The sequence below is a fragment of the Epinephelus fuscoguttatus genome, linkage group LG8 (assembly GCF_011397635.1).
Source record: "Epinephelus fuscoguttatus linkage group LG8, E.fuscoguttatus.final_Chr_v1".
In the NCBI taxonomy this organism is placed as follows: Eukaryota; Metazoa; Chordata; class Actinopteri; order Perciformes; family Serranidae; genus Epinephelus; species Epinephelus fuscoguttatus.
In genome coordinates this window covers 42649146-42721234 of record NC_064759.1, presented here as the reverse complement: position 1 = coordinate 42721234, position 72089 = coordinate 42649146, and the positions used below count along the sequence as shown (strand labels likewise).

General features: G+C 41.6%; 2 protein-coding genes and 1 long non-coding RNA gene across 10 annotated transcripts; all 3 read left to right on the top strand.

The window, feature by feature from the left end:
- The first annotated feature begins 12538 nt into the window (after nt 1-12538).
- On the top strand, nt 12539-21553 carry LOC125892861 (uncharacterized). The gene is made up of 3 exons (XM_049583182.1): nt 12539-12633; nt 13908-14205; nt 17172-21553. The coding sequence occupies exons 2-3, from the start codon at nt 14187-14189 to the stop codon at nt 18665-18667; spliced, it is 1515 nt and encodes a 504-aa protein (XP_049439139.1). The 5' UTR covers nt 12539-12633; nt 13908-14186; the 3' UTR covers nt 18668-21553.
- Nucleotides 21554-23525: 1972 nt separating this feature from the next.
- Nucleotides 23526-44301, top strand: LOC125892867 (alpha-N-acetylgalactosaminidase-like). Of its 2 annotated transcripts, none has more exons than XM_049583196.1 (9): nt 23526-23654; nt 28520-28676; nt 30026-30166; nt 34179-34390; nt 34515-34609; nt 35286-35447; nt 36576-36773; nt 36972-37112; nt 43865-44301. In XM_049583196.1, exons 2-9 carry the CDS (start codon nt 28522-28524, stop codon nt 44006-44008), a joined length of 1248 nt encoding a protein of 415 aa, XP_049439153.1. In that variant the 5' UTR covers nt 23526-23654; nt 28520-28521; the 3' UTR covers nt 44009-44301. The 2 variants fall into 2 exon arrangements, with proteins under 2 accessions (XP_049439153.1, XP_049439151.1); XM_049583194.1 differs by having other exon boundaries at nt 23553-23646.
- Nucleotides 44302-62431: 18130 nt separating this feature from the next.
- Nucleotides 62432-69645, top strand: LOC125892890 (uncharacterized). 7 transcript variants are annotated; one of them, XR_007449804.1, is made up of 8 exons: nt 62432-65160; nt 65360-65431; nt 65517-65749; nt 65835-65941; nt 66105-66267; nt 66354-67549; nt 67782-68061; nt 68137-69645. It is a non-coding gene; the product is annotated as an uncharacterized LOC125892890 (long non-coding RNA). The 7 variants fall into 7 exon arrangements; XR_007449799.1 differs by having other exon boundaries at nt 62432-64861; nt 64955-65160; nt 65517-66267; XR_007449803.1 differs by having other exon boundaries at nt 65835-66267.
- The last annotated feature ends 2444 nt before the right edge of the window (nt 69646-72089 follow it).

Here is a 72089-nt window from a genome sequence, read left to right as displayed (position 1 = left end):
CGTCATATGCATAAGTAATATACACATGATATAGATAAAAACACAGATACTTACAAAATAAGTCCAAATGAAGGGTGTCAGTTCAGCCGGGCATGCTCATCTCATGTTCAGCAGGTGTTCAGCCTCTCCTTAAATCTCGTCGTAGCAAATCTCGCGATGCCAGTTTAAATCATGCTCTCTGATGCTGAAGCCTGTCCTCTAGCGGTTAAGAACCATACTTGCATTTGGACTTATAAACCTGAATACACAACTTTCGAGAATATATAGGCTATGAGCTAGGGCTATATGTGACATCAAAAAATTAATGTTTGTTAATTTACAAGGTTAATAGTCTATTAATTTAGGGTTGCAGTCTACACCTAGCCTGTCCAATTAGGCTACTGTAACAGTTAATGTGTGGCTAAATATACCACCCTTAATAAAATAATATAATTTTACTTTATTTTCATTTTACTGTGCATGCGAACATGACATTATGGCGTGGGTGGGCAGAGGACAGGTGGGGTGCGGGGTAGGAGGTGGGGGGGATTAAATTTAACATATTAGACTAACTTTGGTTTACACATAGCCTGTTTAAATCAGGGTTATAGACAACCCGTTAAAATTATAGCCACAATTTCACTGGAAGGGTTAAAAGCAGGTTACACGTAGCCATCCAATACAAGGCTAAAAAATGGCTACACATAGACCATATGAAATCAATGATCCTACCACTTTTATTTATTATTGACATGCCAAACATCACGGGATATTAATCATTTCCTGAGCTGCATATAAAAAAAAGAACAATAATGAAAAACTTTTGTCTAGAAGTGGTCTACAAATAGACGGTCTAATTAGAAACTAAATCACGGCTATGTAGAGACCACGTCCAAAAAATGGAGATAAACATATTTTAATTACTGTTGACTCTCCATACGTGATTGAATATCATACCGCACGCCATCTGCAATGGCAAAAATTACATTTAATAAGGTTACATGTAGCTAGACTAAATCGGAGCTAAATATAACCAATACATTTAAATCACGACTATTGCTTGCTGGGTATTCTCGAAATCTCTGAATTTTTTTTTCTTCAGTGTGGCCCTAATACTCCGTCATACCCTAATACTCCATCGTAATTTGCAATATATACACATTATAATAAAGATATGGGATATAGTCAAGATGGCACCACCTGAATGGCAGCTGGTTACACTAGTTCCGACCCCCCTTCGTGGAAGTGCAGTATGTGGTTCTGAGCGAAGCAGTGGTTATGTGGCACCTTTCCTGATCTCATAATTATGAGATCCTGATCTCATAATTACGAGATCCTTATCTTGTAATTATGAGATCCTGATCTCGTAATTATGATATCTTTTCTCATAATTACGAGATCAGGATCTCATAATTACAAGATAAGGTGTCTAATTTTTTTTAATCCAGTGAATGCAATGCGCTTCCGTAGTACGTACACAGTGCAGTTTAAATATAAGGGATGTGGATGAGGATATGTATTTATATATGTATACAGGCCAGTATAAGTACATTAATGACATAGCATAATTATATGATAGAAATGTATTATTACACAGTATAACTATGTGTAATGTGCATATAACATATATTATTGTCTGTCTTGTTTAAATATGTCTTTCCTTACCTTTGTGAAACAGCATGTTGCTTTTATTGCTTTAAATTATGTTTTCAATTCTGTCCTTAGTCTTGTATGGTTGTCAAAAGTAATCACATCCTAACACGTATTGATAATGTAATGATTGTAATGATTTATAACTAATGTTATCTTAATTACTTTCAGTGGGACAGAAGGAGACCAACGACAGGTGACTACCAATGACTGTCAAGTGACAGCACAGTGGGTCACTGGGCTAACAGCAGCAGCAGCAGTTTATAGACATATATATATTTTATGTATCTTTGTCTTTTTACAATGTACTTGTTTACTATAACAAATTAATTTTTAATAAACTCAGAAACGTGACTTGGATGTCAAGCAGTTTGTCTGTGCCTTTCCTTCTGTGTCGTCCTCTCGTACAGTCTCCACCATGGTGCTGTGTGGGGATCTTCCAATCGTTTAGAGAGAGAGGTACACATGCACAATTTCTTCATTGACACAGAGACAAGAATTTTTTTTGGCTTTTTTTGGCTGGACTGCATTAGCATATTTCCACAAACAAAGACCACACTATTGGGGAGCCCAGTGTTTGGTTTATTAAAAATAAGGAACAGGGAAAGGCTTGCAAAACCCACGGAGTTGAGACTCAGGGTAAGGGGGTTGTTTCATTGCGGGGTGAGTTCAGGCTCTATTGCATCCCCCTGTTGTTCTTGTGCTGAAAGAGAAAAAAAAAGAAAGAGGAGAAATGGTTAGGCACACTTATATATGCCTGGGTCTGTCGATGCCTTGTGAGATAAGGCACAAGTATGACAAGTGGCATCAGTTTTAATTGCATTTGTTTGAAGTTGTCTCATGGATATGTAATGAGTGTATACATGTTCAGTAAGTATAAAGTGTTCCCGAATACTGTATGCATTCAACCACTATGGGATATGTTTGTGGGTAGACAAAAGTGAGTTGTGTGTGGGAAGTCACTGCAGGCACATTTTGGTGCAGGCCAGTTTGCCAAGACCAAAAAGGGCAAGACAAAGCTTAGAGCAGATTTAATTCCCACCATCTTTGTGCATCATGCTGTGAGCACCCCTGCACTACAATGCACTCCTGGACCTGTAACATCATTGTTATTGCCACTCCTGAACTGTAACATTAATGGTCCTCATCCTGCAACACTCCTGACGTGAGGCACGCCGCATCACTGCAGTATAATTCCTTAAAATGTTTATTTATATTTCAGTGTTGGGTGCTGTTGTAACTGATCAGCACACTGGAAACCAGCAGGTGGTTCTACCAGCTCTGGTGTATTAATTTGCACTTGTCGTAGTGACTGACTGGCAAGCCAATTTGCTTTTGTTGTGCTAACCTCAGCATTTGCCTACTGTATTTCATATGACTGGCTCTCAAATATTCATCTTAAGTTATCAGACTTTGATCCTGTGTCTGGTCGTCCCTGTGTCCACAGTTATCTCTTTATTTGAAAAGGTCTAGGCTATTTAATTGTTTAATATCATCACACTGTTATTTATATAAGCAGGGGATTTTAATACAAAGTTGTAACCATTGTATGTGAATGTGTGAATCAGTCAGATCTGCACTCCAGAGGAGAGCCTTCATTAGACTATACAAAATCGCCCACTACTGGATTTGTAAGTTAATGAACTGTAATTAAAGCTCTCTGTGCTTTGATTAGCCGCTATGAAACAACATGACCCTCTTCTATTTTATAATGCCTATTAATATTATAATATTATAATGACGGTAACTGGTAATATGCAATGTATTACATTTTCAAAGTAACTTGCCCAACACTGTATATCATATTCAATATAATTACTCATATAATTAATATAAAATACAGTATAATACATATTAAGTATGATTCCTTATCTCTGGAACTACTTGATACACATCTTGTTAAGTTTTAAGTGCCACCACGGGGGTCCGACTACCCATAACTCCGACCCGCTAATCTGACCATGCAGGTCTACAGCGAGTTTTATCATTTTAGTCCCATAATGTCGACTGCCCATTAATCTGACCATTTCAATGCCATTATTCCGACCATCAGATTTCATACCCAGTAGTCCAACCGTCCGTTAGTCCGACTACAACACTTACAACATGAAGCAGTCTGTGCATTTCTCCCTCACTGCGCCAGCACTGACTGTGAGGACAGTTGCGTTTATCTCATCAATGGGAAATCACATCCATCTGCTGTATGTGACGTACATGCCCTTATTTGGATAACACATCCTGGTATTTTCCACACACGGGAAGGTGTTTTAAGTAGGGGGGGCTGCCATTTTTTCTTGCTGTATAGCGCATCACACATCGCCACTCACTAGACTGCTGACTGGCTGCCATAAGGTACACACAAATAAAACATTAAGAAGTTCTAACGAATGCAAATTTTATTACATTTTTTCCATAAGGAGTCCAACAGTAGAATTCACCACATGACAAAAGCAAACAAGAACTACCGAGCACTATCCTTAGTGCTGAAGATGTCCCCGAGCCTGTTACAGGCAGTGGTTATAACAAAATCACTTTAACCGCTGTCCTTGGTGCTGAAGATGCAAAAACAAACAAATGTCTATACTCAAAAACTCACTACTTCTGACATGACGAACCAAGACAGTGTACGTAGTTAAAAAAAACAACATCAGCAGAAAAACAGAAGTCCTGCAAACCAACAGCAAGCCACGATCACCATGGCCAAATAACGTCGCATATCTGTAACTCGAAAAGCACTTGGAGAGCGCAGACCTCTGCCAAGCAGCTCGGATTTCACGCCATTTTATAATTTTATCCACTTTGCTTCAACCAATCACCACCAAAATTTTATCATCTGTTCTTTGTCCCATTGTCCCAACCTTTCCTGAAAATTTCATCAAAATCCATTCAGAACTTTTTGAATTATTTCGCAGACAAACAAACAAACAAACAGACAAACAGACCAACGCCAGCGAAAACATAACCTCCTTGGCAGAGGTAATAAAGAAATAAAAACAAGACAGCTGTTGGCAACTAACGCTGTTGTTGCTGCAGCTACTATTAGGCTACTACTACTGTTATCCAAACTAAATTAAAGGAAGCAAAGATTGTTTAACCTATAATTCCACATTATGTTGCCTTCTTTCCACAGCAAATACATTATTTCCTTTTAACGAATGGCTCAGAGAAATGCCATCTAGCAAAGTTAAATACTTTCACCACCATTTTAGTTATGAAATAGCCTTACATATGATATTCAAGGTGCACGCACACACAAGCAGGATCTCACACACATAAAACGTGACTGGAATTAATAAACAAGCAGTAAATGCACAGTGGGGGTTATTTGTTTTCTGTATCGGTGTGATGCGCTGTGTTAACTGAGTGAATCGTCCGAGCTGGACGCGTGTTAATTTGAGTTTGACTTAATTACAGTAAAGTTGTTGAGTTAAACTAACCACACAAGTCCTTTTCATTTTTATACAATTTATTGCTGCATTTTGAAAGCAAAAAGAGTTAAGTTTTTGGGGGGTTTCATGTTATATCAGGGGTTTCAGCTTGGCACTGTGAACCTGTGCCTCCTGTGACCTGTAAAAGTAGCGTTGTGACATAAGCCTCTGTTTCTGTTGTTGGCGAATTGTTACATGCTGATGAATTCGCTGGTCAAGGCTAGACAAAACGTTAGATGGATGGTTTGCCTCTAACAAAATACTTTCTATAGACGTGCTGCAAGAACGGATTCATGCTTAATATACATCTGCAGCCAGAGCGCAATACACTGTCAATCATGGATGTTGGAACTATTTTCTGAGAGGGGGGGCGGGATTTATGTTGGGAGGGGCGGGGGAAGCACGCACACTTATCAATGATTAAGGATTTGATTTGAAGTTATTTTACAATAACATGCAGTTATAAGAGAACTAGAATGGATGAACACGGCATCTTTATGGTTAAGAAAATGAAACTTTGATAACTAAATCAAGCCATTTAAGGAACATAACAGCATTATTTGTAACCTTGAATGAAAAAAAAAGAAAAGTCTGCGCTCCTGACTCAGGGCTTTCATACATTTCCAAAAATGGACCTTCTCTCAGTTGACCTACTGATGAAGATTTTAAGCAGGGTCGAGACATCGCTTTCATCCGTGAGGTCACTGTGAGCATTCATAATGGCCAAATGTGTTAGTCTCTCCTGCGTCATGGTGTTGCACAGCCAGGTTTTCAGCCTGTGCAAGGCTGAGAAAGAGCGCTCGGATGCCGTGACAGATATGGGCAGGGCCAGACAGAGCTTCATGAGCTTCTCCACCTCCGACAACATGGAGCGGGTTTGGGGCTGCAAGGTTTGCAGGATGGGCACAACATCCTGGATAGTGCTAACTTCTCATCCCCTACACACATCCCTCAGTATGTCCAGCTAAAGGCTTAGCCGCTAGACCTTAGATTCTCTGCCCGAGCCCGAGCCCAGCCCAACCCAGGCCGTGTGCCCGAGCCAGGATGAACGGATCACTTTTTAATATTTCCCACTCTGCACAGAGATGCATTTATTTATAGTAAACACATTTTATAGTGAGCAGCATACATATGTCCCTACAAATCCCAACCGTGTTTACAAAGTTTGAATGAACGAGACGGATGCAAAGCAAACGGAGGCTGCGCATTGATCCTTTTGCCCCTGTCTGCAGGGACGAACGGACCGCATGATGGGGTCAAACAGATCATGTGCATAGTTAACCACAAAACAAGCAAATACTTCATCTTAATGACATATAACACTCATTATGCTTCAGCTGAATCCTCTAAGCAAATGACCATGTTGAATTGAAATTAGTTTATCACGTTAAATGTCCGAAATTGTATGAACTTGCTCCAATGCGTTAAACCAATCTTTGTGGACAATCACACAGCCTGATATGCCCTGGCAAACACAGTGGGACTGCTGTACAGACCGTTGGTCTTTCTTACCCTAACCCTGGTTATTTTCTGAAAGCACAGAACAAAGAAATGTCTTTTTTTTCTCCCCCGGTCTGCTGTCAGCAGGAGCGGGGATTTCAGCACCACGGACAGCATGTGTAAAAAGACTTGACAAGCGTCTCCTTTAAATGTGTTAGCTGCTAGAGAAATTATGCATAAGAAATGAAGACAGTGATATTTTCAATTAAAAACAATGAGTTGAATGTTCATTTCAAGCTTTTGTAGTACAACGAAATTCAGAATTATGCGAGCGCGGACAGAGAGCGGGCGGCAGTGTTTGATGCAGGAATCTCGATATGGACTTGAAAATCAATTTTGGAGTGGGGGTGTTTCGGAATGGAGGGCTGTCCCCTGTTGGAACATTGTGCACTCACAGCCCTTCACCACCTGGATCCTAAAATAAACACCTGTTTTATTACATAATCATGCTTCCGTTTTGCGCCATTCATTAAGATCCTATATTTCTGTCATTCAAATAACAAGAATTGTGGTTTAATACTCTTAATTATAACAGCCAGCTTACTGAAAAATAAGGACATAACATGCACGGGCTCTGGCTGGGTTGGGCTGGATTTTTTGGGCCTGATCTAAGCTCTTTTAGCCGTTCTCGTGGAAAGGGGGTCAGTTCCGGGGAACCCACATTCACTCGTTTCCCCTGAGCCACCTCAAGAACTGCCTGCTCTCACCCTGCAGCTACGCGAAGTCCCTCCTGATGAAAACGCTGCACCACCTCTGAGTGCAGCAGGTCCAGGGCCTCTGTACGTAGTCAGGCAGGCTGCATATCACATCAAAAGCATAGATCTATGCATTCATGATATGAAAGAGATAAATGTAAGTCAAGACAAACTGAGTTTAAATTCAGATTCTTTATTTTTTTAAAGCGTAATGCAGTGGGTAGGGAGGCTGATGGGGTGCGGGGGGTGGATGGGAGGGGGTGCGGCCGCACCCCTAGTTCTGACATCTATGCTGTCAATAGGCTTTATGTGTGGGGAATGCCAGGATGTGTTATCCAAATAAGGGCATGTATATGTCACATATAACAGATGGATGTGATTTCCCGTCAATGAGATAAACGCAACTGTCCTCACAGTCAGTGCCGGTGCAGTGAGGGAGAAATGCACAGACTGCTTCATGTTGTAGTCGGACTAACGGACGGTTGGACTACTGGGTATGAAATCTGATGGTCGGAATAATGGCATTAATATGGTCAGATTAATGGACAGTCGACATTATGGGACTAAAACGATAAAACTCGTTGTAGACCTGCATGGTCAGATTAGCAGGTTGGAGTTATGGGTAGTCGGACCCCCCTGGTGGCACCATTGACGTTAGGTATCGATACACACGGGGTGGTTATTTGTGTCCAGTTTCTCCTGAGTGAGAGGAGCAGACTGATATGCACGCTGCACGTAAGTTTTATTGTGTGTCAGTAGCCTATTATCGCTTAAAAAAAACCCGAACCTCACTAGAAGCCATCAAGTGAGCTGACAAACAGCTGTTGTAACATTAATTCATTCCTTGCACAAAACACAAAACAAAACACAAACAAGCAGAAAACTAGGCTTAACGTTGGTGTTCAAGGAGACGTCAGTCAGCATGACATGTCACTGTGATGGAAATCTCAGGCCTATCACATTTCAGTCATTATCTCTCAAATTAATTATCTCGTTATCACGGGAAAACAGAGGAAATAAAATGTATGTATGTATGACTGTTTAGGGCTTCCGTAGTTAGCATTACCTGTCTGGTGTGTACAATATCTACAGTGTCCTAGCCTAAGCTGTTATATTATCTTTTAACATTACATAAATCTACTAATTTAATGGGAGATAATCCACTAACAAGCTTTAATGCACATGTTAATTTAGATAAGTTGTGCTGATAATGTAAAATTTGAGTCTTTGGACATCTTACCCGTTAAAAGTACATCACAGTCGGTCTTTTCTGCTGTAACTCCATTGCGCTGCTAGCATGTGTCGCTTACTTCCGGGAACTATTGAGAGGCTCCACGAACCACCATTGCTGTGAAAAAAATGGCCCATTAGAGTGAACGGAGATGACGTGACTCTCTATTCAAGGTATTCTACACAGCCACACCAGTCTGCAAACACCTGGTAAGTTTTAAAATTACATTTAATCTCTAAGGTTCTGTAAAGGGTTGCACTTCTATGGTTGTTGTTGCTGGAAAGAGGAAAAAAAAATACTTGCATGTATAAATTATGAAAGCCAGGATTTGTTCCTGTCTGTCTAAATATTTTCATGTTTTCTGAATCCTGGAATTTACTAAAAACACATGTTTTCAAAGTATTTATCCCTTTCATGTAGTCATATATTAAAAATATTATACATTTTCACCATATATGGAGAGGTTTTCCATTTAGCGGTCTAGTTTTCCTGTGTCTATGATTTTTTTTGGTCAGTTGTTCACAGGATTTCACACACTTAACTATTATTTCACAGTACAGTATTGTATTCAGAATTTTATGTTGAAATCAGCGTATGCCAGACCATCCCCTGTGATATATTATGTAATAAGGTTTTTTTGTGAGTGCTTGAATCGCGCTGCATTGTGGGATCTGGCGCGAGAATTATTACATGATATGGCAGATATCAATATGACCAGTGGCGCCAAGCCGTAAATAAGTGATACTGCACACTCTGATACGGTAAGTCACCTTTCTTTTTTCCCTCAACCAAACCATAAAGAAAAATACAACAAACTTATATTGGTAATGAACCAACTATCTTTAGGATCACAGCAGCGTTTCCTGCAATTATGAGTGTGAGGCATAAGTCCAGGGTCATGGAATTCCTGGAACCTGTGTAATTAAATGAATATTTGTAAAAGGTTTTTGAACGCAGTTGTTTTCATTTATTTAATATATTAATAGACATTTAAATTTAAGAAATATGTTCCTTGTATTAATGTAAGTTAGAGTACTACTTAAAAATCTATTGATGCGCTGCGCAGGCTGCATCAACTAATATCAAAATTATGTAAAACTTACATTTTTGTAATTTATTTATCACTTACTGGAATACATATAGAAAAAAAACATTAAAAACATTATGTGAATGGATTTTAATTGAAAACTACACTATTTCAGTGGGTGCATAGCTGGTCAGCTGATTTAAAATTGTGAAATATGTTTAATACATACAGTTACAATTATATAACAAATATATTATAATAATGGATTACTATTTAATTTTGATCTCGGTTTATCCAGTATCTCTGGTAAAAGAAATTTTGTTCCATCTTGCATCACTTGTGCAAATTAATAGCATGGCAGCAAGCTCTTGAGGGCATACTTTCAAGTATCCAAGAATGACATATTGCTTGAGACAGATGGAAGTTATTAAAAACATAAAAACGCACTTTGGGATTGCACTAGACCGCGGGTCGGAAACCTTTGCTATAAAAACAGCCATTTTTGGCCAAAAGAGGGGGAAAAAATCTATTTGGAGCCACAAAACATATTTGAGAACATATTTGAGCCTTATAATGAAGGTGACAGCCTATTAAGTCTAAGTAAGCCTACCAATATTACTAATAGGTTTAAAAGAACATTCATTAATTTGTTTTATCACATGTGGCTATTCTTGTTGTCTTGTTGATTCTTGTTGTACCAAGTAAATTATTTTTTAAATAATAACATATTTGAAATATCAGTCTGCTTTTAGGATGAACCACAGTACCGAGACAGCCCTTTTAAAGATTTTAAATGACATCAGGTTGAATGCAGATTCACAAAAACTTTTTGTGAATCCTTTGATACAGCCTTTGATACAGTAGATCACCACATTTGATTAAACAGACTCAGAAACCTGGTGGGCCTCTCTGGTACTGTTTTTAACTCGTTCAGCTCTCATCTCACAGATCTTTGTTTCTTTGTAAGTATGGATACATGTTCCTCCAGAACGCATGAAATCAGGTGTGGGGTGCCCCAAGGGTCAATTTTAGGTCCACTTCATTTTAATCTATATATGCTTCCTCCTGGGGACGTCATCAGGAGGCATGGCATCAGCTTCCACAGTTACGCAGATGACACACAGCTGTACATTGCCATGTCTCATGTCCATGATGACACAGGGCCAATTGATACCCTTTTATACCCTTTATCATATCAACCCTCGCGGATCCTGAGGTCCTCCGGCACCGGCCTTTTAATCATTCCAAAAGTTAGAACAAAAACCCACGGGGAGGCTGCATTCAACCATTATGGCCCACACTTATGGAACAGCCTGCCGGAGAACATCAGGACTGCAGAGACTGTTGATGTTTTTAAAAGGAGGCTCAAGACTCACCTTTTTAGTCTGGCTTTCAACTGATTTCTTTTACTCTTTTAATTCTTCTATTATATGTTATTGTAATTTCTAATCTTTTAAATGATTTATTTTTTAAATCTTTATGCATTTTATTATTATTAAGTTTCTAAATCTTCATTTATTTATTTATTTATTATTTTATCTCATACTTGTTTTATCTTATCATATTGCCTTTTAGTCTTTTAGTTTTTAGCTCCAGTGTTTCCTCATGGGGGGCCTCCACGCTGAGAGGTGTGCCCGGTCTGCCCGCGGGGACGTCAATTCAAATGCAAATTTATTTATCTGTGCCTTCAGGAATAATTGTTTGATGTTGTTTTTAGGTTGGTTTTGTAATGTATTTTTTTCATCATTAAAGCAAAGGTGGAATCTGAAAAGCCAGTCAATATCTACTCAACATAGAGGGCTGGTTGAAGTTTTGTAGTCTACAAAACACTCATGAAGTTTCACAGGAAAACAGTATTGCAACTTCCTCCCAAACAACTTAAAGGGATAGTGCACCCAAAAATGAAAATTCAGCCATTATCTACTCACCCATATGCCGATGGAGGCCCTGGTGAAGTTTTAGAGTCCTCACATCCCTTGCGGAGATCGGCGGGGGGAGCAGCTAGCACACCTAATGGCTGACGGCGCCCCAGACTAACGTCCAAGAACACAAAATTGAATCGACAAAGTATCTGCATACTGCTCATCTGTAGTGATACAAGTGTCCTGAAGCCCTGTCATAAAAAGTTGTTTTGATAAACGTCATTTGAACTGGCCTGTAGCCTGTAGCTCTGACTGCTTCTCTGTGCTCCGCGCTCACGTGTGCACGCTCAGGGTGATCAGTGATGCACGGTTTCTGAAGAGCAGCAGTCTCGTCAGTGCTGATTCTCAAGTGCAGGCATCGCCAATTCCCAGTCTGAGCAGCAAAGACTTTCCTCATCCGTTGGCATTGCTTTGCATTTGAAACAACTACTACAAACAGCTGGTTGAGGGTTAGGCTCATGAGCTGCGGCGGCTGCTTCGTCCAGTAGTTCCGCATCCGTATACTCGGGCTCAAACAAATACGGCTCAACAAAGAAATGCTGTTCCTCTTCAGTTTCAAAGTCTTCAGACATGTTGGGCTGTCCTTTGCTAAAAGACCCTAGTGCAAATTATCTTTTAGCCACTGTGGTTACTGTTGTCTCCCCCTGTGGTGCACGTGTCATGTGATGTAAATACAGGTGAGCAAAACTCATGCTTTCGCTGGTCTCGCGCAAGCGTGCACACGTGAATGCGGAGCACAGAGAAGCAGTCAGAGCTACAGGCTACAGTGAGACTAAAAACAGAGTTCATATGACGTTTTTCGAAACAACTTTTTATGTCGGGGCTGCAGCACATTTGGATCACTATGGATGAGCAGTATGAAGATACTTTGTGGCCAGCCATTAGATGTGCTAGCCGCTCCACCTGCCGATCTCCGCAAGGGATGTGAGGACTCTAAAACTTCACCAGGGCCTCCGTCGGCATATGGGTAGTTGACGTTTAAATCTGCATGTGAACAACAGTGTTTTCATTTGGTCTCTATTAACCTACATACAAATTTCTTAGGAAAATGGTGATACTAACAGTCTGTTCATTAAAGAGCAGAAGTTAAAATAGACTTTTTTGTTTTTTGTTTTTTTTTTACAAAATAGTCATGATGTAAGTTAAAGCTGCAAGAAGCAACGATCGGGCCCTGGCACCACTGTGAGCGGCAGGGATACAGGTAGGTTGCTGGCTGATGCGGCTTTTCATTTCTGTGGCAGTTAGAAACAGCATGCAGGAGTGAGATGGTATATCCTTCGAGAGCGTGGGCGCTGAAATGACCTATTTCACAATTTATACCACTTCCTGTGTCCACAATGTGGTGCTGGAGAACACACTAATTATATGTCATGTTGCTGTAAATGACCATGATGACACCATGTAAATTCCATGTAAATCAAAAGATAATTGTCTACCAAGTCATCTGTTTCACATGTGGAGGCCTTTAGGTGAGGAGTCTTATAAAACAAGTAAAAGGACTGTAACCAGAGCCACATAAATGGCTTGTAGAATACGAGATTCTTTCTTTTCCCCAATCTGTTCAAAATTCAACAGGCTGCCATTTATGTTCTAATACTGCCATCTAGTGGTCTTGTAGGAGAACACATTATGAACTGAATAAGATGACCAGTATGATATTGTAAACAAGCTACATTTATTCTCATTCTAGTAACCAGTAGTCTACAAGCTGAACATAGGTTGGTTTATTGTTTTATTTATTCAGAAAACAGTGTTTTTCAGTTTTGTGGAAAGATTAGTTGATTGTGATGTTTTTTTTTATTACTCCATAGAGCTTTAAGGTGTGCACAGTGTGACACTGTTTTCTATGTTGTTGCCTGTTATAAATAAATGATAACTGTAGACAGTAAATGTGAATGTGTAGCAGGTGCTAGGTGTATTTAGTATAGATATTCAGACACCTCATAAGTGAGCTAGACAGACATTCCCCTGTTCATTACTGTGCACAAATGTACTGTATGTACTGAGGCCTCAACCTCAAAACACCCTCTGGTGCTGGTGGATAGAAACCTCCCGCAAGAGTTCACGTTATGTGCACTGTTGTTGTTTTTTTTTAATTATGTGGAAGGGATGCCCCCATCTTCCACTTTAGCACCTGCCCTGTGAATTGTCTGTGTATGGCACTGCTACAGCGACATACACATAAGCGCACTGGCACATTTCCCTATCCTTCTGTGTTTCACTGCATGGAAAAGGATGAGAGCACCTTTAATGAGAATGCTTAATAATTCCATGGACAAGGTGAGAAAAGTGGGATAAGTCCACTGGAGCTGTTTCCCTGATTGAAAGAGCTCCAGGTATGACAGCAAAACACTGAATTAACTAACAGAACAAGACAAACAATGCGCACCATCATGTTGAGGCAGCCATCAGCGGTGCCATCTTGACAGCAGGATGAGAAGAAACCATGATAGATGACAGATGACTTTGGTACAGGAATGCTGCCTCACATGTGACACTGGATAGCAGCATAGTGAAGAGGTCATGGAGATAAGGACAGGATCATCTGGAGGATGGATGCAAAAAGGACGAACCGGTAGTGGGTGTGTCCTGTAGTGGCTGCTGTCACATAAACAGGGAAAAAAGAACCACTTTCAACCACATCTTATGACTCACAGGAGTGCTGTCAACTCACTTAGGACTCAGGTCTGAAGAAAGCCTGACATAACTCCTGGGGAAGAGGATTCTTCAGTCTACTGCCTATTCCAGAACAACATGGCACCGACTAAACTGGGTAAATCTGCATTTTCATTCATTCACTCATTTAATTTTTTTTATATTATTGCATTGCATTCATGGTTGCTTCCTTTGCTTGTGCAAACTGTGCTTCAAAAGCACAATTAGTAGTGTAAATGTGCTTCTCTTGTAATTATTCTTTGAGTTATTTTATTTTCTACATGCTTAGCATACAAATCCTTTGTAATGACTTTGGAGGGCTTACAATTTAGACCTTTTTTTCTACTTTTACTACCACGGTCGTAGTTTAAAATCATATGCAGGGTGAGAGCAGATAGGAATCACTGTAGTATGCTGTCTCTGCTGGGTAAACCTGATTAACCAGTCAGTTCAGAGTCTCTGATTGCAGGCTTGTCACACCTAACAAGGGCAACTTTACTTACTTACAAAGCTCAACAGAAAGTCATTTGAGTCTTTCAGAGGTAAATATGAGTGAAAATATAGGAATCTGCTATTCTGTTAAACATTTGGCCAGTCATTGAAAGGTTTCACATTTCATGTATAATCATGTCAACCCAGGGCACCCACTAGCTCACCTGGTAGAGCGGGCCCCTCATATACAAAGGCCATGTCCTTGTAGCCCTTTGCTGTATGTCATACCCTCTCTCTCCCCCTTTCCTATCCAATAAAGGCAAAATGCCAAAAAATAATCTTAGAAAAATCATGTAGACCAGGGGCTGTATTCACTAACATTCTAAGAACACTCTCAGAGAGCTCCTAACTTAGCCTAAATACTTTTAGTAAAGAGTCTTAGCTTAGGAGTGATTTAGGAAGACTCTCAGAGCAACTCTGAACAAGGAAGAGACAGAAACTTTCACCATAGTGAGGAGGTGTGGTTGACCCTGCCACTAGGTGTGATACATTCTTTTAATAGATGTGATTGGTTGTCATAGACACACCCCTTTGTGAGCCTGCAAGGTGTGGACATCCAGTGGAAATGAAATGAACTGCTAACTGTGAAAGTTAAGCATTGTTAGTGTGATCACTCTGCTGATAGAAGGATTTGACAGACCCAAATCATTAATAGTGCATTTCTCCAGTTTTCCAAATATCTTAGTATTTTGATCATTTTTATTTCTGGCATTTTAGCATTAGGTGGGAAATACGCGCGTATCCCTATGATATCAACCACACATATTATCCTTGCAGGATCTAATCTGTGGCATTTCATTTACTCACTGTCATCCAGTGTTTGGAGGATATTTCTCTGCCCTCTTTGTGATTTTACCATTTTCTTCTCTGCTTGAGAAACTTTTAAGTCTTTTAAAAGTCCTCCTCTCTGCTCCTAACAGTTTTCACCTCAGGAGCTCTTTTAAGGTCTAAGATGCTCTGTAGATAACTTTTATTTGTACAAGGAGGGGACGTTCTGAAAAATGTCACAATAATAAGTATTTTCTTTTTGTCACTAGGAGTAACTCTTTGTTCTAGGAGGCTTTGTGAATACGGCCCAGAAGAGCAACTATACGACAAAGGGCCGGGTCAAGGGCGGGTGTTGGGCAAATTACTCTCAAAATGTAATATATTACATATTACTTGTTACCTTCATTTCAAAGTAAAATGTTACTTCACAACATTCCACTCTGTGTAAAGTAATAAGTTACTCATTACACTACTTTTGCATTACTTTGATCAAAATTACCTCAGAAGAACTAATGTTGATTTTAAAAGGATGAGGGTCATGTTGTTTCACAGCAGATAATCAAAGCACAGGAGCTCCAGTTTATTACATTTAATTTCAAATCCAGTGCTGCACAGTCCTGACCCATTAATGCATTCACATACAGTGGTTACCACTTTGTATTAAAGTGAAAAAAAAAAGATACAAAGCGATTAAATACCCTAGACCTTTTAAAATAAATGAGTAGCCTTGGATACAGGGAGGGTCAGGCAGAGGATCAAAGTCTTGTAATTATGAGATATGGCTCAATATTTGTGGGCCTATGATATGAAAAACAAAAAACAAATGTTGAGGTTGGCACAACAAACAGAATGGCATGCGATTAAGTCATTTTGACAAGTGCTGATTAAGACACTGGAGCTGGAAGACACATCTGCCGGTTCCTGGTGCGCCCGTCAGTTACAGCAGCATCAGAGAGAGAGTTATCATAAGAACTGGACTGTGTGCCTGTGTTGCTCTCTTATCCCCGCTGAATTTCAGGCAGCCTTAGGATGCAAAAGCAGAACAAGACATGTTGTACGTTGTTATATTGATGGAAACACACTGAACATGACAATGCACAGTATGACATGACCCAGCTGTGTTGACCCCCAGCATCTTTCTATAATGTTTTTTGTAGTGACATGACAAGACACATGACATGCGGTGCATGCTGCTGTGTTTATCTCAGGGCGCAGCTGTCTGGCCTTGAAAAACAGGCGCTCGGGAACGCTTGCACATTTCTAAGGCACTGTTCTTGCTTTTGAGCGCCTTGTATGTGTTTATATTAAAAACAGTGAAATTGAGGGTGCAAAAAACATGGCATGTGTGCGGGACCTTAATTGCCCTTCACTTTACTATGCGAAAGACAATCATAGAAATCAATAAAATCAATAAACAGTATATTGCAGTAATTAAGTACATAATCTGCTATTAATCAGGACACCACACTTAACAAGTAATTAACATATCCATCAATCAACCAAAGTTCTATCTAGCTATCACAGTGTCAAATGAAATAACACTCCATCAGATGGTAAATGGACCTGCATTTGTATAGTGCCTTTCTAGTCATCTGACCACTCAAAGTGCTTTATACACTACAAGTCACATTCACCCACTCACACACTGATGGAACAGCCATTGGGAGCAATTTGGGGTTCAGTATCTTGCTCAAGGATACTTTGACATGCAGACTGGAGGAGCTGGGGATTGAACCAATCTTTTGATTGGTCGATGACCTGCTCTACCTCTAAGCCACAGCCGCCCCATCAGTGGCTGACAGTTTTGTCCTTGTCTTGTTTCAGGAGCCTGGAGTCCTTTAACAGAGGCAGCTGTGGGGTTTGCACTGGGAGCAGTGGGAGGTTCCATACTAGGAGCCACAGAGGATCCAGTGGACAAGATCCTGTCAGTGATGACTTCTGCAGGCCCACTGAAACCAGTGATGGAGGAAGTCAGGACAGTGGGTGCCCTCGGGCTGGGGACCCTTCTTGGAGCCACAGCTTTGACCACTGTGATGACCTCAGTCGTAGCTGGTGTGATTTTGGCAGCAGTGGTAGCTTCAGTATTTGTGGCCATGAGAAGCTGCGGTGCCTCCCACACAGACTCTGCTGGTATGTGGGCATCAGCAGCACTTGCTGGGGCCTTTGGGACCACTCTCAGTGGAGCCACGCTTGGGATTACTATTGAATGGATTGTGAGGGCCTATGGCATGGTGGGCCTCCTGTGGGTGCTGAGCATATTCACCATGCTCAAACCGCCCCTGCACTTTGTATTTAAATTCCTCTGGAAGCAGGGAGAGGCCTGTTGCACTCTGGGATCTACCGTCTGGGACAGGGACAGGAAACAGATGGAGGTTACAGAGTTGCAGCACAGGCAGAGAGCAGCTAGGCAGATAGAGCAGACGATACTGACGCTGGAGAAGGGAGGCAGCACCGGTGGGATGGAGAATAAGACAACATGGGCCAATGAGCGAAGGCAGAGAGAGGAGATAGAAAGGAGAAAGATAGAGAGTGAAGAGGCAGAGATGGAGCAAAGAACAATCCAAGACTGGATCACCACGGTGGTGATCAAATACGTGGACTTCTTGGCTTTCTCTGGGATTCCAATGACAGTGGTTGCCATAGTAACATCAGGGTTGGGGGTGTTTGGTTACGGAGGCCACCAATCTGTGTTTATAGTGCTTCTGGCTTTGGTTGTAGTCATAGCCTATTTGCTTATGAAATCTTCTGACTTTAAGTTCTGGATGTTGATAGGTTGCATGGCAATGCTTGCTACATTTGTCATTGCCTTACTCACCCTACATGCCGGGCAGGTGGTTGTAACAGCTGCCATGAAGATGCAAGCAGCAGGACAGAGTCAGTCCACAGAAAACATCAGTGCTCGTATGAACTACCAATCCTCTCTGGAAGCTTTGAACGCAGCTGTCTTTGTGGCAAAATTATTTGAGCTGGGTTTAGGGGCTACAGTGGGGGGTCCGCTGGTGAGGCGAGCAGCTGGAGAGGTGAAAGTTATAGCAGGGGCGGCTTCAGTTGCGGGGGGTTTACTTGTTGGGTTGGAGGTTTTAGGCCCGGTTCTGGGAGAAGGGGGGAAAGCTGGGGCAATGCTGGGGGTGGTGGGGGCAGCGGGGGTGTCTGTGGGTGCAGCTGCAGCCTTGGCTGGAAGGTGGTCCTCATGGCTAGGAACTTTAGGAACAATAGCAGGGTTGGTCATAGGAGCATTAGGGGTAGGAAAATGGCATATTGTTAACATTGGATTGCAGCTGCCTGTTGCCTATATCTTCTCTATGACCAATCCCTTTTAACACAACAACCATAAGCCGACTGTCAAACATGTTGTCAAAGCACTAGGAGTTACCAGTGTGTCATTTGCACTAGTTACCTGTTTTGAGTTAATTGAAAGGATAAGTGTAGTTATATTCCATATTTTTCCCTACAATTAACAAATCCCATGTGTAGAGCCAAACCAACAGTGAAGGTATTGTAATAACAAGTATAATATATTCTTCCTCTATGCCAAATGATGACTATGAAAAATGCATCAGTGAGTTACATTGGGTATGTTTACATGCACACTAATAGTGCCCTATCAGCCTTACTAAGAATAACTAATGGCCCCCTTCTAGCTGCTAACTCAGGTAATTGCTCCATCTTCTTGCTCCTAGATCTAATTGTAGCCTTTCACAGTGTGGGTTACTCTACTATCATTCACAGAGTTAAGGAATATGTGGGCATCTCTGATCCTGCTTTAAACTGGTTCCCTTCATATTTATCCAAAAGATCATTCTTTGTCTATGTCAGCAACTCATTTTCTTCCTTGGCCCACATCACTTGACCAGCATTATTTCTCCTTATCTTGGCCCACTGGCCCCCTTTGTTAACCCACATGTTAAAAATTATATTTGTTATACTTGATTCAGAATTGAAGTTTGACAAACAAATCAACCAAGTAGTAAAATTAAGTTTCATGCCGCTGCACATCATCTCCAAACTCAGATCAATTCTCTGTACTTCTTACCTAGAGAAAGTCATTCACGCCTTCATATCTTCCTCTGCTTTGATTACTGCAACTCATTATATACCTGGGAATAATTCTGGACAATAAACTCAATTTCGATCAGCACACCAGAGACATACAAAAAAAGGAGCCAACAAAGACTGTCAGCTATCCGAAAACTCAAAGGACTCTATGTCGCCCCCCATCTACTGCTACTTCTGTACCAAAGCATCATTCATTGTTTCCTCACCATGCTTTCTGTCACCAATCGGGCCAAACTGACACACATCACACACACCGCTTCCAAAATCATTGGTCTTCCCACACCCAACCTCACAGAGTTAAATAACAGGTCCATTACACGCTTTGCAAAATCAATAGAATGGAACACCACACATCCACTCAACCAATACCTCATCCCATTACCCTCAGGACGCAGGTACCGAACACTTAAACTCAGGAAAGCTTGACTCTGGAAGAGCCTGATCCCAGCAGCCATAGCTGCGCTGAACAAGAGATCCCATTGACTCAAAGTGACCACCTCTGTGAATGAATGTGATGTTTGTGATGTCTGTGATATGTCTGTACCTGTGATATTTGTGATCGATCTCTGTAAATGTACAGTTAGTCTAAAGTAAGTCTAAGTCTAGTCTAAGTCTATATGTTGGCATTACTCAGTCTTCTTTCTCCTGTCTTCAGAAAGTCCAAAATGCAGTCCTGAGATCCAGGACTAAGTATTACAGGTACAAGACTTTCTTTGTCACTGCCCCCAAAGTCTGGAATTCTCCTCCTCCCACCATCTGATTCTCCCCCACCACTGAGATTTTCAAGAGTCAGTATAAAACACACTTGTACTCACTACCCGTTAATTGTGCATAATGTGATTGTCATTATTGCTGTTACTGTCACAGTGTGGTGACAGTATAAAAACATCACTGATGCAGTTTTTTGCTATTGGTGCAATAATCCTGGTAATGACATGTTATCATTGTTGTTATTATTATTTTGTTACTATTATCACTCAGATTCTTTTGTTTCTCCTTCAGTTGTACACTTTTCTCTGTGTGTGCTATAAGAGCACTTTGGGTCAACTCTGTGTTTAAAGTGTTACATAACTAAAGTTGATTTGACTTGACTATTATTGTGAATATATCAATTTTCTGAATTTGATGCAAGTGGCATGAACAGCATATTCTGTTTAGATATTCCAAATTAGGCCATTATTTTCAAATTTAGATTTTTTCTTAGAAAGTGGAGTATGGAAATATTTTAATAGATTTTAATAGCATTATTTAGTCATGTACTGTATACAGCACATGCCTGTGGGACTGTCCAGTCAAGCATTGCATCACTTTGAGGGCAGAAAGTGCATCCTCATCCTCAGCAGTTACATCCTCAAGCTCTTGCAGGAAATCTGGAACATCTTTTAGGAGCTCCTAGATTTTGCACATTTCAAGAAGGTGGTTGAAGAATTGAAAGATGGAAGGTGTGTTTGCTCAATCCAACAAGTCCTGCAGCGGAAACTTTGAAAAAGTCATATTATGATGCAAAGAAGCAAAATGACAAGCAGCTCTAACTGTTCCACTTTTCTGTTTTAAGAAGTGATACATCAACAACATGTTAAAAAAACAATTAATCTGAGTATGCAGGGTGATATACAGGAGTTTTATTGGAATATTCTTTTTTTTTTTTTATCAGCTACGTAAACACCTTAGTAGGAATATTACCTTTTTCAGAATATGGGCAAAAAATAGAATATTTTGTGTGTAAAAATGTAGTCACTGTTGCACTGGGTGACATGTTCCGTCATTACCATGAACACACACACACACACACACACACACACACACACTGTATTTCATACACTATGATGACTTAATCCCATATACACCATGCTTTTGCAAAGTAGAGCACATCATGTGGATTCATCCAAAAACATGTGGATTCATCCAAAAAATAAGCCTTTTTTTTTTTAAAGATGAAACTTTTATTTTATTTTATTTATTTACATCTTCACTAGGAACCAGTGGGCTTGGGGCTGAATGCCACAGAGAGAGTAGGGATGTCATAAAGTATTGAGACATGCACAAACACATTGAAGGTTTTGTTTTTTTCATAAGATTTTTAACCATAAGAAAAAAAAAAAAGAGTAACATTCTGACTGGTCCTTTAAAACTAAACTCCACCCACTTTTGACCAGGCAGGGGCTCAGGTGAACACTGGCAGAAATGCAAGTTAGTTTGTAGATGCATACTGATGCAAGACAACAGAAGTCACTAAAATTACCAAAGATTTAATTACCAATTTCCTGGTCATCTCAAGTTTGCTGGAAATGTTATTCAAGGCCCAGTTTTTCTGCTGGTTGTCCTTATAAGTTGCTGGCGCCACAATGCTGGGTGTTTAGACGTCAACATTATCAGTTCCTCCATCTTGTCTTCTCTCTGCTTCAGTGATTCACACTAGTTGACTGGCTAAAGCCAGGTGACAGCTGCCTCATTGAAATGACTGGAGGCAGCGAGATAGCGTGCAGCGGTGCGAAAGCCCCTATAGAGCTTGAAATCTTTCCTGCCAGATAAGGCTGTAAAACCAACAAAACTGTAACAGTTCACCTACAAAATCCAACTCCTGTTTTATATTTTATATTGAAGCTGGGGCAGCACTGTGTTAGCACCGCCACCTCACAGCCAAGAGGGTTCTGGGTGTAACCCACCAGCCAGCTTTTCCTTTTGATAGTTATCTGTAATGTTTTGTAGTGTACACTATGCTTAAGATTATTGCATTCTTACATGTCTGTACCAGGGGCCCACTGCAATATAACCTCTCTGTGTAAACTGATTAAATTGAAGATGTGTTATCTTTCAGAAAAAAAAGATCTGCCTCTGCTCTAAATCATTCCACATTTTATTTGAAGGTTATCTCAAATATCTTAAATAAAATGGTGGGATGCAAGAGATTTTTGAGTCATAAGGATGTCTCTGTGATCCAGTTCTACTAAACATACTGTGTCTTCTGCTATGGTCCTAGGAAACCAAATCCTATATTTGTGATTCCACAGGCCAGTAAAGGCTGCCCCTTCTCCTTACACAATGACTAAAGATCAACATTGTTAGTTTAGCCACATGACAGTTCACATTAGAGTCAGTATCTTGCATGAAAAATTGCTCAGTTCAATTCAGTTTAGTTCAATCCAATTCAATATAATTCAACGCAAGAAAACTTTATTTATCCTGAAGTTACAGCAACACAAAATACATACATGTCAGCATCCTCCTGTCTGACACCTCCTCTACAGACTCCTGTTCCACTACTAGGACAGAACCAGCTTTCCTGATGAGCTTATAGATCCTGTTAGCATCAGCTGCCCTCACCCTGCTGTCCTAGCACACTACAACATAGAAGATGACGCTGGCTACTAAAACATCTGCAACATAGTTCTGCAGGTGTTGATATATCTGAGTCTCCTGAGAAAGTATAGACGATTTATAAGTAAAGCAGTGATATGACAGGTTTATGTATTCTCTCTGTAAGTTTCAGCCTCAGGAAAGACCTGTGTAAGTTTAACTGCTTCTCTCAGGCCCCTTCAAGGAACATGTATGGAAATGAAAGGCTTTTCAAGTCATGTCATCACCTACACGTGATAAGTAGTGTGTGAAAGAATGTGGCAGAACCTGTTTTTCATGGTAAACCACCACACGTCTGAACCTCCAGCTACCAGTGAAGGTAAAAGAAAACTGTAAACTGTAAAATACAAAGAAATTCAAACTCACTATGCCTTGTGCCTTGTTCCCAACACAGGTCTTTCTCAATTTAGAGTTTCATGTTTTATTAAATTAAATATATTAATCAATTACATTGTTTCTGAAAAGCATAGCAATTATTATATAATTATTTTGTTTCTTTCTCACATGAGCAGTCCACTTAGAAACTGCTGTTATTAAAGCAATAATGCAACACCAGCATCAGCATTACACTCTGCAAAACACAAACGAAAATGTCTAATGAAAAACAACTACAGAATACAAGTGAGTGTGAACTACAAATGCATAGAGATGCAAACAATATGCAACATGACATTTCACCACAATGCCAAATTTCTGCCTCTTCAATCAGTTTCCTGTTTTATCATGTGACACACAGCGGTCACATGACACTCAGCTTACCTTACCAGGAAGACATAAATGCTGCACCTGAGGGGAAAGTCCAGAAGAAGAGAGTGTAGGCCTGTGCCTGCAATAACAATCCTGACACTGGGTTTATAGATCACCCGTGTGCAAGTTAAAGTTTCAGGTAAACAGGTAGGAGACCGTCATTTTCATCATTTTAATAATGGCTTCATACCTTTTCACTAATGTAAAAAATCTTGAACAGGCATTGTTACGTCTGAGTGTGTGTGTGTGTGTGTGTGTGTGTAAACAGGATCTCAGCTGCTCCAGTGATCTTTGACCCAAAGAGAGCTTTATTTTGTCTTGCTAAGATATCATGCATAACTCATGCAGAAATAAGGGAACAAATCGTAAGGGGAAGTGGTGGTGAGAGTGGGAGGGGTCATCTTGTTAAAGAGCTGTTAATAAAGTAACTTCATCAATGATGGTCCATCTACAAGGTTGTGATTTCCATGCTGATCCAAATGTTGTTTAAGAACCCTTTGAAATCTCATGTTAATTTTAATTTAATCTTATAAATATTGTGTAATCTCATCTGGAATTTACAGCACATTCGCAGGCTCTCTTAAAGGGTAACTTTTAAAATTTTAAAGTGGAGTCTATAGCCACCATTTGTTTGAGGGGTCCATGTGGGTAGTAAATGGGCTGAAAAATGGTCCCTTTATGGGATTGTTCACAGGTCAGAGTCCTGCATGGGTCCATTTCTGAACACCCGCCCACACCCGCTAATAAAAGTCCCATGACCCGACCTGCACCTGTGATTAAACACAAACACATGCACATCTTTTTCATTTGTCGGTGAAGATTCTCAGTCATCCAGGTCATGGTAATCATAAGTGTTATCTCGTAGGCAACTGGACTTGCTTGCGTTTCTTGAAGAAAAGATCCATCTTCTTGGTGTAACGCTAGTGTCAGTTTGTGTCAGTGTAGCAAGTGTGACAGTTGGTTAATTAACGGTTGTGTTTATATTTTGTAACACCTGTGAGCAGGGTGATTTTACTGTTACATGTCCCAGTGATGTTATACTCTATATCAGCACTCATGGAATGCTTCTCGTCCAGTCAAATTACTCGGTCAGAACTAACTGTTGTGTAATTAACTTTATGTCTTAGCCAAACAGAACACTTAAAATCAACACTATTTTACACATTTTGTAATTTGTAGACTACTTAAGTAGCCAAACATACCCCGTACGTCACATCAAAGTGTAGTGTGTGGCATATGCGGTGTACATGAGTTATGACCTCACTGTTTTGAGTTGGTATCCCTCAATGATGTTATCCATCGTGACTGAGAGATGAACAGTATGGATTGTCGAAGGCTGAAACTGTACTCATTCACCTCATTATTTTGATTTAGTATCTCATTATTTTGACTTAGCAAGTCATTATTTTGACTTAGTATCTCATTATTTTGACTTAGTAAGTCAATCAATCAATCAAACTTTATTTGTATAGCACTTTTCATACATTAAAAATGCAGCACAAAGTGCTTCACAGAATAAAAAACAAACAAAAATACTACATACATATTGAAAACCCGCCTCTCCCACCCCCACATATAAACACACACACACACACACACACACACACACACACAGTCAATATAGTTAATAACATGGCCTGGCACTGAGGAACCAAGTGAGGAAAGAGCCACCTATGGGGAGCCATCCACACTGAGAGGTGTCACAGCCTATGGCCACAGGCAGTGCCGCCAGAGAGACCACCCCGACCAGACAGACCGAGGTAGGCTCCACACATGGTGCAGAGCCCCCCAGTACTCTGGGCCTGAGGGATCTCCAGGACGACGTCCCTGCGGGCAGACCGGGCACACCTCCCAGTATGGAGGCCCCCCATGAGGAAACACTGGAGCTAAAAACTAAAAACCAAAAGGCAATATGATAAGATAAAACAAGTATGAGATAAAATAATGATAAAATGCATAAAAGTGTAAGGATTTAGAAAAAATTAAATTATTAATATTAAATAATTAATAATAAATAAATAAATGAAGATTTAGAAACTTAAGAATAATAATAAAATGCATAAAGATTTAAAAATAAATCATTTAAAAGCATTAGAAAGTAAAAAGAACATATAATAGAAGAATAAAAAGAGTAAAAGAAATCAGTTAAAAGCCAAATTAAAAAGGTGAGTCTTGAGCCTCCTCTTAAAAACATCAACAGTCTCTGCAGTCCTGATGCTCTCCGGCAGGCTGTTCCATAAGTGTGGGCAATAATGGCTGAATGCAGCCTCCCCGTGGGTTTTTGTTTTCACTTTTGGAACAATTAAAAGGCCAGTGCCGGAGGACCTCAGGATCCGCGAGGGTTGATATGATAAAAGCAGGTCAGATAAATAAGATGGCCCAAGACCGTTAAGACATTTAAAAACTAATAAAAGAACCTTAAAATCGATCCCGAAACACACGGGGAGCCAATGCAGCGATTTTAAAACTGGTGTAATGTGGCCCGCCCTCTGGTCCTCGTCAGCACTCGTGGAGTAACTGCAGATTAGATATGGTCTTTTTGGGAAGACCAGAGAGCAGGGCATTACAGTAATCTAAATGACAAGAGATAAAAGCATGCATCAGCACCTCTGTGTTAGCCTGTGAGAGAAACGGGCGGACTCTGGCTATATTCTTAAGATGATAAAAACCTATCTTTGTTACATTTTTGATGTGTGGAATAAAACTAAGCTCAGAGTCAAGAATGACGCCCAGGTTCTTCACACATTGTGAAGGTTTAAAATCTTGTAGTTTTGGTAAAAGTTTCTCTCTCTGGCCTTCAGGACCAATAACTAAGACCTCTGTTTTGTCCTGGTTGAGCTGTAGGAAATTCACTGCCATCCATGACTTGATATCTAAAATACAGTTTAAAAGGGTATCAATTAGCCCTGTGTCATCAGGAGAGACGGCGATGTACAACTGTGTGTCATCTGCATAACTGTGGAAGCTGATGCCGTGCCTCCTGATGACGTACCCAAGGGGAAGAATGTATAGATTAAAAAGAATTGGACCTAAAATTGACCCCACACCTGATTTCATGCATTCTGGAGGAACATCTATTCATACTTACAAAGAAACATCGATCTGTGAGATAAGAGCTGAACCAGTTAAAAACAGTACCAGAGAGGCCCACCAGGTTTCTGAGTCTGTTTAATAAAATGTGGTGATCTACTGTATCAAAGGCAGCACTTAGATCCAGTAGTACCAAGACTGTGAGTTTTTGTGAATCTGTATTCAACCTGATATCATTTAAAATCTTTAAAAGGGCTGTCTCAGTACTGTGGTTCATCCTAAAACCAGATTGATATTTCTCTAAAATATTGTTTCTTTTCAAAAGATCATTTACTTGGTTAAAAACCAGTTTTTCTAAAATCTTACTTAAAAACGGTAAGTTGGATACAGGTCGGTAGTTATTAAAAATGTTGGGATCTAAATTACTCTTCTTCAAAAGGGGCTTCACCACCACCGTTTTGAAGGCAGTGGGGAAGACACCCGTCTGAAGAGAGTAATTTACTATATTTAAAATCTGTTCCTCAAAGAATCCATAAAATGTTTTTAAAAGTGATGTGGGAATCGGATCTAAAAGGCAGGTTGTTGGGTTTACCTGGGAGAAAACTCGACCAAGTGTCCTTGCATCAACCAGGACAGAACTCTCCAGTGTTTCCTCAGGTAAAAGCAATGATCCAGGTGTGTTAAAAAATCACATTCTGTTGGGATAAAAGACTGGATCTGATGTCATCGATTTTACTTATTTTTTCCCATCAAGTGGCGGAAATGGGCTTCCATAGTGACAGAGACCTCTGCTGATCTCACAAGGAAAAAAAAAAAAAAAAAAAGAAAACATCAGCACCATCTAGTGGACCAAAACAGCAACTGATTTTATTATTCTAGTACCAAAAGTTGGGGAAGCTCTAAAAAATTTGTGGTTATCCCAGTTGGACCTTTGTGAAAACAGCAGCCCATTCCAGGAAGAACAAGGTGGGTGATGAAGAAAAGAACAAACACAATAACATTGTCATCCCCTATGTGTCTGGGGTATCTGAAAAACTCTTCAACAAACACCACATCCCTGTGTATTTCAAACACATTAACACACTCAGACAAAGACTGGTACATCCAAAAGACCGTACACCACACACCCAGAAGAGCAACCCGGTGTACGCTGTCCAATGAAGTGAGGAATGCCCAGACTTGTACATTGGTGAAACAAAACAACCACTAAACAAACACATGGCCTAACACAAAAGGGCTAACTTGTCAGGGCAAGACTCAGCTATCTATTTACACCTCAAGGAGAAAGTACACTCCTTTGAAGGCAGCAATGTGCACATTTTGGACAGGGAAGACAGATGGTTTGAAAGAGGTGTAAAAGAAGCCATCTATGTGAAATTGGAAAAACCATCTCTCAATAGAGGAGGAGGTCTGCGACACCACCTATCCCCCACCTATAATGCTGTCCTTTCATCCTTGCCCAGGAGATTTAACAACTTAACTTCTAAAAACAATGGTAATGGAATATCCACAGGCATTAAAGTGTGTATTTGCCAAAATTTAAAATGTCTATCAAGTGTTACAACTGACCCTCTGCCTGTTAATGAACTTCACCCATGGGGTATCAGAATCAGAATCAGAATCAGAAATACTTTATTGATCCCCGAGGGGAAATTTCTATATTATCAACTAGTCTTGCCTTATTTTTATATTATGTTGCAACATTTCACCTCCACCATTGTAGAAAAAGTACTAGGAAAAAAACAACTTAATTTGTAGCAGAGTTGTACATGTTAAAATAAAACAAACAAACAAAAAAAACCCCCAACAGTTTCACTGTTTTAATACATTAGCCATAACTAAAATGTGTTAGGTTGTGCCCCACTCTCTCCTACAGTTGCTGAAAATTCAGACAGTATTTTTATTTTGTATGTATGCTAGTGTATGCAAGTATGTTTTTTTTAATTATTATTATTATTATTATTATTATTTTGTATTTTTAGAAATGGCGCCCGTTGCAGTAACTCGGCTCCTCACCTTGATCTCACTGACTGTGGCCCTAGACAACGGATTGCTGAGGACTCCACCTATGGGATGGATGGCCTGGGAACGCTTTCGCTGTGAAATTGACTGTAAAAATGACCCAGAGAACTGCATCAGGTCCAATTGATTTGGGAATTTCTGTGATTAAAATTATCCTGGATATTCTAATCAAAGATATTGAAAGCTTAATCACTAACAACATAAAATACTCAGGTGGAAACCAATCAATATCCAGCAATTACAGAGGGCATGACAAAGACAGTTTGGTCAGTTGCTAGAGTGGGAGGAAAAGAGGGGACTGTGTCAGATTACAACATGATTTCATCCAATTTTATCTCACAGAAATATGTCAGATGACCAAAACCTCTTAACACGGCATTACGTTGTGGTGGCACGTATTGTTTTGAAATCACATGGTGGCAGCACAGTGGGTCTGGGCACCAAAACTCCTTTGTTAGGTTTAGCAAGAGTGTTTTTGGTTAAAATAACTCTTAATATATATATTTTTTTAATCTACGGGATGCAAATACATAATTTAACAATACTACATCAAACATGTAAGTATGTTATCTTAAAATAAGTCAACACGTACTGGGTAAAAGTCCATTGTTTATTTGACCCATCTACCACCCCGACCTTCTCCCGACTTTCTCACTCAATAGCAGTAGCAGTAACCACCACCCACTGTGTGATGATGTTGAACCAGGAAATTTGTACACCACACCAAAGCATCCAAATTGACTTTCCACTGGCACAGTTTCTGTGATGCTGGCAGGTAATTTCAACACAATATGGGCCACCATATAATGCAAGAGAAAGAGGTTGTGGTCTTTTCATGTATTTCTGTGATCCCCGCTTGTCATATTTTGACGCTTGGGCGGAATCTCCTAACACAAATTTAATGATGCTTGGGGCAGCCTTTTGCATTGTATCTTGAAACAGATGCCATCGGCAGATCTTGATAGAAGGGTTGGCAGTAAGTCATGTTATCTTTCAATTGGTGTAAGATCAACCCTACCTCTTATGCCACAGCTGCCCCAAAATATGCCATTTAAATTTGTTTTCAATAGCATGGTGCATTCAAAACTTTTTGTTATGTACCAAATTTGTATAGTGGGGAAAACTGTGCAAAAAATTAAATGCATGCAATCTCATGGATAGGAATTGTTGTGGTGATATACAGATATGTATAAACATGTGTTGGACTCAGAAAAAAAGATTTAGTTTCATTGCCTCACAGTTGTTGGGAGTTATGGGTGAAAACATTAAGTGCTCTAGAAATGGCCCCATGGCGGTGCCATTCACACCCAAAAAAAAAAAAAAAAATCTTCCTTGGCCAATGACTTAACCTCCACATTTTATGGAACCTTGTTTAAAACACAAATGATGCAGAAAATGTGACTTAAATGTACATAAATGTGTTTCATGAATGGCTGACAAAGTCTTTTCCTTTCCTTGATCCACAGCGAAAGTCTGTTCAGAGACATGGCCGACCGGCTGGCTGAGGATGGCTGGAAGGAGCTGGGCTATGAGTATGTAATCATAGATGATTGCTGGATGTCCATGCTGAGAGATGAACAGGGGAGGCTGCAGCCTGAACCCTCCAGGTTGATATACTCTGCTCACTTTGCAGATTCAGTATGTCTGTGTTCAATCAGTATTCATTATGGTTCAATTATTTCTCTTGAAAGCACTGCAGTAGAGACTTCCAGATTCAGTAATTTAAATTGTTTTGATGACCTCCTGAAGTAAAATGTTAAGGGTCGTGTATCTTTCCCTTTAAAGGGATAGTCCACCCAAAAATGAAAATTCAGCCATTATCTACTCACCCATATGCCGATGGAGGCCCTGGTGAAGTTTTAGAGTCCTCACATCCCTTGCAGAGATCTGCGGGTGGAGCGGCTAGCACACATAATGGTAGACGGTGCCCCAGACTAATGTCCAAGAACACAAAATTGAATCCACAGAGTATCTCTATCTCCGATCTCTGCAAGGGATGTGACGACTCTAAAACTTCACCAGGGCCTCCGTCGGCATATGGGCGAGTAGATAATGGCTGAATTTTCATTTTTGGGTGCACTATCTGTTATAGGTGGTATTATAGTACCACCTATTGGATGTTTAGTGACACTGCACCTTGAAAAATGTCATGTAGTCTCCCAGCATGCCTGGCAGTCTTGCTTTTGTTATTGTGCTGTGATCTGAATCGACGCGGTAAAGTTTCATATCAACGAAGCTATATGTGTGCCGTTTCATCATTGTTACACCACGAACCCAAACACTATCCCTTTAAGATGACTCAAAGCCAGGTGTGCATCAGCCCACTTCTGATTGACAACTGATGTTTGATACCCAATGAGAAATTCAGTAAGTTAGATCAGTAATTCAGTCTGATAAAATGCGTAGCGACATTAGCTATGCCAACATGTTGTTCGCAAAATTTCTGACCCGGAGCTAGTTAGCTAGCTATCTAGCTAACGTACTAATGTATTCCCAATAAGCAAAAGGAACTAAAGATGAAATATGCATCAAAAGTTGTGACGAAAAACTGTCTGAGGCAAGACTAGTTGATAATTCATGTTGCCTACTACTGAACCAGCTAGATTAAAAATAAATGTGCTTACTTGATAATGATGGTTTCAGTTCTGAAGAAGATGGTGGCAAGCCTCTTTCATGGACAAACTTGACTGGTGCACGGAGGCGGCAATTGTAGCTAGTTGGCTATAATTCAGGAATTCAAAATATGATATAATGATGAACTGATGACATTTATCCAAAAGGTCAAATGTCAACTTTACTGTGACATCATAATATTCCACATAGAACACTTTTCTGGCCATTACTCAGCATCATATCTCAGGAACAGGAGGGGAAACATTTGATCAGATACAGAATTGGTGACTCTCATCTTGGGTGTCCACATTAAAGCTGTGCTGATTGTATAGATCTTCTGTGCTGTCGGGGTGAAGATGTGTGTGAAGTGCATTAGGACCAGAGGCTTGTACTACGAAACCAGTTTAACTTACCCAGGGTATCTTTTTCTTATCTGACTTGACTAACTTAACACTGGCCATCTGAATAATGTGTAGCCCAAAGCTGATTATTGACTACTTCAGTCAACTTTGGGTTTTCCTATCTAGCCATGGATGCATTCATGTGAAAGAGGTGGGGGTGTTAATTGACCCTTCGCTAAGTCCCGCCCCCAGACGCAGACTGGCCAATCATAACATAGCATCAGGCTGGCTTAGACCAGGGTCCGACAACAACACAGCTGTGCTCCATTGACCCTAATGCAATCATTTCAGATTTCCTTCATTTTCAGACTGGTTTTGTGGAGTTGGAGCTAAATGTTGTGCCTTGGGCATGTCCTGTATTAATGATTCATGTTACCTAGAGAGGTTACAAAAAGATTTATGTTTTTTCCCGGTTCCAAAACCAAAATCAAACCCTGAAAAGTGTAGGGTTAGCTAGCTTGCTACTGAAGATATAGCCTACTGAAACATGCTGCTTTTGCTTTTTAATGATTATAACAGTGAAAAAAAAAAACCTACCCTGCTGTACAGGAACCAGTGAAGGGAAGCAGGGAAACTTTGCTGATATTCAACCAGCTGTGTGTCAACGTATTGTGCGCAGATGAACGTTTTTTGACGTCTTCCACAGCCCCACGACAGTCCAGCTGCCAGTCTGGGTGCTGGGAGTGGCACGGGGGTGAAGCTAAACACTGTTCATCTGCAAACACTGCGATGCCACAGAGCTGGTTCAATATCAGCAAAGTTTCCCTTTATATTCATTGTCTTCTGTGGCGATCAGCATTGATGTGGTGGTTCACTTTTACTCTGTGATCTGTAGGCTTTAGCTTCAATCTTTATTTTGTTACCTTGATTTAGTTGCTGTGTCAGTCTGACATCCTGAATATATCCTTCAAATGCATATTGTAGACCCTTCTGTCTGCTTCTGTCTGAAATCGCTTTTTTGTTTTTCCAAAAATTTTAGAGTATTTCTCCAGGGAGTGCAATTAACAACAGTGGGAGCGCCATGCCAGTCTACCTCCGAAACTGAAAGTTTGTCGGACTTAGCAACAGTAACTAAGGGGGGCGGGCCTAAGCGAAGGGTGAATTATGAGCGACATCATCAGACCCTTGAATGAAGTTGGCTGCTTCAAATTGTATGAGATAAAATGGTACGAAAAGTGTCTGGGACTGCGAGACAGTAAAATGTTAATGTGTGGAATGTAAATGATACTCTGTGATCTTATCAAGGGAAATACAGAAAAATTATAAATACTATCCAAAACTTCCCTACCAGCCGAGACATAATATAACATATAGGTGTCACTAGGCTATATCAGAATCAGAGAATCAGAATCAGCTTTGTTCACCAAGTTTGTGTGTACATACAAGGAATTTGAATCCGGTAGACTTGCTCTCAATGTATCAGAATTGACATAAGTACTCAAATTTAGGCAAAATACATGACATCAGTTGTGAATAATTTTTTGTTATTTAGTTGGATGATGATGAAACTACTCTGAATATGTCACATAAAGGACTTTAAAGTAATTTCAGACTGTTTTTGCTACTGAAGTAAAGGGTGCAAAAGTAGCCTTTTCAATGACTATGTCTATTTGACCCATATGTTGCATTTATAATAATGGGAGCCAATTAACAGTGTGTGGATTATTTTTTAGATAAAATATTATCTTTTCTTTGTTCTCATCACACGTGTATTTTCAGCCACAGTGATGGAATCAGAGTGTAAAAGTAGCAGCACTATAGCAGGTATAGCAGCTCACCCAAATGATTTTTTTTCTCCTCTTTTATTTTCATAATATTTAGAGACCTGAAGAAGTAAGGTTAGTTAGTAATTCACAAAAGTAAATAAAAAATGTAACAGCAAAATAAGTGCAATTTTGTGTAGTGTAAATGTTTTTATTCCTGGGATCCTATCAAGCACACAATATACTTGTGTGTACATGTTTGCATATCTGTGATAGTTTCTGTGACATACGTACTTTTTACATGCCCATTTCCTGTAATCCCTTATCTAGTGCAGTAAAATGAAATTATCTAGTGCATAAAATCAAATTGGATGCACCCAGCTTTTGTGAGGTGCTTTTACACCTATAGTTCAGTTCATTTGGTCACACTAGAGGTAGAAATGATACATTGTTGCATTTTAGTTTTGGTTCGGTTCCTCTTCACAATGACTGTATGCAAACAAACCAGTAAACATGACTGACAGGTAACTCATTGATTGGACAGTTTGTCATCCTGCATCATCAGGACCCACTTGGGGAAAGCAAATTCTGGTGACTGACAGAAGTTTCTGCTGCAGCACTTAAATGCTTCTAAAGTCTTTATATTTCTGTTCTTTGGTTTCACAAAGACCTCGGAGAGAAATAACTGATTGTAAGCAATGGCATGTTATTTATTGGACTGTAAATCAATGGCATGTTATGAATAAAGACTAACATTGAGACAGGATGAAAAGAAGGCGTCTTGTTCAGTGGGTTAGGTGTGAAAGCACCCTAAGTATACATGGGGCCTGTTTAACTGAAACATCTGTATAGTCTGGGGTCAAGTTTGAATTTAATTTAAATGAATCCTTACTTACCTCCAGGTTTCCAGGGGGCATTGCAAATCTGGCAAAGTATATCCATGACCGTGGGTTAAAGCTGGGTATCTATGCAGACATTGGTACTCAGACATGTATGGGATTCCCTGGCACCACACTGGATAAAATCGAGATTGATGCCCTGACCTTTGCTAGCTGGGGGGTAGACTATCTGAAGTTTGATGGCTGTTCCTCAAATTCTGTGGAACAAATGCTGGGTAAGAGCATACTAACCTTCTTAGTAGTATGGAATGAAGTCAGTGAAAACCTACAATTCTTTTGTAAAAGAAACCATGAGGAATTGTAGACGAGCCATGCCAAGTGTTTTTGTGTTTCACACAGGTTACCCTCTGATGTCCAAGGCTTTGAATGCTACAGGCAGACCTATGGCCTTCTCCTGTAGTTGGCCTGTCTATGTGGGAGGCCTTCCACCTAACGTGAGTCTCATCCCTTCGTCACTGTCAAAAAAAGATGTTGGGTCACTGGGACTCACTGGGACTGTTCTGAAACAAGACTGGATAAAGACAATCGCTCCACTGAAACTAGAAAAAAAAGTTTATTTGTATTGACGACATATTTCATACTTGTTTTACATAAAGATAAATTTAGAACTCATTAAGAGACAAAATAACTTGATAAGTTTAAAATCTTTAGTCATGTGGCAGCATGGATGGCAATCCATGAATGACAATGCTGGTCTGTTGGTCCACCACTCCACAGGTCCAGACTGAAATATCTCAACGTCATCTGGATGCATTACTATGGCATTTGTATAGATATTCATGTTTCACCTAATTAGAATCAGCTTTGTTGTTCACACACCATCTGCACTGCTTTCAATGTACTTACACAGAAATAACCAAAACACTATCTGCTTAACATCGGCATGTAGTATGCTGAAGTTGAGAAATGTTGAGGCCGAGTGCTGCCTCACAGTTGCCAGCATGGCTGTAGACCTGTAGACCTGTAATCTTGTCTGCTTTTGACTCGGCCATTTAATGAACCTTCGCACAGTCAAACATGAACAAACCAGCATGTAGCTTTCTGTGCTGTTTACATAATTCTTAAGGAGATGGCACATTTTGCTTTGTTGTGTTTCCCTGCTCCCACCAGGTGAATTACTCTTTCCTGGGTGATATTTGTAACCTGTGGAGGAATTACTACGATATCCAAGACTCATGGGATAGTGTGCAAGGCATTGTTGAGTGGTTCTCCAACAACCAGGATGATCTGCAGCCTGCTGCAGGGCCTGGACGATGGAATGATCCTGACATGGTATGATGGATTTGTCTTCATTATTGATCCTAAAACATTACACAACTGATCATGGGGGCATCCAGAACGCTAACTACTGTCTCTCAAGGGCTCTGTCTACACCTTGTACAGTATTTACATGCCTCCTGGGTGATCAGATCACAAATGGACAACTCTAAGTACTGATGTGAATGCACTCAATGTGTTCTCAATGCATCTTGACATCCATTCGCTCAGACCCTATTTGGAGGTGGTCTGGGGCACCTATGGCTGAATTCTTTCAACATCCGCGAATGTGTCCTCAGCAACATTGTAGGACTACCTAATCGAGTGACGTCCTTGCTTATCTGACTTTTGCTGCTGTTACACAGTTGAGACACAGTGCTGAAGGACTATCTCCAGAGCTACTGTGAACAGTCATTTCAACGTCTGCCTGTTAGCATGAGCTAATACAGAAGCAGTGGTTAAAAAGTCCCAACAATCTCACACCAACACTGAAACAGCTCACCTCTGTTGTTAAAACGGTTAATAATGTAAGCCATGTGATGCTAACAGTAAACTTGGCCCTCTCGTTGCGTGTGCAGGCAGACTCTCATCAACTGTTCCCGGCTTGGAGCTCAGTAGTCAGTAGTACTACTACTCAGTAGTAGTAGGAGTCATCAGCAGTAGTCTCCTAATGATGGTGAATGAAATGATATCCATGTTTATCTGCATAAACAACAGGGAAGTGAGATTCGTTCACAAGTGGTTACTGGAGACACACATGGAGACGTATTCTAACACCAGGTTTGAACAGACAGACAGAGAGATCCACCTGTGATTGGATCACCAAAAATGCATGATAATACAAGATGTAAAAAGGGTCAAGGTGCATTCGCTTCCAAGGTCACCCTTTTCAAAACCATTTATGTTTTCCTTACTGCATTTTTGTATTTACCTTGTTTGGGTTCATACTGTTCAACTGTATGCAAACCTCAACTCACAGAGTCTCATTGACTAATGTCACAGGGAAAGTCATCCTTTCCCTGTGATCTGATGTGTGGCGGCAATGTTAAGGGGCCCCTTATCTCTTCCTTCTCAGCTCTTGTTTGCCTTACTGTATACACATTTATTGCCCATGCCTCACATACCTCCGATATCTCTCTTCAGCTCATTATTGGAAACTTTGGTCTGAGTGAGGACCAGGCTTGCTCTCAGATGGCTCTGTGGGCTATAATGGCTGCACCACTCATCATGTCCAATGACCTTCGAAACCTGGATAAAAGCGCGACGGCCATCCTGCAAAACAAAGTGGCCATTGCCATCAACCAGGACCCTATGGGGATCCAGGGAAGACGCCTGCTGCAGGTCATCATCATTATTAAGACATGACCTTTTTTTTTTTTTAATAGAAATTATACAATGAGTAATACACTAATGTTAAAGGTCCTGAAACGTCAGGCAATTTGGGGATTTGGAGTCACAGTGGTGCTATAACAAATCAGGGAGTGTATTTTTAAGAAACAGTGTTTGTGTGTGTGTGTGTTTGTGTGTGTTGTTGCACAGGAGAAGAGCCATATTGAGGTGTTCTGGAGGCCTCTATCTCAATCAGCAAGTGCCCTTGTGTTCCTGAGTCGACGGACAGATATGCCCTACCTCTACCACACCTGTCTGGCTAAACTCAACTATGATGCTGGCAACTATGAGGTTTGCACACCCTCTATGTCTTACCCTGTGTATTCATCTTTGAATTGAAAAGATTAGTTTATAAATGGATTAGTCAGTCAACAAAATGAATTAACAATTTTAATAATCAATTAATTGTTGTAGTTCATTTATCAAGAGAAATGCCAAATAGTCTCTGGTTCCAGCTTCTCCAGATAGTTTCTGCTAAATATTGTTAGCCACTGCCAACAACATTGATGTGTGATGTGCAGGGGGAAGGATTAGTCTGAGCAAGGAATATAATGTTTATATTCGTTTACTGAAGATTTGCAGACTTGTACATACTGGGGAACGCTCTAACTCCAGTGCAGACGAACTTTGAAAGTCCACAACAGAGCCACCGAGCGACCACGATAACACATGTACAAAAAGCGCTTAACACACCTACGTAATTCTGGTAGGGAGGTGACATTTCCATAACAAATACTGCTATTATTTTAACATGCTATATTAACTAAATTTAACAGAATTTACTAAATAACATGGGGCATAGTAACACTTCTGACATTAATACTACCATTATTACCCTACTTTCCTCTTTAAAGCATGCTGAGTCCCTTCGATACCAACTAATGTAACAGTAAATTACATAAAAGAAATTCAGTCAAAACTGAAATCACATCCTAAACTGGTTTAGAACACTTTCTCTACATTTAGACAACTACTTTTTAACTGTTAGGTATTTCTCCATAATAGGCACATATTTCACATCCCTTAAGAGTTTTTTCCTGGTGGGTGGTCTTTGGTTGTCCTTGTCTGAGTCGGAGGTGCACATTTCTCCCTGGTCTTGGGCTTTTGTACAGAGCTCGAGCGAGTAAATTGTATCCCTGCTCTCAGACGACCTTAATGTGGCCGATGTCAGCTCTGCTCCTCTGTGCTTGTCGTTTCTGTCTTTGGTGTTTACTCATCTTTTCAGCTCCACTTATGGCCCCATTAGCGGGGGTTGCTGAGCTGAAAGGTGAACTGCGATCCATTGAGCGGCTCATCGAGGATCTCCTCCAGTGGCAGACGGAGCTCTGTTCCTGGCTAACGACTCTTGAGTCTGCGGGTAACCTTTTTTGCAGGGTTAAATGGGGAACATAGAACCCGGAGAACATAGGGATGACCCCATTCAAAACACACATTAAACACACTGTGTGTGTGTTGTGTTGCTTTTTATGCTACTTTTTACACTCTTCCTGCTGTCACACACAGTCTAGCTTTTTTGTATTATATCCTATGAATATGGTGACTTTTTCCCTGACCAGCAACCTTTATTCGAGAGAAGATCTGCTGGATGATGGGGACGGTGAGCCAGAAGACAGAGTGAAACTGTCGGATGTGGAGCACTTTCTGATGGCTTGCCTGACACGGACTGCTCCGTGAGCAGGAGGTGGAATAGGGGAGAGGACAGGCTATGGCGGCAGCTCAGCCAGAGGAGAGAAGAAGTTAGAGAGTGGGATATCATCACCACCGATACCGGGCGGGGAACATAGAACCTTTTTTTTGTAAGAGGGAAACATAGAACCCAGGAAACAAAGAACCTTTTTTGTGTAAGCGGGGAACATAGAACCTTTTTTGCAGGGTTAAATGGGGAACTTAGAACCCGGGGAACATAGATACGCTCCCTTTACTACATAGATACGCTCCTATACTATATAAATAAAGTTTGATTTGAACTAAACTTTACAGCACTTAACACAGTCCTCCACCGCCGACTAGTGTTTTGGAGGTGTAACTGCAGAGTGACACAGACACACCGCCGCAGAAGTAAAAATAACGTGCAGATTTTTTTTTTTCCCACGACTAATCGATTGGTTGAAGATTATGTGCAACTTTAGTCGACCAGGATTTTCTTTGGTTGACTACAGCCCTAATAAAGTGTGAGCCAGACCAAAACAATAGTTCATTCAGAAGGAGAAAGAGAGAAAACAAGTTAAACTTGAGATCGATTTCTGGTTTGGTGTGATCTGAGCTATGTGGCAGTTTGACGTGAAATGGAAGCGTAGTCGCTGAAAAATAGATCTGGCGTGTATCTCCAACGAAGCATAGCGGCGTGCAGCTTCTGGGACACTCCAGAGAAGCTGCGCGCTGCTCGCTGTGTGTATTTGCTACATGGTGTGCTACGTAGTGCGCTACTCCTCTGACAGAGTATGTGGAAATTGAGGGTTAGATAGACCAGGTCTTCGACAGCATAGCTGTGCTGCTGAGCTCGTAAGTCATGAGTCCTCTTCTGCCTCTGCTGCGCTGCACGAAGGTGTTGGCAAGTCATCTCATGGACCCCACTGAGGATCTTTTCCAGGTCATGCACATTTTCAGGGGGTTCCTTTTCACCGTGTTCATGTTGTGCCACCCCTAACCAGGTGTCCTGCGGCTGATGGACTTCTTTTCCCAGCATTATCATGTTGGGTGTGAAGCCATTGCCAGAATGCTCTGCACTGCGATATGCAGCTGTTAGCTGGGGTAGGTGTTCATCCCATCCCAGTCTGGTCCTGATCTACATAGCAGCGGATCATCTGGAGAAGGGTACGATTAAAACGTTCCACCTACCCGTTTGAAGCTGGATGGTACAGTGTGGTCCTGATCTTTGAGATCTGAAAGAGCTGGCAGATGTTCTTGAACAGTGCACTGGTCTGTATGGAGCTCTAATGGAGCTCTGAAGCATGAGATGGATTCTGGATTCTCTGAATCTTTTGATGATACTATGGATTTTAGATGGTGAAAACTCTATATTCTTTGCTATTGTGCTTTGAGAAACTTGATGATTGAAATTTATTTCTTAGGATAAACCCCTTGAGATGTATCATCTCATTTTTGTGGGGGTCCCAAACACTTACAAGTGGGAAAATGAACAATACAATGTACAATAATGTGGAACAGGTTTCCTGTTACCTTTGCAAAACAAACAACAAAGGAACAAACAGAAACCTAAATAACAAAACACAGACAACAACATACATACAAAAAGGACATAATTTACAACCTTAAATTAGACAATCAAAAAAAGATCAATCTACAGATAAAAGGAACAACAAGGAACAGTGACATCATTCTGAAAAACATTGGCAATTTGCCTTAAAGCAGCTGTGCGGAACTTTTTACCATTAATAAAACTGTCCCTAGTTCGTATCACCCCCCCTTGAAGATCTGCATATTTATTTGAACCCAACAGCGACAAAAAAGCCTTTCTTTATATGGCTATTGAGCGTAGCCTCGCTCGGGTCAGACACAGCGAAAGTCAGCAAACCAGAATACGGCACCCGAGGCGGAAGTGATTCTGCTCGCCCGCAGAGGCCCGCAGCCATTAAACCGCAGTAGAAGAAGGAGCCATGTTTACAGTGTTCTTCGAGTAAGCAGTACGCTACGGGCATTGCTGAACACATAACACCTAACAGTTTTACCAGAGATGTATCTATGAGGGCTTGGTTGTACTTTTGATGTCATGGCGGAAAACGAAGGAGCATCATGTAAAATTATCTGTGACTGTGACCATGAACACAAATATACAGCAGGCAGTTGTCCTCAGTTCATAAGAAATTCAGAGCTACACCAGAACATTTATAAACAGGTCTTACTTCACTACTAACTTGTGTGTAATGTTAGCATGTTAGCATGTTTCCACTAATTACTTGGACTGACTTAACGTTAGTAGCGTTAGCTTTGCAAGCGAAGGCTGCAGGTAACAGCTTTGTTGTGTTAGGATTATGTTATGTCTTCACTGTGTATCTTCACATAAAAGAATACTCAGACGATTTGGGAGTTATGCCCTTTCTCTATCATTTTCATATTGAGACAACATGATCGATATCTTTTTTTGTGTCTGTATGTGCAGTGGCTGGGTCTCAGTGTTTAGCATTGCGCTTATAGGGGGTCACTACGTCCTGCGCTGTGATCCGCGGAGGGATACACCGGTGAGCAGGCACAGACGTAGCTTGCAAACAGAACTCAGCTGTTTATTTAGCCTAGCAATATCTCCGGATTTTAGTAGCTGCAGTGGACGACTTTGAACGCGATTTTGAAGAGTTTCTTGTAGTGGACACAGATCCAGAGCCATACCTGTTTGAGCTGGAGTACACAGATGAGGAACTCCAGGTGTTGGATGCTGAGCAGGCGAGAAGAGAGGCTGAATCCTTCGCTCCCATTTTGCTGCACAGAATGGGATTTGGTGCTACCATCGTTGGGGAGATATATCATCAGGAGGAAAACCGCCGCAGAGAGTGCATCACAAGGAGTGAAAACTTTGCAGCAATCAATAATCCTGTCGTGACTGAAACTTTTTTTTCATGTTCTTAAGATGAACAGGAAAAAACGCCCCAGGCCTGCAGGAGCTGATGGACAGCTTTCAGTCGGGTGAGTAATATCGTCCGTGTCGTCTCTTTGTTTGCTTTTACCAAGTGACCTAGTCCCAGAGCCAGCTGCAGCTGTTGCTCACCGGTGTATCCCTCCGCGCAAGATGTACTGACCCCCTACAAGTGCCATGCTAACCGCTGTCTCAATATGAAAATGATAGAGAAAGGGCATAACTCCCAAATCGTCGGAGTATTCTTTTCACATAATAATGCGGACTCAGCAGATGACTTGTTAACTGTTTATTCCTCCTTACACCGAACGTACACGGCTGCTTCTCATTGTTTCCAGTAGCACAACAACGGTTACTACATTACCCAGAATAACTTGAGGCTCACACTACTACAGTAGCCTTAGTAGCTCAAAATACACAACAGATTAGATTAGATCAGAACAGAAACACGACAGGAGAATTTACTGAGTAATTTTGCTGTTTCCACTAATTACTTGGACTGACCTGGCGTTAGTTAATCCTCTCACTCAAAACAAATGCATGCAGTAATTGCCGGCTGCAGTTGGAATTTTACGACACCAGGCTGTGGGTGTCATACCGCTTCGACCAAAGGGGCGCTATAATCAACGAAAACGAAAAGTTCCGCACAGCTGCTTTAAGATGAGAAAACAAGACATTTTTGAATAAACTAAATGATGATAGAGAATGAATATTTAAGGGTAACTTATTCCAATCAGAAGGAGCCACTTCACAGAGTAGTGAATGTTGCTCTGTCCTTTCTTGAGAACAACTGAGCTTATACCTAAGAAATGTTCATAACAGGAGTTTTTTGAGCACTCTACAAGTCTTCCAGTCTTTTGTTGTCCTGTCCCAACTTTTTTTGAACATGTTGCAGGTATCAAGTTCATATTACATATACAAAAAAAGTTTTTCAGTTTCACGGGCCCAGCTCTTCAAATGTGGTTGAACTACTCGAGGCTAACATTTTGTAATCAAAATGATCCTGCCAATTCTTATCCAGCTCATTTGGTTCTTTGAATGCAATTTGAAGATTGATTTAATAACTTTGCATGAAGTTACCTTGAATAACACTGCACTCTTAAAAAGAAAGACACTCGTGTTGTCAACACTAATAGAGTTAACCACGATCACCAGCATATGGCTGATCACAGCTATCACTGCTGATCATGTGATTGCATTTACATGAGACAGGTGTGTTGAGAAGTCTCCCAGCAGTAGCAGGAGGTAGACTCATAGACATGTGTTTTACATTGTGCTTCACTGTTTCCATATGTCCATTACTTATGTAGTTATCATTACTGCAGTCACACAGTGGAGACTGGGTGCACACTGGTGCAAGTTGTTGCAGCATTAATCATCAGGCTTACAACATTGTTAACTCTCCCTTTAGCTATTAGATAATGATCTTTATACCAGAGAACTTTGCATTTCCATGTCTTACCATGTAGGGGTGGGCAGTATGGCTGTAAAATAATATCATGATATTTCAGGGTATTTTTGCGATAACAATATTCTTGATGATATGACAAAGTAGTTAAAAAAACAACAACATTAATTCGGGGCGTTGGTAGTGTAGTGGATAGTGCCGGCACCCCATGTACAGAGACATTGCCTTGCTGCATGTCAGTCCCCACTCTCTCTCTGTCTCCCTATTTCACACACTGTCCTATCCATTAAAGGCAAAAGCCCACAAAAATAATCTTAGAAAAAAAATCATTAATTTAAGATTGCAACAAAATAAGTGATATAGTTTTACATGTCAACCATCAACATGTCAACTGTTTGCCTTCAAATATTTAGCAGAAACTAAACAAAAATGATCTCTCATTTCTTGTGTTTGTGAACAACAGTAACACAGTGAGATTCAGATTCGATGTATAATATTAATAGTGCAACTAAATAAACTCTACCACATTTACATTTAAACAGTTCCCAAATACAACAAAATGTACTCTAGGATATATATATATATATATATATATACACACACACACATGTAAATATAAAACAGGTGATTACCTTCTCTTTTAGCAAAATCCGAAATGATTAAGTTGGTTTTTTTTTCCACCTTACCTTTCTGCTCTGCCTTTTCTCCTCTAATCATTACGCTGTAACCCTTAGCCTGAGCCAACTTCAATCTACGGTTTTATCAGATTTTACATAATTGCAATTCAATTAATCACATTGACATAGACATGTTGAAATATTGGTATCAGTAGTCAATCCCTGGAAAGAGTAGTGACTGCCATCAGGTATACATGTATATACATGCGTATACTATGTATTGTTTTGTAGTTCTGTGTAGTTTTTTTTTTTCGCTCATATTGGTAGGTTCCTTCGGTTGGTCAGTCAGTTCGCTGGATGTGGCTCAAATCAACAAATGTGAGTTACTTTATATTGTTCAGTGTCACGTATGTTCTTCTCTTGATTTTAGGCCTATGATGTGTTCACTGGCTCAACGGTGATGGGGTTGAATGCCACCACAGAGTTTACTGTCTCCATCAACCCCTCAGGTGTTGTCATGTGGTACGTCTACCCAGAGCAACAGTCCAAACAGACGGAGACACTCCACTACTAGCACAAGAAAGCCTCACAATTCACACTTGACAAAGCTAAATCTGTACATCATACTGTCGATACTGTATGACGGAACTGACATGGATTTAAAAAAAAAAAAAAAAAAAAAGAACTTTATAGAATCATTTCAAATGCTGACAGACAAAGCCACAACTTGATTTTCACTGATTGTTGAAGAGATGTTCTTTTGCACTGATGTATGTTTTTATGAAACCAAATATTGTTTTTAAATGTTGTGTTCTTTGTCAGAATTGTTCAGAGGTGTCAGTTAAATTATTAAAACATTTACTAGTTGTTGTCCTGTTTGTGATGTTCATGCAAGGATGTAACTTTAAGTAATAGCGTCCAGATTTAGTTTAAAGCAGTGGTTTCCACCCACGGGGTCCAGATTTCTCCTTACGGTTCAAAGCTCTGTGCCACAACTTTACTGCTCTTAAGCCCAGCATACACTGTACGATTTTTGACCGGATTTGACCCGATTTTTGAGACGCACGACCTGCCGACGCTCGGGCTGGATTTCCGCTTCATCGTGCGTCTTTTGCCGTGCAGTGTACGGGGGGGGCAAGGGCCAATCATCTGTTCCAGAACCGCGGTCGGACGATCGGATGAATTTCTGACATGTCAGAAATTTTGGTCGGCCAGCACAGACATTCGCACAGTTGAAGCAGAGCCACGAGCCGATTCGCCAACGTCTGTGCATTTATTCCTCACTGCGCCTGCACGAAGACATAGATCACCATGGCGACACGTCGGTGGACTGTAAATATGGAGGCCAGGTTGGTTGAGCTGTGGCAACAGTACGTTTCTTCTTCCACCTACCACGACCGCTATCAACGAGACAAACGCTGGCAGGAGATAGGCAATATTCTTCAGCTGCCTGGTAAGTTTTTTCTGCTCTCATTTTCAAGCAAGCGCAACAAACATACAAGCTAGCCCGCTAGACGAGGTACAACACACACACACACACACACACACACACACACACACACACACACACACACAGAGGGTTGCACCCGGCTGTAGCTGGCTTACCTCCAACTCTCGTTGTAAAATGGACAAACCATACTGTCCATGTCTCTCAAGCCATCTGCGAGTCCATATGCGCCGATACCTCTTCTTTTTTGACGTTTTGGCACACAGTATAGCGCAAATCATCAAAGCAAACCGCTTGTCCTGCACTTCCGGAACAAATCGGAGCTTTCAAATGTATCTTTATTGACAGCTGTCGTCAGCACTCGTACAGTGTGAACAAGATTTTAAAAATCATACAGTGTATGCTGGGCTTTATTTGCGGTTAATTCAGAACGGACCCATGACCCACTTTTGGAATGTGACCTGACAGTTGGGATCCACTGGTTTAAATGTTTCCATTATTAATACATATAATCAGGGGTGGAAGTAATTAAGTACATGTACTCTCATTACTCTGCCAAACTCATATTTTTGTGTTGTAGCACTTTGAGTATTTATAAAAATTGAGCATAGCGTTATTTCAGGCAGGACGCAATGTCAAGCTCAGCTCACATCACAGCTACATCAGCTGATCTCTAACAGCCAGTCAACTGATGGAGCAGCTGATTGATGAAAGGGAGTCAGCTGATAGATCACATGATTCCTTTCTATTCTTATGCTGCTCGTCATGTTGAGCCCTGTCCACGATGAGGATCCACCTTGACAACTTTAGGCATCATGGATTAACAGCAAAAGCAATCTGAAGCACAGGAAGCCAATCTGAAGAGAGCACTGTTCCCACCGTCAGAGCTCTCATCTGGCAAGTAGTTATTTAAATGTTTCCAGTATTACCAGTATTCCAGTACTGGCCAGTATCCAGGCCTTCTGGTAGCATTGCTTCAAACAATATTAATCTATGGCAGCAGTCGCACCTTAGCAGGAAGACATATCCCACTACTTTTGGAACATCAGAGTGGAACTGCCATCTGCAGATGTCTCCATCTGGTCCGAGGGAAGCCACCAAAACAAGCAAATGGCTCCCGCAACTTCATTGCAGTTTCAGTACAGCCGCCACTCCTCCGTCCTAATGAGCTGGTGCCCCAGCTCATTCAGCCAGCTCCACGGTTCAGAAAGATAATCCCATCTGTTGGCCTGCTCTTCCATTCAGTCATCGCTCGCCAAAATGAACTCCAAAGCAAAGATGTTGAATCCTGTTCAGCAGCAGCAATATTTTTCCCTGTCCCCTGTGCATACATGGCCATGATGACGTCAATACATTGCGCTTAGATGACAGCTCAAATCTAGCAGGTAATGGCATCAATCTTATTTAAATCTTGTGGTGCTCAGTGACAGGTTTATTGTGGCCTCTGGAGATATGTCCATGATGCTAAAGCACAAAATGGCATTTGGTGTATTCAGAGATGTCATCTGTGAAGTGTATCCATTCCATAGAGGTGATCTGGGTACTTATCTAGCCGTCATGTCTGATCTGACCATGGCCTACAGAGGAACACTTTTTATGAATATATGAATTATGAAAATAATAATGGACATAATGTATGTTTAAAAAAAAAAAAGGCACCAAGTTATGTCCATCCATAGACTGGACTGGTCAGTATTCGACCTAGCTCTCATTCATAGGCCTCCCCGCAGCTCCTTCTCCCGCTTCCCTGTGTCATCAATTGAAGCCTTTCCCGGGGAGACTAAGGTGATTCCATTAGGCTCCCATGCGTTCTATTGTTGCAACAATATATGCAAGTTCCTTAATAAAAAAATATATCCATGCTTGCAGCTATTTGAATGAATGAATGAATGAATGAATGAATTAAATAAATTAAATTAAAATAAATAAATTAATTAAATAAAAGCTGTCAACCTCCCTGAGTTTGGAAAAGCTAACAAAAAAACAAACAAACATCCTATCTGCTGTTTTATCAATTATGTAATAATGGGAATGGTACAAGGGTTCCTAGCTGGCTTGACATGGTTGATAAGCTTGCAATAATTTACAATTTGCTTGAAGGAGCCCAGGATAGTGGTGCATGCCTGAAAAAGAGGCCAAGAAGGCTTAATGATCGTTTCATTTGACAAATCGCCCTTTTCAACAAATTGTATTAATCCTATAGGTAGCTACCTATAATATTCTGGGAATCATTAAAACAAGCTCAAAGCATCATAGTCTCATCCCTCTGCACTGTTTTCACAGTTTTATGCTTTTGGGTGATGCCATAAAGTTTATTAAGAAGCAGGAAGGCAGTTATCAATGATGTTTTCAAGCGTGCCTTTACACCCTTCCCAGCAGCATCCATTTGATGTTTAAATGGAGAGAGGGATGTATATTTTCAGTTAGGCTCACCTTTGGTTGTTGCAGCAGCCCAAATAATTATTAGTCACTTTTTTCAGAGGCACTTTACTGGTAAATTAGATATTCCTCTTCCAAAAACATCAGGTTAAGGTAATACACTTCTAGGCATCACCTTAGATATCAGCTAGACGAAGCAAAATATGAATAGGTAACACTTTATATTAAGGTACTGTAATAAGTGTTCATTAGTGCTTAATAAGCACAAATTAACAGTTAATGAGCACTAGATGTGTAAGATGCTTATTAATATTAATAAGACTATTTAAGTGTTATTACAGCATAACTTGACAGTTATTATTGCTTATAGGAGCATTATAAGCACTTAATATAAACTTTGGTAACCTATACTAAATATTAATAAGATGTCTATTTAAATTAATTGTCATTTATAAGGGTTAATTATAGAATAATAACAACCTTTATTACTGTTTTTTAAGAACTATAAGACCCTATCAGATGAAATTAATAAGGTTTATTATATTATATTGTTTATTATACAACAGTTAGTTCCGGCCCTGCAATCTGACTGGTTGAGAGACAGTAAAACAGTGACGATATTGGAGTACAACATCACGGTTATTTCACTGTGTATGTGACAAAGAGCATGGATACCAAGAGGCGAAGCTGAGGTTCCGGTCCAAGATGGCGCTGTGAGCTACCCTGATTTCGAGAGCAGTTATCAAATCGGACATTGGCATGTAAAACGGCTTCTGTACGGCTTGTAATATCTTTCTTCAGACAAAGTATTGAATTAGCTGTGCTATTCGGTGACTTTTTTGAACTTTCAAGGCAACTTTGGCAAGTTATGTCGAACTCCAGCAGCAAAAGAAAAAGCGCGGTGAAGAAAATTGAGGAGGACTTGGTTGCTAATGCCACTAATGCATTAATTGATACCTGCCATGATTATTCTGCCCCTGAGGACACCCCAAGATTTTCTGTGTTGAATGAAGAAGACTTCCCGTCTCTGCCCATCACTCCAGAGAAACCTCCTCTAAAGAAGGGTAAAACAGTAATGGCTACACTGATATTGTCGCTACTCTGTCAGAGTTGATTAACGCCAGATCAGATGAGCTGAAATCTTTGATCCAGAATAACACTGTTCAAATCACAAGCCTCAGGGGAGAAATGGAGGTTGTCTGCAGGCAAATGAGTGAGGTGAAGGGGAAAGTTTCGAACTCGAACTCTCTCTTGATGAGGAAAAGAAGCATGTTAACATGCTGGAATCGCGCATCACTGAGATGGAGAGATATTCAAGGCGTTGGAACTTGAAACTACATGGAATAGCCGAGAGGGTGGAAGACAAAGATGTACTGAAAGAAGTGATCCGCATTTGCCAGGTGCTACTGCCATCAGATGGTGAACGGCTCCCAGATGTTACCGAAACTGTGCACCGCGTCGGGGTGAAGAAACCAAACAGCACCAGAGGCATCATCCTGCAATTTACATCCCGCGTACACAGAGCCGCTGTGTGGGCTGCAGCAAAGAATTCATCCTACCTTCGAGACAACGGTCTGCACTTCGCGGAAGATCTGTGCAAAGCTGACAGAGAGACCAGGATGAAGTTATGGCCGCTTGTGAGTAAAGCACGCAAGGCTGGGAAAGCTGCCTACTTTGTAGGTGGCCGTGCCAGCCTTTAGCATGGTACGGTGAACCCGTTTGACTTTGGTTTCGTCATCCACTGGCGCAATGGTGTACACTGAGCCACCCTCCTTAGGTACCCTCAACACTCGATACCTCACGGAGCTCCATCTATCTCGGGTCTTATGGGGCCCCCTTGCACTGAAGTCTCGCAAGAACACCAACTGCCCTTCACTCAATGGCAGATCTCTGACATGCTGGACATGGGCCCTCTTTCGGCGACCAGCAGCCTGTTGCAAGCGTTCCCTTGCACCTTTAAAAGCCACCTGCAGTCGGGCTTGGTGCTCTTGAACCCACTCATGAACGGACCCACCAACAAGAAATCTATTGGCAGTCTAGGCTCCTGGCTGAACATTAAGAAAAAGGGAGACTCTCCTGTAGACTGATGGGGAGTTGTGTTGTAGCAATAGAGGACATGGGGCAGACACACATGCCAATCCCTTTTACGGGACACTGGCAGTGTGCGAAGCAAGTTGTGGAGCGTCCGGTTGTACTGCTCACACTGACCATTCCCTTCAGGGTGGTATGGGGTAGTGCGCGATTTTACAATGCCATACAAATTGCATAGCTGTTGGAGGAGAGAGCTTTCAAAATTACGGCCCTGGTCGGAATGCAAGCAAGCGGGGACACCAAACTTATAAAACCACTCTGACACCAAAACCTTGGCCACAGTGGCAGCACGCTGATCCCGGGTAGGGACAGCAACTTTGTATTTACTGAAAACATCTGTCAGGACCAAGACGTTCTCTACACCATTCTGGGCAGGCTCTAATGTAGTGTAGTCAATGGCAAGGATTTCATTAGGGCGTGAAGCCAACAAATGTCCCATGAACCCATGAGCCCTTGGGTGGACATCTTTGGCCACTTGACACCTCTCACATGTCTGACACCATCGGGCCACATCAGAAGACATACCAGGCCAGTAACATCGGGACCGCAGAAGCGCCAGCGTTCGCTCCACTCCCTGGTGTCCATGCTCTTGGTGAACTTGGGTCAAAACCTCACTAGTCAACACACTAGGCAACAACAGCTGGAACACGGCTTCAGCACCATCTGGGCGAAACACCTTACGGTACAAGATGCCATCTTTCTCAACCAGACGGTCCCACTGCCGAAGCAGAACAAGCGTGGACGGGGACAGCCGGGCCCGCACCTCACGGCTGGGACGCCGCTTCTGCTTCCAAAGTTCAAGCAATTCCTGTATAACAGGGTCAGCCTGCTGAGAGGCACGAAGCTCAGAGGTGGTGTACTGAGGTATGACTGCAATGGAAGCTTGCATGACCTCAGGCTTCCTCAACCCCAAAACTTGCTGCAACGGCTTGGGCATGGCAGTACCTGGAAGCATAACCTCTACATCCTGAGGGCCAGGGGGATGTTGACGAGAAAGAGCATCCGCATTGGTGTTACTCCTCCCCGACCGGTACTTGATCTCAAAATCAAAAGAGGCTAGCTGGGCTGCCCATCTCTGCTCAGTGGCGGCCAGTTTAGCAGAGGACAAATGACTGAGAGGATTGTTATCAGTATATACAACACACTTATTACCCAGCAAGTACTCTCTAAATTTCTCTGTCATGGCCCACTTAAGGGCCAAGAACTCGAGCTTCATGGAGCTGTAGTTCACCATGTTTCTTTCTGTGGTTCTGGTCTCAAGCCCCGGCTAGCATAGGCTATAGGCCTCACCTTGCCTGCCTGCACCTGAGAAAGAACCGCTCCCAAGCCACCATGGCTTGCATCAACCTCCAGAATGAACGGGAGAGCAAAATCGGCATATGCCAACACTGGTGCGCTGGTGAGCTTAGCCTTCAGTGTTGTAAAGCTCTGCTGGCACTCGTCAGTCCAACACCTGAGAAGCTGTTGCTCGACCTTCTTACCAGTCTTAGCACTACCACATGTAGCCACAGCCTTATGCAGAGGGGCTGCCAATTTGGCGAATCCCTCCACAAACCGCTGGTAATAACTGGCGAACCCAAGAAAAGAACGCAGCTCCGAGGCAGTAGTGGGAATCGGCCAGTTGGCAACCACTTCAACTTTACTTGGATCTGTGGAAACACCATCGCCAGAAATCACATGGCCCAAGTAGTACACCTCTTTCTGGAAGAAAGAGCATTTACTGAGCTTGGCTTTAAGGCCCTCCTGTTGAAGCCGGCCTAGCACCACCTTCAGTCTCTCCAAGTGTTGGTCCACAGTGGAGGAAAACACGACAATGTCATCAAGATACAACAGTAAGGATTGACACTGTTGGTCCCCAAAGATACGTTGCATTAACCTCTGGAAGGTGCTGGGTGCATTGCAGAGCCCAAAAAGCATTCTGTTCCACTCAAACAATCCAAAAGGTGTACAAAAGGCGGTCTTTGAGCGGTCTGCCTCAGTGACTGGCACCTGGTTGTAACCACTGGCCAAATCCAGGGTTGAAAACCAGCAAGCACCTGACAACGCATCCAGAGACTCCTCTATGCGTGGCAGAGGAAACGCATCTTTTCGGGTCTTACTGTTGAGCTGTCTGTAGTCAACACACATGCGTATGCTGCCATCTTTCTTCCGTACCAATACAATGGGAGACACATAAGGGCTGCTACTCTCCCGAATGACCTGTGATGCAAGCAACTGGTTGACGTGCTCCTTCACAACCTCATATTCTGAGGGTGGGATGCGCCTATAGCGCTGCCTCACTGGAGTATCATCCACCAAAGGAATGTCATGGGAGATGAGGTTTGTACAACCCAGATCACCATCGTGTGCTGAAAAGACAGGAGTATACTGCCTAAGCAACGATCTCACCTGACCCTGTTCCTCAACAGACAACGTAGACAAATCAATGTTCTCTACCTGCTGCTGCACACTAGGGGACGCTGTCTGGGAAGACACGGTGGCCACTCTTGGGGGCACTTCCGTGACCCCTGAAGGAAGGCTGACAACATTTACAAAGTCCAGTGTGCCAACAGCAGTGCGAGGATACAATACGACATCAGTGGAGCCAACATTAATGACAGGTATGTAGGCCGTGCCCCCGATTACTCGGACCAAGGCAGGGGAGGCAAGCAAACCAGCTGGCAAGCCAGTATCCAAAGGTTCAAACAATACTGTAGAGCCTGAATACTGCTCAGAACATGTGGCGGCCACGATTTTCATGACGCCGCCAGGGATCCGCCAGGCCCTCTTACCCCGGACCTTCACCTTCCCTGGACTGTCCTGAGGGACCCGTGTGCCAGCACGATGGCACTGTTGCAGTGCCTGCACAACCTGCCTGGGAGCCTCTGAGACGCAGACGTGAGAGAACAAAGCTGCACCATGCTGCCCAAAAAGCTCTTGGTAACACCTGCGAATCACATTCATCCCTAAAACACCAGGCACTTGAGCAGGCACACCGCCAGGGGGGTCCCTCACAACCAAAACACCACAGTGGGGCATCAATTTGCCACACAGTTGCACATCGAGCTCCAAGTACCCGATGTAAGGTATCGTCAGGCCATTAGCAGCTCTAAGCTCTAACCAATGACATGAATGGAGGCGCTCCTGGCCCCAAGGCTCAAGATGCTGGCGGAAAAAGCTCTCAGAAACTGTAGACACCATAGAACCAGTGTCTACCAGACAAGGAACCTTCACTCCACCCATGTCCACATCCAAATGGGGGCAAGACGAAATCACCCCAGAAGCATCCAAGTTACGTGAAACAGACTGTGAGCCAGAAGCGGCCCCACCCAAACTGTGGCTCTGCAGTTCGGTGGGCACTAGTTTTCCGACACCGAAGGGGGGCGAGACTGCCGACCAGGATTAGAAGGGGGTCGTGAGGGGAACTGTGAACGAGAATGAACACGCACCCCTTCACACTCCCGTGCAAAATGTCCCGGCTGATTACAACGCCTGCATATTATTGGGCCAGTACGAGGTGGACGACTGTACTGATGGGAGTTCTGCAGCTGAACAATGCTACCCATGAGCTGATTAAGCTGCTCTTGCTGACGCTTCAACATCTCCCTCATTTCACTCATCTCGGACACTGACGACAGCGGGGCAGCAGCCTGAGGGCCACCGTGAACACCATACTGGACACCATACACTGAGGGGACAGATTGACTACGACCCCTCACACCACCAGGCAAACCTTCATGCTCCCACCGGATCGCCTCCGCTCTAACCTCAAGCAAAGTGCAGTTAGGCTGCCGGCGCACCAACTGCTTCAACTCGCAGCGCAAGGAGCTATTCAAGACGTGCTCAACAAACTGGTCTCTCAAAAGGGCTTCAGCATTTGGCATGTCAGCAGGGGCGCGCTGCTTCACTTTCTCCATGAGGCCCATCAAAGCAAGGGATAAACTTTGGGATAAACGCCGGGCCCTCATACTCGCCTGCACCTCCTCCATCCACTCACTCAACCCTATACCTGTCCTTCCCCTAAAGGTGGGACACTTCCTATCTCTGGGCACAAAAATCAGTCTCTCCGAAACAGGGAGACTAGAAGTGGGAGGGGCAATAGGTTGTGCCGAAGAGGTAGACGGTAAAACACTAGGGCCAGCCTGTCCCTGTCGCAACCGCTCATTATCAGCTTTTAACTGTGCAATCAATTCTCTAAGTTCCTGTATTTCTTCCTCCATGATTAACACAAACTCACTGTCCTACAAGTAGTTACTATGGTGCAACAGCACCACAAGGGCCAAACCTGTAGTAGACACCTCACCAAAACACTCAGAAGATCTGCCAGGAATCGCTGCTGCCTTGTCTCCAAGTTCTCCAATCTGCATACAAAAAAACAACAAAATTAGGGCACACAATAAAACGAAAAGATGAAATCAGCAACAACACAAAAAAAAGGAACACACGTCTCAGCCGTTCAAGAGAGTAATCCTGCCGACAACGCCAAGTTTTGTGGTGAGGTGGAGGTGAAAGGATATAAAGCTAATACTGTTACCAAGAAAAGGGCTCGACAACGCCACCCTGGGAATTTCACCCAGGGAATTACTTCTTCAATACAAGACACACAGGGAGGGGGAAAGAACCTAATCAGGGCTGAGGCCTAGTGAGTGGACAAGGACTAATGAAGGGGAAGGATCCACCAAAAAAAGAGAAACCAACTTAAATCACCAGGCACACGTGGCAGACACACTCAGTGAAGCAACCCACTCCCAGGAACACAGTGGACAAGACGGAAGGATGGATACCACCACCAAACACCAGCACCGCCACCACCGGCCTCCAGCAACTGAAAAGGGGAATGATAAAACAAATTAGTGGGGTTGCAATGAAACAAACAAAATCAATAAATCAAAATTTAACAAAAATGTAATTAATGGGCAGATCACAAGTTTAAACTTAACAAAATATAACAACTAATAACTGCCCAATTGAAATACTCAAATATAGACAAAGCAAAAAAAGAAATTAATGCTAAATAAAGAAAACAAACCCCAAACAATTATCCAATTACATATACAAAATCTCTCAAATTAACCTAATTAACAAATAAATTATACAAACAAACAAAATCAGGTTCAACCCAAACAATATAAAAATAAACAAGCTAATAGAATATAACCCACACTCTCACACACTCCTTCACTCAAAATACGGGGGACCAAGCCTCGGTTAAAAATAATGTCTCGGCCCGCGACGGGCGGACGAGCAACCGTCCTGGAATATTACCGTCCTGCAGCCACCAGCGTTTACCTGCGACTAGTGATGTTACAGCTGATACTGCAGTCCCGAGGCCTGTGTCGAGCAAAGGGGGCGTGTCCAAATGAAGCCCGTGTCGAAGCTCGTATTGTTTTTCTGGATATCACGTGACCAAAGACAAACGAGGCCCCGTTTCTCTGGAATCACGTGACTGCCTCGTTGTGTGATTCGAGTCGGGAAATACATGAAGTGTTTTGCGTGATCAGAGGTGATTCTGAAGATCGTTAAGTGCAGAGGATTGAGTGACCCAGTCACACAAGCACTCTAACCTTTTGTGGACACACACACACTTATACATATATATGTGTGTGTGTGTGTGTGTGTGCACTTTATTGATATACCACGTTCAGGATAGATTCATTTCATCTGGCTTTACAATACCTCATAGGGGGGTTCTGACGTAATCATCATCATTAAGCATCATTATGTGTATGCCAGATCCACTGACATGTAGCCCACATGTAATATCACAGTAGGACTGCTGTACATCAAATGGCCAGCAGATGTCAGTACTCCTAAATGAGCTGTTAAACGGGGCTTTGTGTGATCGGCCTTTTGGCGAAGCAATCCGCCTGAAAGATTCGACACATTCACGGGGCTTCATCACACCATCACTACCTGCGACCACACTAGCATTCGCCACCTGATAGCATCAACTATACTACAAAGAGAGAGGACACTTACCACAGCCAACAAACGCAGCAGCGCATACAGGGGGGCCAGAGCAGCACACAGGCAGTCGCCCTACAACACAACACCAATGCCTTAAGCACGTGGGCAAACAAACGACCAGCGAGGTGAAGCAGCGTGCAGCCATACCTGTCGGACCTGACAACCTCTGACCCGGAAGTGACGCAGAGGTGACGATGGGAGCGCAAAGGAAGAACCGGTGGGAGGACTGCCGCTTTTGTACCGGCCCACCTCATTAGCGGCCCCCAGCGGCGCACATTGTAAACAATGACAATAAGCACCTCTATGCTGCTACACCTTCATTGAGAAAAAAGAGATTCCTCTTCCAGTCTGAGTTAAGGAGCATGGCAACCACAAACCATCACAACTGCACCTTATGTTGCCTTTGACATTTGCTCTGGTTATTACAACAGTCTGATGATCAAATCTAAGCTGTATTTATATTTCGTTTTACCTTAATATGATGCTGTTCTCGTATTCCATCATATAGAGTATCTCAGAGTATAAGCTGTGTGGATAATATTTTCAAGTTCACTTTTCTAATACAAGTTTGTCATTATCTATAGTTTCTCTCAATGCCAGGGGTTTAAGGGATAATTTGAAGCGAAAAGCTCAATTTTTATTCGCAAAACAATGCAAAACTGATTTTTGTTTCTTTCAGGAGACACATACTGTCAATGATGATGTACACTTTTGGAAATCCCAGTGGGGAAATGAGGCTTTTTTTCACATGCTTCGCAACGTTCTGCTGGAGTTTGCACTCTTAAAAATAAGTTTACAGGGGATATATTGCATGCAGACTGTGATAAGAATGGTCACTATATATGTCAGGTTTTTGACACTCACAACATCAACTTAATTATCATTAACATTTATGGATACAATACATTGTCTGATAACAACAACTTGCTTATTAATGTGGAAAAAAGAATTCGTTACTGGATGGCCAGATTTCCTAATGCTTATCTAATTATAGGTGGTGATTTTAATGTTACATTGGACAACACAATTGATAGGTGGCCACCAGGAAATCAAACTAGTGCCAGTGTAAAGTTAAAAATGATAATGCAACAATTCGATTTAATAGATGCTTGGAGAGAGAAGTGTCCCAATGACAGAATTTTTACTTGGTGTAATAAATCTAGAATCTAGAATCAATCTAGAATAGACTTTTGGTTAATTTTGAGTAATCTTAAAGATTATGTAAATGTTGGTATTCTTTCCACCCCGTTGGCTGATCACAAGGCTATTCAGATTCACATTTCTCTACTTCCTTATACTACTAACTGTCCACAAAAGTCATACTGGAAACTTAATAGTTCTGTGTTGTGTCATGAAGCAGTTATACTCAGGGTTAAAGAACTAATACAAATCTTCTGGAATGAGGCCCAAGCTGAAGGAGTATATGGGAGTAAATGGGAACTTTTAAAATTTGAAGTTGGTAAATTTTTTAGGAAGTACTGTAGTAATCTTGTTAAAAATAAACGATATAAAGAAGAACAGGTGATCTCTAAAATAACTGCCTTATCTTCCATATGTCCTGATAATTTATCCTCTGAAGAAAAAGAAACGCTGTTTGAATATCAAAACAAACTAGATAGGCTCTATCAATCTAAAGCTAAGGGGGCTTTTGTGAGGTCCAGGAGGCAATGGCTAGAAGAGGGTGAACAGAACTCAGCGTATTTTTTTAGGTTAGAAAAATCCCACGCCAAAAATAATACCATTCATCAACTTAGAATAAATGATATAGTATGTGATGATGTAAACCAGATTGCAAACTTCTGCTCCAACTTCTATAAAAAATTTATGTAGCTCTCAATATTGTAATGACAATACTGTCTCATTTATGGATTCTCTAGTTGATACCAACCCAATCAACATTGCTGACCAAGAATTCTGTGATCGTCCAATCTCTTTAAAGGAAATAGTAGACTCAATTAATAGTTTAAAGAACAATAAATCTCCTGGAGTGCATGGACTTACATCAGAATTTTATAAATCCTTCTCCAAAGAACTAGCTCCCTTTTTATTAGAAGTATTTTGTGAAAGTATTGCTAAAGGTGCTCTCCCTCCCACTCTAACACAGGGCCTGATAACCCTTATTCCCAAACCTAAGAAAGATTTATTACTTATTGATAATTGACGCCCGATTAGCCTCCTCAATAATGACTACAAAATTTTAGCTATTATTTTTGCGAAGCGCTTGAAAAATGTTTTGGATGAAGTCATAGATGAAACGCAGTCTGGATTTATGAGAAATAGGCATATCTCTAATAATATTCGATTCTTGTACTTGATATGTTAGATTACCCAGAGTTAATTAATAATAATGAAAGTTTCATCCTTTTCCTGGACTTTTACAAAGCCTTCGATTCAATTGAACATGAATTTATATTTAAAACACTTAACAAATTTGGTTTTGGTGACTTTTTTGCAGAACAATTAAAACATTATATGCCAATGGAAATAGCTCAATCAAACTAAAAAATGGCACTTCTCCTAGATTTGAGTTAAAACGTGGGATACATCAAGGATGTCCTATCAGTCCTTATTTATTTTTGTTATCCACCCAAATATTAGCTAGTCATATCAAAGCTAGTGGCCTAAAAGGCATATCAATCATAGATAAGGAAATCATTATCAGCCAACTGGCTGATGACACGACCCTTTTTTTTATAGGATTCCTCTCAAGTTTCTCTCGCTCTTGATGTAATTCAGGTGTTTTCTAATGCTTCAGGTCTTCATTTGAATGTAAATAAGTGTGAACTAATGGCAGTCAAAAAACTGTGCATTGCCCTGTCTGTAATATTCCAGTTAAGGAAAGAGTCACCTATCTGTGGATAGTTATAACAAAAAACCAGAAAGACAGATGTAAATTGAATTTTATCCCAATTTTAGAAACAACCAAAGAAAAACTTAATCAATGGCTTCAAAGAGACCTATCATTAAAAGGCAGAATACTACTCTCTAAGGCAGAAGGCATATCCAGGCTTACCTACGCTGCTATTTCCTTAGATGTTGATAAAAAGATTAGCCAAGCGATTGACCAGTTACTTTATAACTTTATTTGGAAGAACAGAACTCATTATATTAAAAAATCTGTCTTAATGAATGACTATAATAACGGTGGCCTCAACTTTCTTGATTTTAATACACTTAACAACACATTCAAGGTTAATTGGATCAAGCACTATTTAAAAGAACCTACCGAGAATATTATCTCGCGTCATATGTTTTTTAATTTGGGTGGTCTGAAGTTTCTTCTACTCTGTAATTATAATGTTGATCGGATACCTGTCTCTCTCTCGAATTTCCATAGGCAAATGCTATTGGCCTGGTCCCTTATTTATAAGCACAATTTTTCTCCTAATAGATATTTTATTTGGAACAATAAGGATGTTTGTTACAAAAAGAAATCTTTATTTTTTGACAATTGGTTCAGGAATGGTATTGTGCAGATGAATCAACTTTTCAATAAGGAGGGAAAACTCTTTGGTTACCAAGAATTTCTTTGTCATTATAAGATCCCTGTGACCCCTAAAGATTTTGCTGTGGTTTTTAATGCCATTCCATCTGGTGTTATGCTCTATAAGGGTTATACCTCTCCTCCTTCTATTACGACACCTTTGCTTGATCCAGTTGACACACCTATAGGGAAAATATGTTTTCAACCAGCATCCTGTAAAAATAACAAAAAAATCCGCACTTTATTCCAATCTGATTGTATCTCTGTCCCATATGTAATTGCAACCTGGAATAAGCATGTTCAGGACTTATGCTGGGAAAAGATATGGTCTCTTCCTAATAGATATCTACTGGTTAACAAAGTTAAAAAAAATTCTTTTAAGATCATTCATGGCTATTATCCTGTCAAGGCATTTCTAGTAAGATTTAAGAAGGACATTGATGTGTCTTGCACTTTTTGTAACATGCACCCAGAGACTGTCTTCCATTTATTCTGGACTTGTCAACACACTCGGACTTTGTGGCAAGGCATCTGTCGTTTTATATTGGACTATATCTATGATGCCTTTGTACTTTGTTTGAATGATGTATTATTTGGCTTTACAAATTATAGGAGAGAATTAGACGATGTATTTTTTCTATGTAATCTCATCATATTCCTGGCAAAGTTTTATATTCATAAGTGTAAGGTGTTGAAAACCAAACCTTCCTTTTGTACCTTTAAAAAGGAGGCAGAGTCCTACATTAAAACACTGTCCACCTCTTGCAATAGAAAAGCTGTGAAAACGTTGAAGCTGTGCTCCAAATTTAATGTACTGTTATAATTTTAATATATATATATTTTTTAATATTCTGTGCACCATTTTTATTTCATATTTGTGTCTTGTTTGTAACCCCTGGCGTATATCTGCATGTTTCTTTAGTTTCTTATTACTACTGATGTTTCAAAACATGATATTTGTGTACATGATGCTGATGTTGAACAAATAAAGTTTATTGGACAAAAAAAAAAAAAAAAAAAATTCACTGTGTATGTATCACTCCGCCTCACAGCTGATTGCAATCAACAATCAAATCAAAACTGACGGTTAGCGTCAGTTAGGTCAGCAGTTGCGTTGTAGGCTAATCATCCACTGTCAAACAGCCAAAAATATGGATTTACTTCCTAAAATAAGTTTTGAATTGAACTATGAATGGTCATCAGAGGAAGATGAGGGAGAGGAGAAGCTGAATCCATCTGAGCACACATCCAGGTTTGTCAGTGTTTCATCAGCGGAGCTCAATGACTTGGAGAAAAGTAACATACTGTCAGATCAGAAGGCAGAGTCGGCTGTGCCTGTGAAGCGACAGTCCACCATGCAGTCACCAGAGACTTATTTCACCTGCTACACAATTAATGGAAACGTGCAGATAAATGTGTATAAAGAGTAAGTGCCTGGCGCACCATGTCTGCGCTACATAGCTAGGGTGACAGCGGAGTCCTGAGGGAACTATTTTTGTTGGCAGAAGACAAATAAAATGCTTAAATTATCTATTTTGTCCTGCGGCCTCGTGCCTATGACCGAATCACAGCCGTGACGATATCACAGTACAACATCACTCTCTCTCGTGTGATATTGCTTAATTAACATTAATAAGACCTAATGAGTGTTAATAATAGTATACAACACATTTATTATTGTCTTATAAGATATTATTGGGTACTAGGACATCCTTAAGAGTTTATAGACAATTTATCAATATTAACAAGATGTTTATTAACATTAATAAGACTATAAGAAGTTAATATAAATGCCATATTATGGTTAATAAATGCTTAATTATGCACTTATTAATAGTAAATAATGAACCTTTGCAGCTGCTGGATCTAAAGTGGGAACAGTGTCTTGTTGACATTCATAAACTCTATGCCCTCACTGAAGTTAATTATTCTATTAATTATGCACCTATTGCAACATCCAGATATCAATCATTATTTCAACATTAAAGAATTCTGATGCATTCTTTTCACTCTAGTATGTTATTATTTTCTTTAGCAAAGGATCATAGGCATCACATTTCTTCAAAATAGCATACTAAGACAAACATGAGTTATTTGAACTAAAAAAAAAAAATGAGTAGATTGATTCAGAATTAGCTGCTTTATTCACTCGTGATGAGAATTCAGCCAACCAGTGGTGGTGAAAACACAACATAAGGACATATTTCCTTTTCATATTGATTTTTAATGCAACCACTATTGTCAAAAACAGGAAAAAAGGGATTGGAAAATAGTTGAGTTCTAAAAAAAAATGACAGATCTGAGTTCATTTGGCTTTTTCAAAAGTTTTGTTACATAGATTGACTGTTCAGGAATACAGTGTTCCACACTGTGAAAGTGAGTGACAAAAGTCTCAACATCGGCAGGGCCAAAGGTGGCCAGGTCAGTGATGTCCTCAGGCCAGTTGCTTAGGTCATACATGGTGGCAGCCGCGTTCAAGACACCCTCATCAAGGTTGCCAAACCGCATGGTGAGATTGTCACAGAAGCCATTGATTAGTTTATCTTTCACTTTGTGGAAGTCATCATCATCCACTTGTTTCCTGTTGAGTTTTACACCAGAGAAGGTGTTTGCGGGAAAAGGTCCCACTTCATCCAGGAACTGCTTCAGATGCTGACCTGGGACTGTCTGAAATACAGAAGAAAAAAACTTTCACTGTCACGATTGCTAAACATATACCATAGCATATTAATTCCTCTCTAGGGAGTTTATTTTGTTTACCTGCATAGCTACAAGAGCCAGGGTCATCTTCTGCAGTCCATCTGACACCATCTGCAATGTCAGCCCATCCCTCTGAAAGAGAAGGCTCAGAATTAAACCCATAAACATCACAAAGTGATCTAGGGTGCGTTGGTCTCGGGATTCTGATGCAGCTTCTTCTCCAGCTCTCTCTGTGCTGCCTCAGGTGTGTTAGGGCTCAACTTTTCACCATCAATAGTCACCATTAGCCAGGCAGGGTGGAGTATCCCGACTCTTAACTTCTGTCTTTTAAGTTCTTGTATGATGTTGTTGAATTCTCCGCGTTGTCTCCTCACCTCCACTGTCAGATCCTGCCGTATGTAAAAGGGCCGATTTTCCCAGAGGAGAGTTTTTTTATCTCTTACTGCAGCCATTATCTTCTGTTTAGCTCCAACCTTAGAAGCCGCACTATGATGTTATGTGGCGGATCCTCAGGATTCGGCCGTGGCTGCAGCGCTCTGTGGGCCTGGTCCACTTCAGGTAGTGGATCAACCTCGCCTGTGCCCAGAACAAACCGAAATATGCGGATCAGTAGCCCAGTCAGGTCATCTGCCTCCATGCCTTCCTTAATGCCAATTATCCTGATATTATTTCTTCTGCTGTGCGACTCAAGATCCTCCAGTCAGTTGCAAAGAAGTGACACTTTTTTGGAGAGCTCTTGCACCATAGACTTCTCTTTTCCCAGGTCATCCTCTAAGGTGCTTATACACTTTTCTGCGTTTGCCACCCTTTGCTGCACAGCTTTAAAGTCTTTTGATAGTGTTTGGATGGAGGAGCATCAAGTTTTTCCCTCATTGATTCTTGATTACTCCCCCCCCCCCCCCCCCCTTAGAATTGGTCTGGTGAGTCGTCGCTGATACTAGGACACCATGCTCACCTGTCCATAGTCACGTGATCTGACTGACAATTATAATTAGGATACTTAATTATGTGGGTTTTTTTCCCATCCATTCCAATGGATGAATAACGTAGTGTGGTCGTTAGTACTCTCGCCTCACAGCAAGAGGGTTGCCGGTTCGATCCCGGGCGTGGGAGCCCTTCTGTGTGGAGTTTGCATGTTGTCCCCGTGTCAGCGTGGGTTCTCTCTCCGGGTACTCCGGCTTCCTCCCATAGTCCAAAGACATGCAGACTGGGGACTAGGTTAATTGATAACTCTAAATTGTCCGTAGATGTGAATGTGAGCGTGAATGGTTGTCTGTCTCTATGTGTCAGCCCTGCGATAGTCTGGCGACCTGTCTAGGGTGTACCCTGCCTCTCGCCCGATGTCAGCTGGGATAGGCTCCAGCCCCCCCGCGACCCCCAAGAGGATGAAGCGGTTAGAAGATGAATGAATGAATCAATGTGCCAATGTGCTGCTTCATGATCAGCCACGCTTGTTAAAAAAGGGGGTGTGGCTCTACTGCAGTCCACTTTAGATGATGTGGAGCACTGATCGGTTTATAGACATTCCATAAAATAAGTCTGTGCATTCTCGGTGCATCTCCATGATTAATATCTCCTCGTCCATGGTGTCAACGGGGTGAAATGATATCTGAAAACCTCTGACCTGTTGACTTCAGGCCTGCCGCTGCCCATTATGCATTTTTCAAGGTGTAGTGCAGGGAAATATGATCCGCCGTGAACACTGTGTATTTTATTCTTAAAACTGACCGGATGTTTTATTTTGTTTCTGTGCACGACTTCCTGCCCCGCACGAAGTGCTGAATTGTTGCGTTGTGCTCTGTCGTCCGGCAAAAATAGAAGTCCTGCGTATCTGTGCAGAGGGCTCCGGAGTGCCGGAGCTGAGACGGAGCCGGTGTGACAGATTAACTGGTGTTGAATCAACTGGTGAGACAGATGTGTTGTGGGCGTGGCCTTTGAGAAACCCACAGTGGAAAAACGAGGAAAAAAACATTGAACTCCTAACCAAACACCACGATAGAAGTGGTTTGCTGGACATCCACAGAGAATTCGAAGCCAAGCGAACACGATCCGCAGTTGTCCTGTGGCACACACGTCTATGAACGCTTCAAAATAAGAAAATCTAAATGCATCCAAAATACCAACAAAGTGGGGCATCACATATCGTAGCTACATGATATACTGCCAGCAATACCAACGTTATGTCATGTCCCTAATCATGTCTGTCCAGCTACATGTGTGTATCACAAGTTAATCTGAGCGCGTCACACATTACCACTCTGTTTGTGCGAACACTCCAGTATGGCATTTAACACCCCAGACTCTGTGTGTGTATCACTCACAGGCTGTATGAAAGCATCATCAGTCCTCAGAAACACTTGACATCATATAAATAATGATATGGCGCACACGTAGTTCCATCAACAGGAAAACTCTGCAAACACCGTTTGCAGTATTGTGAACAGCAGGCATTAACACAGTCACTGACGTTGTCAGTCCCAATTCATGAACACCGCAATGCTAGATACAGATCAGTGCAAATGTCAATGAATCCTGTAGAAAATGCTCAGTTGTCAGTCCTGTAGTTTGTATCATCTGATGTCAAGTCGATGTGCAGTCTGGAAATGAAAGTCTGAGATATTCACATCCAACTCGAGCGCAGCGCGGCGATTGCCATGAGCTGTGGCAAATTGTGATCCACTCAGATTAACTGGTGATACAACATGTGTAGGCTACATTCCAACAATCATGCTGCATAATGACGGCCACTGACAATTCACTCAGTCATCACAACGATAGTCTGCACCATTCAGTGCAGACATGATAACTCAATATACAACAAGAATGAAATAAATAAATAAATAAATAAATAAATAACAAAAGTCAATGGGATAATCACACACAGGTGTAGGTGATTATACTCAGGTGTAGATAACTCCAATCATCAGGGGGTAGTCTTTATAAGGATGGTTAACAGCTCACAACTTTGTGGGTTTGTTTGTGACGAGTTTGAGCAGTGAGCAGAAAGAGAGAAAAAGACGGTGTGCAAGAAAGAGTAAGTGGTGATTGTAAGTGGTGACTGTGAGTGGTGACTGTGAGTGAGGCTTGTGAGTGGTGATTGTGAGTGGTGAGTGTGACAGTGAAGTGTGCTTTGTGTTGTAAAGAGAGTGGGATTGTAGGTTTGTGTGTGTTGTGTGCTAGTGTGTTGTGTCAGTGAGGGTAGGAGTAGTGAGGGTAGGAGTAGCCAAGGTAGGAGTAGCGAGGGTAGGAGTAGGTAGGGAGGAGTAGGAAAGGTAGGGACATAATGGTGAAGTTGAAACTCCATTATCGGTATCCTGAGGGGTCAACCAGCCGAGACAGATTTGTCATCAGGAGGAGAGCTGACACCTTCAGGATAAAGGGTAAGGATGCATGTCACATGGACTTAAGAACACAATGATTATCTGCTATGACGAAACTCCAAGTAATCTAATATGATGACATTTAAACACCAGATGGAGACCTCTACTACATCTGTCGGCGAAAGCAGAACAAGGCCGGGCACCTCGCCAAAGTGGTCTCCACTGCTGAGGAAGCAAGCAACCTCTTCGTGGAGTTTCATGCCAGCGATATGGGTGGGCACTGTGGGGTGGAAAAAACCGACAGTGCCATCATTGCCCGCTATTATTGGCCTGGCATGGAGGATGACATTCGCAAGTGGGTGAGTTGGTATTGTCATAAAATCAAGGTGGAATACACATTCAGGTTCAAAAGTAGAACAGAGGAGTGTAAGGTAGTCATGTGTGTACGCCTTATATTGTCATACTGTATGTGTATGTGCAAAGGCCAACCATGTCAGTCTAAATCATTCAGTCATTTAAACAAATATTTGTCCAAATGTTACAATGTTGTCTGTTTAGATTGCTCAGTGTCCCCAGTGCCAGGCCAGGAGGGCTACCATCAAGGAAAAGCAGGAGTACAATCCAATAGAGGTAAATTACATATGACATGCAGTCAAATCTGTCAATCATATCAGTAGTGATACTGCAATACTCATGATTGTTTCTTCCTCCCCAGGTAACCGAGCCTCTCGAGCTGGTTGGAATGGACTTGGTGGGTAAGCTCAATGAACAGATGGTGGCAACCAGTACATATGTGTCATGGTTGATTATTTCACCAAATGGGCAGAGGCATACCCACTAAAAAGCAAAACAGCAGACGAGGTGACAAATTGTATTCTTGATTTCTTTTACAAATTTGGTGCACCCAAAAGGCTGCTAACAGACCAAGGCTCAGAATTTCGCAACAAGGTATAGTGATTATGCAATATGGATCACCAACATGTAACTTTTGCTGTGCTGGCTCAGCTCATGTTCATTTGAATGTCATTTCAAGGTCAACTATGGTCTGTGTGAGAGACTGGGCATCAAGAGGAGCCTATGCTCCCCTTTTCATCCACAGACCAATGGCCTTGTGGAAAAGCTGAATGGCACGATACAGAGGTATAGTTTTGTTGTCAGAACTTGAACTTGAGCCCTTAATAGCCTAGCACTTATATCCTGTTCCAGTCTGAACAGGTAATCATCAATGGATTGCTGTATCATACACGACAACCCAAAGTATCTTCTGCCTCCTCATGCATGTACCTGAATTCTGCATTTTAAGGTCCCTGAACAAACTGGTGGCTGAGCACCCCAACCATTGGGACCAGTATCTCCAGCCAACAATGTTTGCCCTGAGGACCAAAAAGCAGCTGACTACTCAATACAGCTACCTGATGTTTGGGAGGGAGGCCAGGTATCCCTCAGAGGTCCCAGATGAGTATGACGTAAGACTGCTATTGTTCTACTCTCTTTGGAGTTTGAATTTGGGTCATCTGTGTCCCCTACAATGTCACTGATTTCTTCCTGGCAGGTGACCGAAGAGAAGGTCTGCAGCCTCATTAAGACAGAGGAGATCTGCCAGGGACTCAGAGATCAGGTCCCAGTCTGCAATGAGGTAAAGGCCAATATCGAGGCCAAACAGCAAAAGGTCCGCAAGAGGAAGGAGGACAGAGGTCAGGCAGACCATTTTAAAGTGGGGGACCTTGTTCTAAAGAAATGCATGGCAGGCCATGAGGAAAGGGGACAAACTGGAGGCCAGCTTGGTGGGACCTTACAAAATATTAAAGCTGGAGGAGAAGACCGCTCACCTGGTGTCAGAGGGGGACACAGTCAAAAGTCAACACTCTCTGTTTGCCCTGCCACACTGCGGTCATTGCATAGCTGTCTATAATGACCGCACCACTCTTCCTCCCAACCATTGTGAGATATGCATTAATGATCTTTGAAAACAATTATGTGATTAATCTGTAAAGACGCACATCAGTCAAATAATTGTTCTTTGAGGTAGGCTACCTGACTCTCCAATTCCTTTCCTGGGGCCAGGTACAGGAGGTCTTCCATATATAATTTATATGGCCCCAGCCTTGACCAGAGTGTGGTTCGGCGCCTTCCTGCCCATACGTCTCTGATTACTGTAACACAAAAGAATAAAACATTGTTATGGCAGTTATTCATGACTTGCATAATTTGGGGTGTACTCTACCAGTGTACTTACAAATATCTGCACTGAGTGGAGGTCCTTGGGCTTCACAGCTTGTGGGTTGCCTTGCTGGGGGTGTGACTGATGTGACTTGACTCATTACTTCCAGCCAGAGGAGTAGGATCAATCAATTTCCTGATTTTGGCAGGGATCCTCTCCTCTGGCTGGAAGTAATGAGTCAAGTGGTCAGGCTTGAAAGGGGTGAGTAGGATTAATTTCTTATGCCTTTGCAATCCAGTGAGTTTTTCTCAGTTGGATATGTATGGTATATTTGATTTCTGTTGTAGCTGGCCCTTGATTGTGATGTGGCTGCAGGAGCAGTCTGTCATGAAGGACACTGGACACTCATTGTGAGTATTCCTAAATGTTAACAGATGTGGACACAATAATGACACTTATGTTTGAGGGGTTGCTAATATTTGTTTTGCATTTCCATAGATCATGTACCTGAAGGAGATGAGGTCCTTATACCTTGATCCGTTCGGTGCCACTCAGTAACAGATTGAGAGGTGTAAACATGTAACAAGGTGAATCAGCTGTAATTTGTGCATTAGATATGTATGTATTCATGCATTTTGGATAACCTTGGGAGCAACAGGCGAATTAAATTTCCCTTATGACTGTACTGTTTCACTAGACTGGCATAAGCTTGTCCTTTTGAGGGCCCTTGACACGATTCAAGTGGTTTTAAATTTAGAATCCTCTTACCTGGGCTTATGTTACACTTTCCTGACTGTGGTCAATCTGTGTTCTGTGTAGGGCACTGGTTCGCCAGAAGTGTCCTGCTATCGGGAGGTGGACATGTGCTACATTGGCCCATCCTAGACAGCAGGACACAACATCATGTGGGGTGTTTGTGTGCAAGGTAATGACTCAGTGATCTCTGTGCCTGTCATTAAAGTGTCATTCAAATTGTACTCATGAGACTTTTAGCTTGCAGAGCAGATTTTGCTGGCCCAGCAGATTGACTATGCAGTAGACCAGGAGGGTGTGGCCATGCTAAGGATGGACATGGCTAAAGCTCTGCTGGCAAATACAGGTACAAAGGACTCTTCCAGGTTTACTTGTTTGTGTCTGTAATGGCAACTGGACTATATGTATGCCTGTGTTGTAGATGACCTATCCCAGCTGTGTCGGGCTTGTGGGGAGGAAAGCTCCGGGGCTGAGATGGACGAGTGGGTAAGGAGATCAATTCTTGTCCCGGCCAACGTTGGTTGGATGCCTTGGATGCACCTTGGACGGGTTACCTCATGGTCACTGGGTGAATACTCAGTCACACACAGCTATTGTTAATGTGTAGTTTACTTTACTTAACCTGCATGTCTTGCACTTCAGCGGTCACTGGAGCAGCTGAGGGAACATGGGAACACAGACAACCACAGCTAAGATTTAAATCTAGTATCTGACAGACATTGCCATACAATTCTGAGCATTATCATGATTTCTCATTAACTGTTAAATTGTACAACCTCCTGGGATGAATGATTACCTGACACACTGCTTGGATGGTTTCTGAGGTCTCTTTTCTCTTTTTTTTTAGATTGAATGCACCACCTGCTATCTGTGGTACCATTCACAGTGAGTTGGACAGCCCTCACCAGAGCAGGACTGGCTTTGCACTGAGTGCGCCACATGAATCGGCACTGCGGTTTCTATTCTTTTACCTGTATCTTTACCTGTATGTATCTATCTTTCTATATCTATACGGCCTATATATACTGGCTGGTGACCATGCTCTCAATGTGACTGTAGATGGCATCAGTGGGAAGGATGGCAGGGACATGACTTTCAGCAGTTCCACTCGGGCATTAGTTTCATTTAGTAATGTAATGGCGATGGTTTGTTTCCACATGGTTTTGTCGGGAACATGACTGATGTCCAGCGAACAGTTCCCATCGTCATGATTCAGATGGAACCGGCAAACGTGTGCGTTAGGAAGGCAAAGTGATCATGACATGTATTTCCTGGTTGTTTACACGGGACATACACAACGGGTCCACACAGGCCACGCCCACACCACATCTGTCTCTCTCACCAGTTGATTCAACACCAGTTAATCCTTCACACCGGAACGCAACACAGCTGCAGCCGGTGGAAACACACACACTGACTAGTATTGAATCCTATCGCCTCCGCTGCCGTGCCGGAGCGCAGACGCAACCGAGAGCAGCCTCTCTTGGGCAGGCCCTGAACTCGTCACTGATATCTCTGTAGTGGTTAAATATGAAATGTAATTCCTTTGGGCTATGTCTAATGGGCAATATTCACTCTCAGTATATAAGATATATTATTATATTATTAAATGTTGTAACATTGTTGATGTAATTGTTGTTCTTTGTATGTATTCTTTTGCTTATTTATGTGTTTTTACCATTCAATAATGATTTTAAGAATTTATTGTAATTTATTTATTGTAGGCCTATTTAATGATTAACTGTATTTATTGTAGTTTTTATTCAACAGCATTTTAAATATTGATTATCTGATATGAATTGTATACCTGATGTCTGAAGTGTGGCTGAATAAAATTTTCCTCTTAACATCTGACCTGTTTGATCCCATTTATATTGGTGAGGACAGACTAAATGAGAAACTGCTGTCAGTATAATCCAGTACAGTTCAACAGCACCACAATCTAAAACTCAATGCTTCAATAAAATGTTAGACTGAATATTAAACTGCTTTTGTTTTTTTTTTCTAGGTGTACCAAGTAAACTGTCAAGTCTACATTAAAATGTAGACAGAAAGCATAATGATGAGACAAATGCAGTGATGGACAATAACTAAGTATATTTACTCAAGTAGCTACTGTACTTAAGTACAAATTTGATGTACTTGTACTTTGGGTATTTCCATTTTGTGCTACTTTATACTTAGAGGCTGGGGCACCGAAAAGGGGGGAAAAAGGAGAAGGATTCTAGGAACCCATGATTAAGAGGGGCCCAGAGAGGCCCCTAATAAAATGATTACACTGACAAAAAATAATATGACACTAAGTTATTAACTTCTAATCACAATTATATTTTATTTACAATGTACTGGTAACAATAACTTTATTTGTTTTGGAAACATTAACGGCTCCCCTCTCTATTTACATAAAATGGTTCAGTCCGACTGGATCAGCTGTGCGCCGTAATTTGTCACAGACAGCGGGTAAGGAGGCGGAGACGGCAATATGCCTCAAAAATCAGGTAGCCAAAAACGGAAAGAAAGGAAGCTAATAGAGGAGAAAGAAGCAAAGGGTCAACAGTATGTCACAAAAAGCAAGGTGGGTTTGTTAGTGGTTCATGTGGTGGAAAGTTATGGAATATTAACTTTGTCCGTGGTCTATAAGCTAGCTCACTTTTCTCCCCATGTTAGCTCATATTTCTGAAGATAACTCTGGATTTTTACATTTCACTGTTGTTTTAGTTAACTAATCAATACAGTCAAATGTTTAGCAAGCTGCTCATACTCAATCAGCTGACCTCCCCTCTGTCAAAATGATGCCTCGTTCCGAACAGATTAGTCAAGTGCAGCAGCAGCAGCAGCTGTCTGCCAGCCCCCAACTCCACCTGCCCTTGAACCAGTACCCCCACATGAGGAAGGAGGTGAGCAGTTGTGTATATATATATATATATAAATACACAACTGTATATATTTATATATATGTATATATATATATATATATATATATATATATATATATATATATATACAAATATATATGCTTTTTAAACCATTAAAATTGTCGATCGATTCTTATTTCATTTATTTTAATTAATCTTTTCCATAATAATAGATTCATCTTTTATATCTTTTGTGTGTATTGTTTTTTGTTCTTATCTGACATTTGAGTCTGTAATAAAGTTTATCATTATTATTAATTCAACACGTAACTATGCATTTTGATGGTATTTTTGACTATCATTCCCACATTTGTGAAAAAAGAACAATCTCTTCCTCCACTTCCACATTCCTCCCTGATAAACTTGAAGAGGATCCTGGACCTGGCTCTGTAAGTGTACGTTATAGGATATATTATAAAAATTTGAAGCTTCGAAGCTTTGTTCGATGACACGGGATTCGATTGTGAAAAAAAAAAAATTGAATATTCGCCTTTTTTTTCCTCCCATTTTTTGGGGGGACTTTGCAATGAGTGGAGACCTATTATCCTGCTTGAACACGACAACTAAATTCTTTCAACAATGTGACTCAAAATAATGATAAAATAGATTTAAAGGCGCTGTATGTAAGTTCACTTAAATTCAAAATACTGCCGCGAGTCATGTCCGCACCCCCTCCCCTACAGATTCGAGGTTGCTGGACAGCGGCACGCTGGAGACTGATTTGTTTGCCCACGGACAGCTGCTGTGGCAGGGCTGTGTCGCCGCGTCCTTGATCTTCGGTTTTCCAGCGGACTGTTCGAGCAAGTCCGGCTTCTCTGCTGCTAACGCTGCTGCTGGGATACAGCTGAGGAGACTGCTAATGCTATGTACTGGGACACTGCTAACGCTGCTGTCGGGATACAGCTGAGGAGAGGCCAGCTGCTAATGCTATGTACTGGGGCACTGCTAACGCTGCTGTCGGGATACAGCTGAGGAGAGGCCAGCTGCTAATGCTATGTACTGGGACACTGCTAACGCTGCTGTCGGGATACAGCTGAGGAGAGGCCAGCTGCTAATGCTATGTACTGGGGCACTGCTAACGCTGCTGCCGGGATACAGCTGAGGAGAAGCTGGCTGCTAATGCTATGTACTGGGACACTGCTAACGCTGCTGCTGGGATACAGCTGAGGAGAGGCCAGCTGCTAATGCTATGTACTGGGGCACTGCTAACGCTGCTGCCGGGATACAGCTGAGGAGAAGCTGGCTGCTAATGCTATGTACTGGGACACTGCTAACGCTGCTGTCGGGATACAGCTGAGGAAGAGCTGGCTGATAATGCTATGTACTGGGACACTGCTAATGCTGCTTGCCGTGCTGCTGTAGCTCAGTCGACTCTACTGACTGCGTGGCTGGTAGATGGCGGTGGGTGGCGCAACAGGCCAAAATACAAATTCAAAACATAGACATGATTTGCGGATTG

Coding starts and splice junctions, on each gene's coding strand:
- LOC125892867 (XM_049583196.1), top strand. CDS start 28,522: ATGGCGCCCGTTGCAGTAACTCGGCTCCTCACCTTGATCTCACTGACT. Junction 28,677..30,025: donor GACCCAGAGAACTGCATCAG/GTCCAATTGATT, acceptor CTTGATCCACAG/CGAAAGTCTGTTCAGAGACA. Junction 30,167..34,178: donor CTGCAGCCTGAACCCTCCAG/GTTGATATACTC, acceptor ACTTACCTCCAG/GTTTCCAGGGGGCATTGCAA.